The following is a 72,089-nucleotide window of genomic DNA, read 5'->3' as shown; positions in this document are numbered from 1 at the left end:
ATGATTGAATGGCGGAGCAGACTTGATGGGCCGAATGGCCTAATTTCTGCTCTTATGTCTTATGGTCTTACATTCTGAGGCAGAACCTCTGCCCGACTGAGGGGTGGAAATCCTGCCCTCAGCCGATAAATGCTCCTTGGAGCGTTAAATGGCTGTCAGGTTGCTGTGATCAGCAGGGATGCGTTCACTGCCTAATCTTTTGTCCTGTATTCTCTCCACAGATGCTGTTTGACCTGCTGAGTATTTCTACCATTTTCTGTTTTCGCTTTGTGATTATTTTATTGATCACTTAAGGAGCAAGGTGAGTCAAGTTGCTTTTTTAATATAAAACAAAATAATTTTTTTCTCTTTAATTAATGAAGTCTTGAATTTTCAGTTTTAAAATGTGCGGTTGAATTGTGGCAGAATAGCAGTGCAGCACACATTGGTCTGCCGGTTCAGTGGGTATAATTAGCATTCCCAAGCCCAGGGACAGGTGTCTGATCGCAGGGTTTTTGGTGCAGTAAGTTAGGCGGCCCAGGGTGAGAGGATTTTTAACCAATATGGTGGCGGACACCATACACTTCACATTTTAAAGTAGATGCAGTGTGACCCAATCTCTCAGATGTGATTATATTTCAGAATGCAATATCAGTCACAAGTCAATAATTGTGGAGAAAATCGAAATTAGTTCTGCTTTTCTTCAGATGAAAATTTAGATCCATTCAATCAATAACCTAAATATGTAACAAGACTTTGTGACAGCGCAGCTTAGAAGCTTCAGATGACTCAAACCTGTTCACCAGGGTGATGTAGGAAGAATAAAAGCAAAATACTGTGGATGCTGGAAATCTGAAACAAAAACAAAAATTGCTGGAAAAACTCAGCAGGTCTGGCAGCATCTGTGGAGAGAAAGACAGGGGGCAGAATTTTCCGTTTGTTGGTCGGGCAGGCCTGACCGACTCGGTGGCGGGCAGGCGATTGTTGCTGAAGAAACGGGCTGCGCCGCCATTTTCCGCAGGCAGGCCAATTAAGGCCCGCCCCGCGGGTAAGCGACTCCCGTGGAGAACGGGAAAATAGTCGTGGGGGTGGGCGGCCTCAGACCGCCGGTTCCAATGGGGAGCCGGCAGCCTGTATAAAGAGTGGCCAGGCAGCCTGCCTGAGGCAGTGCACCATGGCCACTCAGGGAGAAAGGGAGGGAGGTGCGAGTGCAGAACAGCATGAGCATGAGCAGGAGGAGTGGGGCAGGCTGCAGGAGAGGCCAGCGGGGGGCCACTGTGCCCCCCGATTTTCCGATGCATGCCTTGCTGTCCTCTTGCAAGAGGTGGGCATCCATCGGCAACTTCTGTATCCGGAGGATTGGAGGAGGAGGGCCTTCCAAGTCACCAGCCAGACGTGGGAGGAGGTGGGTGATGCTGTAAACGTGCTGCGCACTGGCATACAGTGCAGGAAACAATTCAATGATTTGCTGCGCTCTGGAAGGGTGAATACCACGTCTGTCTTGGCCATTTGACCCAGAAGGCAGCCTTAGCCTTTGACCTACCCCGCCCCCCACCATGACTTGCTGTCGTTATTGCAGAGGGCATCTGTCGCACGCTGGGTGGGCAAATGGGTACTAACCAGCCTTAGTGGCTGAGGAGAAGAAGGGTTCTCCCCGCAGCATATGTTGGTCTTTGTGGCATTTGAGTAGTCTGGGGGCAACCTGCAGGGGAGGCTGCTGGACACATTCTCAGAACTCCAACACATGTCATATTGATGGTAATGAGATGGTGAAAGGGGTGCCTCAAGGTGTTTTGGGCAAGAGCCATCTGCTGGCATCGGCACCGCACCTAGTTGCACCTCCTTGCCATGGGCGCTAAGAGCCATTTGATATTCAAAGTGATGGACGCCGAATGTGTCCAAGGTGTCCGTTGGGGGAGGGGGTTGGGACCAGCCGTACTATCTTCTGGGGACTGATCACCAGTAGTGTGGACAGGAGCCGCTGGAGGCCTCAGTTGGGCCACTGTGGTTGGGGTGCGGTGTGCGTGTGCAGAGTACATGAGCGATCAGCCCCAATAAATCCTCCTCTCTGTTTTGCAGGCAAAAACTCACCACAATGCCCAGGAGTGCCAGAGGACTGGAGGTGGGCGCGCCCTCCTGCAGCGCCTCACCCCATTCGAGGAGCAGGCCATGGAGCTGGGCAGCAGTCAGGAGGCCAGGGCGGCCGGGGGCGGTGAGGCTGGGGTCCGGCGGGCAGGTATTTGAGGTCCACAGTCCCATCCACGCTGTGTGCCCACCATCCAAACCACTGATGGTTGCTGCAATCGTTAATGCTGCAACAATGCTCATTCACTGACTGAGGCATTCTGACGTCTGGGTCATACAGGAGGGACCCTCGAACCCTTGAGGAATAGCCTCTCCACCACCTCCCAAAGTCACCTTATCCCATTTGTGACCACTATCACCATGGTCTAACATGCCATTGGATCGCTGCTGCACAGCCAAAGACTTATTTCATCTGAGGGGGTTTGGGACCTCCTGTACCCTTTCAGCCAGTGCGCCACACATTACTCTGTCCAAAAGGTCCTCAGCACCTTAGTTGTGAACCTCATGGCACTCAACTTAGATGAATGCCACCACGTTACTCATCCCTGCGCCAAGGGGAAATGTTGCCTTCTGGCCACCCGGTCTATGCCCCTCCTTACGGAATGAAGGCCAGTAATGTGACCTCTCAATCTCCTGTGATCGACGGTAAATGTTGCTACTGTTTGCGATGTTTCCTCAGCCCCGCAACTATCCAGGCCACAATGCATCCAGGTCAGGTACCTCTGCACTCTCCCCACTCCTATGGTTCATAACATGGCATGTGGCATTCCTGAGGCCATCTGACCAGCCTGTCTGCATGTGCATTTAATGTTTGGGGCCCATCTTGACTCTTTTTCAACTGACCAATGTTCTTCTCCTTAGGGTCTTGAAGGGTGAGCGACTTATGAGGGTGGGGGGGAAAGGGATGAAAGGTTGAACTGAATGAACACTAACTGATGCACTGTCCTTGTTGTTAATTTCAGCATCACCACCAGAGCGACCCGCACGTCCGCACCGCAGCCTCCCTTCCACACCTGAGAGCCAACAAATGCAACTTGCGGCACATCATTTCAGCCAGCCAGGCACCAGCGCAGACACACACACCTCGGTGGGGACTTTACCGTCGGCTAGTGTCCCGGGTCACAGTGGAGAAGGCACATCACGATCGCTGGAGGAGATGGTAGGGGCAGTGAGTGCCAATGGCTCCAGCAGCCGGAGGGTTTCAGGGGACGAGGCACATGCTGAGTCTGGCACTGATGACGTGCCTCTGGAGTTGTTCCCAGTGCAGCAGCTGCAGGAAAGGCGGCAGGAATCCCGTTTGCATCTGGCAGGGTTGCATGAGGGAATGGTTCAGTTGCTCTCTGTGACGGAGGAGTCCAGGCAGCGTGCACGTGAAGAATCCGCCCTCAGGGCAGAGGATCAGGCTTCCTTCAATGAGAGATTGGCGACTCTCATAGAGAGGGGCTTCCACCAAATGGATCAAAATATGATTGGGTCATGCTCTGACCTGCAAGCCCTCACAGCGGTTCTGGCCACAGGTGGTGTTTTCCATTGTGGGAGATGTTGTGGACACCAAGCACTGGCACTCGGTGCCCATGCATCTGCGGAGAGCAGGGAGATAGATTTGGACCTCACGTCGGCGCAGCAGCTGCCTGCCGTTGCTGCGAGCTCCTCTCAGGGTGCTCCAGATGAGGGCAGCAGCTCCTCTGCACCTCTGCTAGTCAACGTTGCTTCTGTTGAGGCTGCGACGACTGGGGAGGTGCCAGTTCAGGAGCTGGCTACTCCCTCCGAGGCGGGGCCATCACAGGCTTCACGGGCCAGAGGACGCCCGCCAAGGTCATCTAGGTCAATGGGACAGCAAAGTCAGCAGGCTGTCTCACAAGCCACTCCGAGCGATGGGGCAGCACCTAGACGTAGCACTCGGGAACGAAAACATAAGGCACCTTAGGCACTCCCCGGGTATGTCACTGGTGATTTTGTGTTGGCCTTAGAATAGGGACCCATATTTTTGTGATCGTTAACTAGTGGTGTGTGTTTTTGTTTTGGACAAAATAAAGTCCACCTTTGTAACCATGGCTGAGGGTCTTTTGTTTGTGGTGCATTTTTCTTTTTCACATATTTATCATGAGCGTTTGAGTGGACATTGATGTTTCTGTACTAAGCCCTTATTTGCAGCTGATGAGGTGGAAGATGTAGCACCTAAGTGCCACGTGTGTAAGTGCCAGGCAATGCTGCTCCTGCTGATCCATGTGTGTGGAGCTAGCTGAAGGTTCTTTGAGTTAAATTGTCCCGGGCGTCCCTGCCTCCTTGGTGTAAATGCGGGTCATTGTTCTTCCCCTCATCATCGTCCTGTGCTTCCTCATCCTCTGAGGCACTGCTGGATTCATCATGTGCAGCCTCATCCAGGGCATCAAGGTCTTCATCGTCAATTGCGTCCCCCTTTTCCAGCACAAGATTATGCAGGGCGCAGCAGACTACCCCGATCAGAGAGATGCGATCTGGGAGGTACTGGAGTGCGCCCCCTGAGCGGTCCAGGCAACGGAAGCGCATCTTGAGAAGATCGATGGCTCTCTCCACCACAGCTCTTGTGGTGCTGTGGCTCCTATTGTACCGCTGCTCAGCTTCTGTTCTTGGACTGCGTAGTGGTGTCATGAGCCACCTTCACAGAGGATAACCCCTGTCACCCAGCAGCCAACCATCCAGCCGAGCTGGAGCACTGAAGAGCCCCGGCACCTGGGAGTGTCTGAGGATGTAGGTGTCGTGGGAGCTGCCTGGGTACCTTGCACAGATTTGTAAAATCAGCATCCTGTGATCACACACTATCTGCACGTTCATGGAGTGGAAGTTCTTTCTGTTGACGAAGGCACCGGGCTCACCTGCTGGCGCCTTGATGGCCACATGTGTACAGTCTATTGCGCCCTGGACGCGGGGGAAGCCAGCAATCGCCGTGAAGCCTCTGGCTCGCTGTGCCTGATTTGCCTGGTCACAGCGGAAGTGGATGAAGGTGGATACCCGTCTGAACAGAGCATCTGTAACCTGCTTGACACAAGTGTGGACAGCTGATTGTGAGACACCGCAAAGATCACCCACTGAGCCCTGGAAGGAGCCAGAGGCATAGAAGTGGAGGGCAACTGTGAGCTTCAGAGCCGCTGGCATGGGGTGTCCTCCCACACAGTTAGGAGAGATCTCAGGGCCAATCATCTGACAGATATAGTTGACTGTCTCCCTTGAGAGTCGGAGCCTCCTTCGGCACTGCACCTCAGTCATGTTGAGGTAGCTGCTTCGCCGCCTGTATACCCTGGCAGCAGGATAGTGGCATTTTCTGCAGCCCCTTGTACCTTGGACAACCTCTTACCCCTGTGCCCCTTGTGCCTGCACCTGGCCTCCCACAGGTGGCTGATTGTCCAGTCCTGGCCTTCTCTTTATTCTATCCCTCCCTTCCTCCTCAGGGAAGCTGCCTCCAGTGGAGAGGTCAGAACCTATATCCCCAGGCTAAATGGAGGCCTCCAGAAAGCTGCAGTCCCGAGAAAGATTACTGTCTGCAGACTTGTTTCAAAGTATACAAGAAACTCTTGGACATAGATGAAAACTACTAACAATCACACAGGCAACTTTTAAACACTTTCATCAATTCTAACTTTGTCAAAAACATGAACAACCCCTCTGAGTCCACATATCCCGACATTGCAAAGGTTTTCTTAAATAATCTCCTACCCGCCTTCCCGCTGGGCCCGTGCGCCGACCCGAAGTTCACACAGGCCCCTCAAAATCGTACAGATTTGGCAAGTTAAGGGGCTTAACGAGCCCTTCAATTAATGGCGGGCGCACTGAGCACGTAATTTTACGCGCTGTCGTGTGGGCTACGCCATCCGCATGTCACCTGGAAAAATCTGGCCAATGTTAACATTTCGAGTCCGTTTGACTCTTCTTCAGAATTAAAGAGAAGTAAAAATGTGGTGAAATATATACTGTTTAAGGGGGGGTGGAACAGGTGAAGCTGGATAGAGGGCCAGCGATAGGTGGAGGCAAAGGAGAGATTGCAAAAGATGTCATAAACAAAAGGTCGAAGGGGTGTTGATGGTGGTGATACTGGCTAAAGGAGGTGATAATGGTGACATTAAGATTAGAAAACAGGATGAGCAAGTGACAGATGGCCCTAGTGGGGGTGGGGTGGGGGGGAACGGTGTGGGAGAAAAGATCAAAATAGGCTAAAAGATGGGGATAAAACAATGAATGGAAATAAATTTAAAAAGTATTAATAAGAGAAATAGGTGGGAAAATATATATATAAAAATTAAAAAATAAACATTTGAAAAAAGGGGATCAAAAAGGGGCGAGGATGGAAGAGAGAGTTTAGGATCTGAAGTTGTTGAACTCAAATTAAGTCCGGAAGGCTGTAAAGTGCCTAATCGGAAGATGAGGTGCCGTTCCTCCAGTTTGCGTTGAGCTTCACTGAAACATTGCAGCAGGCCAAGGACGGACATGTGGGCATGAGAGCAGGGTGGTGTGTTGAAATGGCAAGCGACAGGAAGGTCTGGGTCATGCTTACGGACAGACCAAAGGTGTTCTGCAAAGTGGTCACCCAGTCTGCGTTTGGTCTCTCCAATGCAGAGGAAACCACATTGGGAGCAGCAGATGCAGTAGACTAAATTGAAGGAAGTGCAAGTGAAGCACTGCTTCATTTGAAAGGAGTGTTTGAGCCCTTGGGCGGTGAGGAAGGGGGAAGTAAAGGGGCAGGTGTTGCACCTTCTGCCATTGTATGGGAAGGTGCCGTGGAAGGGGGCTGAGGTGATGGAGGAGTGGACCAGAGTGTTCCGGAGAGAACGGTCCCTACGGAATGCCGACGGCGGGGTGAAGGGAAGATGTGTTTGGTGGTGGCATCATGCTGGAGTTGGCGGAAATGGCGGAGGAAGATTCTTTGAATGCGGAGGCTGGTGGGGTGAAAAGTGAGGACAAGGGGGACCCTATCATAGTTCTGGGAGGGAGAGGAAGGTGTGAGGGTAGAGGCGCGGGAGGTGAGTCGGACACGGTTGAGGGCCCTGTCAACCACCGTGGGTGGGAAACCTGTGTTAAGGAGGAAGGAAGACATGTCAGAAGTGCTGTTTTGGGAAGTGGCATATTGGAAAGTGATGTTGGAAGAAGTTGAAGATGAAGTACTGCATCATTTGAACTGAGAGTTCTGGTTTCAGTCAATGGCAATGAGATGTCTGTTCTCTAAAGAAAACACAAAGTCCAAGTGAATAGCTGCCAACAATTGTTACTAGGTTAACTTTATTCTAGGTCCTTTGATCCCATTATGAACTGATGAATCTGTACTTAATTGGAGCAACGTCTTCTGTCTCAGTTTATCCAAGCATGTAACTTTTCCAAGTCAGGGACATTCTTAGAAAGACTGAAGAAGAACTTATGACACTTTACAACAGTTGGCCAAGATAAATGAAATGAAATGAAGATCACACTGATCTTGATCGCCCAAGTATTACTGAAGACCCAGTTGGATAGCAATAATTTTCAGTGAGCTGTAGTTAAAGCATGTTAATACCACTGAAAAAAATGACAGAGTGAACAAGCAAAATTTTACAGGATTACCATCGGTTACAAATCGAGTTCTTCCAATTAAGAATTAAAGGGTAAAACTAAAATACAAACAAAAATATATAATAATTAACAAAATAAATTCCTATAGAAATTATTGTTGGGAATATCAATGGACAAATGCTTAAAATTCCTTTGTTGATATTCTTTTGTTCACTTCTTTTACAAAAGGTTTTAACTCATTTAAAATGAACATAATAATGGACATGAGGACAGTTATATGTACACCTTAAATATTTGTGCATTAGTATCGTAGAGTCATAGTGTTATAGAGTCATGGAGTAACTTACAGCACAGAAGGAAGCCATTCAGTCCATCAAGTTCCTGCCGTTTCCTGCAGAACAATCCAGTCAGTCCCACTCCCCTGTCTGGTCCCCATAGCCCTGCAAGTTTATTTCATTCAAGTGCTCATCCAATTACCCAAAGGAATGTTAAGCATTTGTCCATTGATAATCCTTTTGAAATCATTGACTAATTCTGCATTCACCATCCTAGTGGGCAACAAGTTTCACATCATGAACTCTCGCTGTGTAAAAAAAGTTCTTCCTCACATTTCCCTTGCATCTCCTGCCCAAAATCTTAAATCTGTGTCCCCTAGCCCTTGTACCATCAATCTAATGGGAAGATTTTTCCTTGCCTCCTGTATTTTCTTCTTTAGTTCTCTGAGCAAAGGCAGATCCGGCCAATAGTGCCACAACATCCAGGTTGGGTAGGGCAAGGAGGCACGTCCCAAATCCACCTCAGCCGGAATGGGGATTGAACCCCGAGCTGTGGACATCAATCTGATCCACACCAACTCTGCCAGTCAGCTTCCCCAAGGAGTTTGAGCTACTGTGGCACCATACACTTTTACTTGCATTTTGTAGCCCTGGAGCTATGGATAGTGATGGTAGAGGCTCCAATTTCTTTCTATCACATGGCTGGCCACAAATCTCTACTACTTTAACTGCCTTCTGTTGGGGTATGTTGGAAGGATTTACAAGTTGAAGTCTATTTGGCCACTTTATGAATGTACCTTCCTTCGCCATGAGGTCCTGGAGTGGGACTTGAACTCAAAGCTTCTGGCTCAGAGGCAGGGAGGCTACCCACTCCACCACAAAATCTCCACTATTTATCTAAGCCTGTCATAATCTTGTACACCTATCAAATCTACCCCTTAATCTTGTTTGCTCCAAGGGGGACAAACCCAGTCCTTCCAATTTAACTTTGTAACTAGCCTCCCCCTCCCTCCCTCCATCCCTGGAACCATTCTGGTAAATCTCCCCTGTATCCACTCAAGGACGTACACATCTTTCCTGAATTGCAGTGAACTGAACTGGACACCCAATACTCTAGTTAGGGCCTAACCAGAGCTTTATGTAGGTTCAGCATAACTTCCCTGTTTTTGTGCTCAATGCCTCTATTTATGAAGCCCAAGATCCCATATGCTTTGCTAACCACTCTCTCAATATATCCTGCAGGGCCACTTTCAAAGATCAATTCACATGCACCCTTAGAACCCTCTGCTCCTGCACACACTTTAGAATTGTGACATTAAGTCTATACTGTCTCTTCCCATCCCTTCTGCCAAAATGCATCACATCACACTTCACTGTGTTAAATTCCATCTGCCTTGTACCTGCCCATTCTGCTAGCCTATCTATGCCCTGTTGCAGGCAATTCGTATCATCCTCACTCTTTGCCACTCCTCCAAGTTCAGTATCATCAGCAAATTTTGAAATTTTACACTATATTCCAAGATCCAAGTCATTCATATATAGCAAAAAAAGCACTGGTGCTAACTCTGACCCTTGGGGAACACCACTGTCTACCACCCTCCAGTCTGAAAAGCAACCATCTAGCACAACTCACTGCTTTCTGTCCTTAAGCCATTGTTTTTATCCAATTGAACACCTGCCTTTCTATTCCATATGCTTCAGTTTGGTTGACCAGCCTTCTATCTAGTATCTTGTCAAACATTTCCTTAAAAACCATAAAGACAACATCCACCACATTCTCTTCATCAACCTTCACTGTTATTGCATCAAAAATTCAATTAGATTAGTCAAACATGACCTGCTTTTTACTAATACATGCTGGCTGTCCTTAATTAACTCAAACCTTTCCAATGCTTGTTGGACTTTTACCTGACTAAGGATTCCAAAATCTTAGGCATCACTGACGTTAAACTAACCAGTCTATAGTTGCTTTTTGCCACTCTGCAATCCTCTGACACCTCCCCCATATCTAAGGAAGTTTGAAAAATTAAGGTAAGTCCTTCTGCTATCTCCATCCCTATATCCTTAGAAACCTGGGATGCAAGCCATCTGCATCAGATGGCTTATCCACTCTAAGCATAGCCAGCCTTTCCAGTACGTCTTCCATTTCAATTTTCACACTATCCATTGACTCCACTCTCTCTGCTTCCAATGATATTTTTCAAATTCCTCTTCCTTAGTAAGCACCAAATGCAAAGAACTCATTAAGTGTTCTAGCCTTGTCCTAAGCCTCTAACCCTCTTTGTTCTTAATAGGATCCACTCCACTTCTTAGTACCCATTTACTATTTACAAGCTGGTGCAAGATTTTTGGATTCCCTTTTATGTTGACAGCCATTCTATTCTCATACTCTCTTTTTGCCAGCCTTATTTTTCGCTTCACCTCCCCCTCTCAATCTATTGTTTTTGACCTGGTTTTCACTTGAAGAACTCACCTGACGTGCATTAACCTTTTTTTGATTTATCATAATCTTGATCTCCCTCTTGTCATCCAAACAGCCTTGTTTTTGGTTCCCTTACGTTTTGCCCTTGTTGTACCTATCCTGTACCTGAAGTACCTCTTCCTTAAAGATCACCCATTATTACGTTACAGTTTTTCCTGTCAGTCTCTGGCTCCAGTTTACCTAGGCTAGATCCTTTCTCATCACATTGAAATTAACTACCTTTCAATTTAGAAATTAGATTGTTCCTTGCTCTTCTCCATTACTAATCTAAACCTTATGATATGATGATCGCTCTTACCCAAGTGTTCACCCAGAGACATTTAAGCGATACGGCTTTCAGCAAGACAAAAATAGAATCTAAATGGGTGGAGATAACAAATAATAAAGGATCAATCAAAGGATCAATCACATGAACAGGTTGGTCTACAGAGCATCTAACAGTAGAAAGGAGACTTGGGCTAGATATGCTAGGTAGTATCATTAAAGTCAACTTTAGCCTGTTCTAAACAATTTGGTCTACTTGGCCCACCTCATTTCCCAGCACTAGTACCAGAAATGCCTCCTTTCTAGTTGGGCCAAGAACATACTGATCAAGGAAATTCTCCTGAACGCTGTTCATAAATTCCCTCTCTCCTCCTTTACTCTAACATTATATCCCAATTGATATCTGAGCAATGAAAATCCCCCACTATCACCACCCTATAGTTCTTGCACATTTCTGTGATTTCCCAGCACTTTGTTTCTCTACCTCTCTTTTACTAGTTGGGGGCTTATAGTATACCCCAGGTAGCATGATCTTACCTGTCTTGCTTCACAACTCTAACCAAATGGAAAAAAGCAAAATACTGGAAATCTGAAATAAAAACAGAAAATGCTGGAAAAGCTCAGCAGGTCTGGCAGCATCTGTGGAGAGAGAAACAGAGTTAACGTTTCAAGTTTATATGACTCTTCTTTTAACAACATTTTCTGCTTTTATTTCTAACCTAATGGACTCTGCCCCTACCCTCTCAAGGAAATTCTCTCTAACACTGCAATGTCTTCCCTAACCATTATTGCCACCACACTTCTCCTTTGTCCCTCCCTATCTTTCCTGAACACTTTATATCCTTGTACTTTACATGCCCAGTCTTCATTTTTAAGCCATGTTTCTGTTATTGCTATGAGAACTTATTTGTAAAGTTATCAATCAAATCTCTGACCTGTTATCATTAGCAATAACTTCTAGATTGTGTCTATCTCTTTAATTACAAATTGTATCTTGCATGTATGGTGCGTCATAATTTTCAATTTTTAACCACCTATAGTCAAAGGATGAGAATGATAATCAAAATTAGTAACATTTAACAGAAGGATGGCCACATGTTGGCATTTACGAATCAGACTGTTGCAGTTTCAGAGGAAATACAAACAAAAAAGTGTAAAATCCCCGAAATGATATTTATCCACAAACTGAGAATTATGGAATGACTGAAATGAGAACTTATCTGCAAAGATATTAATCAAATGTCTGACCTATTAAATGTGAAGAAATTAATAAGTAGCAAAACGTGCCAATAGGGAATCAATAATTTGCTGAAAATTGGTCAACTAATTTTTTCAAAGTTGGCAATGAATGAATTAACATATAATGCAGAATTGATTAATCAAATTACTCAATAGCCTCTTTGCATTGTTTTTAGTTTCCATTTTCTGTCTTTATTTAGGTCAGTGTATATGGATATAAATAATACTTGTAACATAATAAATACACACAAAATTACACAATTCTAAAACACAATCACTAAACCTTCACATTCATTCATGTGTGCTCTGCCTGAAAGCTCATTGTCTGCCATTGCTTCATCCTGAGCTGTTTAATTGGCAGTTTTTATCAGCGGTGGTTTGCCATTTTCTTCCACTCTCAGGGGCAGGGCGAGAGGGATGGTCCGAAGTCTACTTCAGTCACAATGGGAATTGAACCCATGGTGTTACTTTATTCTGAAGCACATGCTAGCCATCTAAGCTAACCTGCCCCCAAACTACTCATAAAATTGAATACTTAATGTTAGATATACTTGCAAAAAAATTTCTGCACATTGGCTTATCCTTCTTTATGGAGGTTGAGTTCCAAGAGTTATAAATTTCACTTCGCTCTTGGTGCTACTGATCTCTAGCTACCATTGGAGATATTCTGTGTCTATGTATGAAGTGGGCCAGATTGTTTTTTAGTTTCTTCATGGAACCTGTGAAATAAGGAGAGCAAGCAGTCCAAGTCTATAGATCACCAGGCAACCCACAGGAACAATTGATGGAACACATGTTACATTCAAAGCTCCTTATGATAACCCACTCAGTTTTATTAATAGGAAAAAGAGTTTCATTCAATCGACATTCTGATAGAATATAATTCTTTCTCAGGGCGGAACTTTCCATGCCTGCAGGCGTCAGACATATTTGGTGGCGTGAGCGGACAATATGGCGAGAAGGCCAAAAATCGGTTTCACAATTTCGTGAAACCAGTTTTCAATTGTCTGCTCTGCCTGTCAATGGCAGGCCGTATTTCCCGCCGTCAGACGCCGGGAACCTCATTGTATTACATCTGTGTATCATTATAAGCCCAGCCCGCTGGAATCACCCCCACCCCCCCCACCCCCCCAACCCCCAGTGCTGGATCATCTGAGTTTCAAAACAGCATATATAAGGCACTTGGCGAGCCTCACTTTGAGGGGAACTCTGAGGAGTGTGCACAGTAACATTGCACAATGCTCACATCGCCTGTTGGACTTCAAGATTGAGGTGCTATGCATTCAGGCGAGGTCACAGGCAAGTCGCTTTTTCCTGGCTGGATGACAGTGCGGTGCTGGGACAAGGGCTGTACTGCGGTTGATGGTGGTGCACAAATGCACAAGGTGGGGGAAGAAAGCGGCCACACATTAGGGAAACCTTGTATAAAATGACCATTCCTCCACAGCTGGGACAGTTCAGGCGCAGCCACGTTGACATGCTTGGAGTCCATCCTCTAGCTGATCTATCCACTCAAGCTATGCAGAGGCATGAAAGTGCCACCAAATGCTCCAGACTGCAAACTAATGAGCATTTTACTGGATGGTAGAACAATTGGACGACTGCACACATTGTACAATCTCCTTGTGAAAGCTGGCCACGGAACAGTCGCTGGTGGAGGTACTCACAGCCCCTTGCAAGGTCATTATTCTGGTTTGGACCAGTTTCCACCATGGTTCAAGTTAACAGTGCAGCCTTGCAGTGTGGGTTAGGAGAATGCCTGCGCCTGAGCTGAGAGCACAGTATGCAATCCAATGGCCGAAGCTGTTGCAAATCTGTCAGGTGGAGTGGGGCAGATGTGGGTGGGGTCTTCGGCAGCCATGCAGCACATTAAACTCTGGCGATCCAAGTGTTGGCCAGCACTCTCCGGGATACGTTAAGGGGCCATCAGGCTTAATCAAGAGAGGTTCTTAGAACACCCAAGCTAACCCACACATCTCTCTCTTTCATTCTGCAGAAGGAGTACATCAGGAGCATGGAGCCTGGTGAACCAGCTATATGCCTCGTAGCGTAGAGTGGAGATGACAGAGAAGAGAGCAATGGAGGTGCCTGGCTACACAGAGGGATGAGCAGCACCCTCAGGAAGAAGGGGTGGCTGGAGGTCACAGGTCGGTGCCTAGCCAGACCCAGGGTCTATAGACGTCGCCTTTCATTCCTGCAGATGGCCGAGAACCATTGTCGCTGAAGGCTGCGCATATCTAGGGAACTGGTTGGTCATGTCTGCCACCTGCTGCAGGATTCGGCATCATAAGGAAATGGAGGGCATCCATTGCTTGTGGCCGTGAAAGTGACAGCGTTCAATTTCTACACAGGTGGCTCCTTTCAGGGCTCCACAGGTGATCTCTGTGGGATATCACAAGCCTCCACCCACAAATGCATCCATGAGGTCACAGATGCCAGCTTCGCGAGGGCACACAACTTTGTGAATTTCGCCCGGGACCAGGAAAGTCAGGATGCAAGAGTGATTGGATTTGCCCAGGTCTCATGTTTCCCACAGGTACAGGGTGCCATCGACTGCGCTCATGTGGAGTTCAGTTCTCCGTCAAACAAGGGGTCAACTATGTCAAGTGTAAAGGCTTCCTTTCACTGAATGTGCAGCTGGTGTGCAACCACCACAAATGCATCCTGCAGGCCTGCGCACGGTTTTCAGGGAGTGTCCACACTCCTACATTCTCAGTCAGTCACAGATCCCTGACATCTTCCAGGGTTCACAGAGGTTGCAGGAATGGCTCCTCGGGGACAAGGGCTACCCGCAGAGGATGTGGCTGATGACACCCGTGTGGCGGCATCAGACTGCAGCAGAATGAAGGTATAACAAGGCTCATGCTGCAACTCATCACTTGGTGGAGCAAACCATTGGGAAGCTGAAAATTAGATTCCAGTGCCTGGACTGGTCTGGTGGAGCCCTGCAATGCAATCCTAGAGGGTGTCACGCATCGTCGTCACCTGTTGCGCCCTTTACAACCTGGCGCTGCAACGGGGAAAGGAGCTGGCTGAGGAGGAGTTGGAGGAGCTGGAAGTCTCCTCCGATGAAGAGGGTGTTGACAGGGATGAGGGTGAAGAAATCCTCGAAGGCCGTGATGAGGCCATAGCTCTGGCAGGTGCACTCGGGAGGCCCTCATAGCTGCTAGGTTTGTGGAGGATGATGACGACATGCGGTGAGGAGATATCATAGACCCTCACATTGCATCTATGAATGTTTGACTCCAGTCTGGCTTATGGCAGTGCACATACCCTCTGTGATAAGGCTCCTGTCATGGAGATGCAGCGGAGGCCCTAATAGTCACGTGATTGCAGGAGGATGTTGACAACATGCAGTGAGGATACTCCATAGATTCTCACATAGTCTCTGAGAATGTCTGACTCCTGTCTGGCCGAGGGCAGCCCACTTACGCTCTGTGATCAGGGTCATATCATGGAGACATGGCCATGAAACTTTAAATGCACCTGATCCTTTGTCAGCCTTCAGCGCCTGTCCCCTTCAGGAGCACAGCGTCACTGGTCACAGGTGCTGAGGAGATGGGTGCCAGCCCCACCTTAAAGGCACTGAGAGCACACAGAAAGAATTATGGAAGCAACATCGAGGTGCAGGCATCAGGAATGTGTCCAGTGAGTGTGAGGCCGGACCACACTTGGTCTGAAGGCTGCACAAAACACAGGGAAGAGGTCTTGGACTGAGACACCTGCCTTTATCTTGTGCAGGAACCAAGGTTTCACATACAAACAAGGAGCAGGAGTAGGCCATTTAGCCCCTCTAGCCTGCTCCGCCATTTAATAAGATCATGGCTGATTTGATAGTAACCAGAAATCTGTATCCAACCTACAGCCAACAACCTATCATCCCCTTGCTTACCAAGAATCTATGCACCTGTGCCTTAAAAATTATTCAAACACACTGCTTCTACCACCTTTTCAGGAAGAGAGTTCCAAAGACTCATTACCCTCTGAGTGAAAACATTTTGCTTAATTTCTGTTTTAAATGGGTGACCCCTTATTTTTAAACAGTGACCTCTAGTTCTAGATTCTTCCACAAGAAGAAACATCCTCTCTACATCCACTCTATCAAGGCCCCTCAGGATCTTATTTGTTTCAATCAAGTCGCCTCTTACTCTTCTAAACCCCAGCCGATACAAGCCTAGTCTGTCTAACCTTTCCTCATAAGACAACCCTCCCATTCCAGGTATTAGTCTGGGAAACCTTCTCTGAACTGCTTCCAAAGCATTTACACCCTTCCTTAAATAAAGTGACCAATACTGTACACAGTACTCCAAATGTGGTCTCCCTGTACAACTGAAGCATAACCTCCCTACTTTTGTATTCAATTCCCCTCGCAATGAATGATAACATTCTATTAGCTTTCATAATCACTTACTGCACTTGCATACTAGCCTTTTGTGATTCCTGCACTAGGACACCCATATCCCTCTGCACTTCAGAGCTCTACAATCTCTCACCATTTAGATAATATGCTTCTCTTTTATTCCTACTGCCAAAATGGGCAATTTCACATTTTCCCACATTATACTCCATTTGCCAGACCTTTGTCCACTTACTTAACCTGCCTATATATTTTTGTAGCCTCCTTATGTCCTCCTCACAACTTACTTTCCTAACTATCTTTGTGTCATCAACAAATTTGGCAATCATCCCTTCAATCCCTTCATCCAAGTCATTTATATAAATTGTAAACAGCACTGATCCCTGTGGCCCACCACTCGTTACATCTTGCCAACATGAAAAAGACCCATTTATGCCTACTCTCTTCTCCCTGTTAGCCAGCCAATTTTCTACCCATGCCAATATGTTACCTCCTATACCATGAGCTTTTATTTTCCTTAATAACCTTTGATGTGCTACTTTATCAAATGCCTTCTGGAAATCTAAGTACAGTACTGGTTCCCCTTTATCCACAGCACGTGTTACTTCCTCAAAGAACTCCAATAAGTTGGTTAAACATGATTTCCCTTTCACAAATCCATGTTGACTCTGCCTGATGTCCTTGAGCTGATCCAAGTGCCCTGCTATAGCTTCTTTAATAATAGCTTCTAACATTTTCCCTTGACTGATGTTAAACTAACTGGCCTGTAGTTTCCTGCTTTCTGTCTCCCTCCCTTTTTGAATAATGGAGTTACATTTGCTATCTTCAATCTAATGGGGCATTCCCCGAATCTAGGGAGTTTTGGAAAATTAAAATTAATGCATGAACTATCTCACTAGCCACTTCTTTTAAGACCCTAGGATGAAGTCCATCAGGACATGGGCTCTTGTCAGTCCACAGCTCCAACAATTTACTCAGCACCCCCACTTCTCTGGTGACTGTAATTTTCCTGACTTCCTTCCCCACTTCTATTTCCTGGTTTATAGCTGCTTCTGGGATGTTTCTTGTATCCTCTATAATGAAAACTGATGCAAAATACCTGTTCAATTCATTGCTATCTGCTTGTTTTCCTTAATCAATTTTCCAGACTCACTTTCTATGGGACCAACACTCACTTTGTTAACTCTTTTCTTTTTTAAATATTTATAAAAACTCTTATTATCTGTTTTTACATTTCTGGCTAACTTTCTCTCATACTCTATTTTTCCCTCCTTATTAGTCTTTTAGTCATTCTTTGCTGTTCCTTACATTCTGTCCAATCTTCTGGCCTTCCACCTGTCTTTGCACAATTATATGCTTTTTCTTTAAGTTTGATACTATCTTTAACTTTTCTAGTTAACTACAGATGGTGTTGTCCGTCCCTTGGACCTTTTCTTACTTGTTGGAATATATCTATTCTGTACATTCTGAAATATCCCCTTAAATATTAGCCACTGCATCTCTATTGACCTATCCTTTAATCTAACTTGCAAATTCACTTTAGCCAGCTCAGCTTTCATGCCCTCATAATTGCCCTTATTTAAGTTTAAAAACTTAGTCTCAAACCCACTCCTCTCTCCCTCAAACTGAATGTAAAATTCAATCATATTATGATTGCTGCTACTTAGGGGCGACTTCACTATGAGATCATTAATTACTCCCATCTCATTTCACAATACCAGGTCTAGTATAACCTGCTCTCTGGTTGGCTCCAGAACATGCTGTTCTAAGAAACAATCCCAAAAACATTCAATATTCTCCTCATCTAAGCTATATTTTCCCATCTGACTTTTCCAGTTGATATGTAAATTAAAATCTCCCATGATTATTGCCGTGCCTTTCTGACAAGCTTCCATTATTTCTTCCTTTATGCTCAACCCTACCATGTGGTTACTGTTAGGGAGCCTGTACACAACTCCCACAAATGACTTTTTGCCGTTGCAATTTCTCGTCTCTACCCAAACCGTTTCCATTTCCTGGTTTCCTGAACTTAGGTCATCCCTCTCTACTGTGCTAAGACCATCATTAACTAACAGAGCCACCCCTCCACCTTTCCCTCGCTTCCTGTCCTCCCTAAATGTCCTGTACCCTTCAATATTCAGGGCCCAATCCAGCCATGTCTCTGTAATGGCTATCAAATTGTAAGTATTTATTTCTATGTGAGCTCTCAGTTCATCTGTTTTGTTTCTAATGCTAGGTGCATTCAGATATAGAGCTTTTAGTTTTACCATTTTATTCTTTTTATAACCTCTAGTTTCATCTGTTGATTTACTGTTAGATTTGTACTCTCTACCCCTTCCTGTCACGGTCTGTTTTTCAATTCCTGTAATAATACCTTTTTCTTTTGTCTTGTCTCTGCTCTTTAATTTACCACATCTTCCCAAATTTGATCCGTTGCCCCCACTATTTAGTTTAAAACTCTTTTTGCTTCCCTAGTGAGGCAGCTCGCAAGAACACTGGTCCCAGCATGGTTCAGGTGGAGACTGTCCCAACTGTACAGATCCCACTTTCCCCAGCAGTGGTGCCAGTGCCCCACAAACCAGAACCCACATCTCCCACACTAGTCTTTGAGCCACGCATTCATCTCCCTAATCTGATTTGACCTATGCCAATTTGCACATGGTTCAGGTAATAATCCAGAGATTATGACCTTTGAGGTCCTGCTTCTTAATTTGGTGCCTAGGTCTTCATGCTGACTACAAAGAACCTCCTTCTTTGTCCTGCCTGTTATTGGTACCTACATGGACCACAACGACTGGGTCTTCCTCCTCCCACTGCAAGTTCCTCTCCAGCCCTGAGCAGATAACCCGAACCCTGGCACCAGGCAGGCAACAAAGCAGTCTGGGCTCTTGCTCTTTGCTGCAGAGAACAGTGTCAATCCCTCTGACATTACTATCCCCTACTACCACTACATTCCTTTATGCTCCCCCCACTTGAATGGCTTCCTGTACCACAGTGCAATGGCCAGTTAGCTCATCCACCCTGCAGCCCCCACTCTCATCCAAACAAGCTGAAAAAAACTCAAACCTGTTGGACAATTGCAGAGACTCACACTCCTGCCCTCTGCGTCCCCATACCTACCTCACTCGCAGTCGTACTCTCCTGTCCCTGACCATTGACCAAATCAGAAGACCCTGTTCTAAGAAGTGTGTCTGCCTCCTGGTACAAAGAATCCAGGTAACCTTCCCCCTCCCTGATACATCGCAGTGTCTGTAGTTCAGTGTCCAGCTCAAACTCTGAGCTGAAGATGCTCAAACTTCAATTACTTACTGCAAATGTGTTTGGCCTGGGTCAAACTGGCATCCAGGAGGTCCCACATGCTGCAGCTGTGACACATCGCCTGTCCTGACATCCTTAATGTGTTCTAATTAACAATTTAATTATTTTATTCAATTATATATTTTACTTTTGTTTTTATATATTTTATTGACCTTACCACCAGTTGCTAGACTATTTTGAGCCTTAGGAATAGAATAAATAGAACAGAATAGTCACTTAGCAGAAACTCAATCAATAACTAGCTTCTTCTCCTGCAGCAGAGTATGACCACTTCCTGAAGGCTGAGAAAGTTCGGATTCAACTACATCAATTTCAAACAATGTAAATTTATCATAATTCTAGACCTATAGGAATGGGGTTGACTTTTAAACAGTGTCCTGAAATGGTCTAGCAAGCCAGTCAGTTCAAGCCAATTAGGGATGGGGAGCAAATGGTGGCCTTGTAAGCGGTGCTGATATCCCATGAAAGAATAAATAAAAAAGAACTTCTTCCTGAGTGGCTGGAACTGGGCTTTACCTAGAACAGGTCAGATACCAAAACAGAGGTGATGAGGATAGGTTAAAAGTTCCTATGAGCTAATGATCTCTTTCTCCAAGGTATCCCCGAGGATTTGAAAGAAATAAAAGCTTGCTTTGTTGTATAATTATGTACATGATTTCTTGAAGAAGTAACTGTTGAGAACATGACCATTGTTAAACTTTGTTAGATAACATAAATGTGAATTGAGTTGTGCTCCGCCTTACGTTATGTGTCCATCCTTGGGCTCAGTTCCTTGCCTCATGTCTAATACAGCCTTTCCTCTTTGTTTGCCTCTGAGCAACAAACTTCCTGTTTTTGTGCAGCCAAAGTTTTCAAGGTTGTAATTCTTTGCCCCTAGCCATGCACTACTTTTTCCTTTCCCAATAAATCAGTGTTGGAGGAATTTTATGGCTGCTCACACTTCACCTAGGAGTTTGCATGCATCCCATCATTCCAATGTTTGCAGGTCCAAAGCATCATTAACCCCTCATGGCAGCTGTGATGACCCATGTGCTGGGAAAAGTCTTTATTTTCTTTTCTGCCATGTTTCTTTAGGATCAAAGTGGGCTGGGAAGTATTCTGAAAGAAGGTTGATTAGTTTCCTGATTATGAAGCAGTTCAGAGAAGGTTTACTAGATTAATACCAGGAATGGGCCAGTTGCCTTATGAGGAAAGGCTGGTCAGGTTAGGCTTGTATCAACTGGAATTTAGAAGAGTAAGAGGTGACTTAATTGAAACCTTTAAGGTCCTGAGGGGTCTTGACAGGGTGGATGTGGAGAGAATGTTTCCTCTTGTGGGAGAATCTAAAACTAAGGGTCACTATTTAAAAATAAGGGGTAGGTAGAGACCTGCCCCTGGGCCACCCCAAAAGTGAGGGACCATTAATTTAAGACAGAGATGAGGAGCAATCTTTTCTCTCAGAGGTTTGAGTCTTTGGAACTCTCTTCCCCAAAAGGCAGTGGAAGCAGAGTCTTTGAATATTTATAAGGCAGAGCTAGATAGATTTTTGATTAACAAGGGAGTGAAAAGTTAACTGGGTAGACAGGAATTTGGGGTTGAAGTTACATTCAGATCAGCCATGAACTTATTGAATGCCGGAGTAGGCTTGAGGGGCCAAGTGGCCTACTCCTGCTCCTAATTCATATGTTCATATGTAAATGCACATGTGACCTGAGGTTGCCATGGGATAAACAGCTAAGATGCAAAGGGTAAATAGAAAATGAATTGCAGTGGGGTTGAGTCAGCTAGTGTTTTCTGCTTGTCAGTTCAGAGCACATTGAGAATTTGTGTAAAGAACAAATAAGTAAGGTTCTCTATGACTGTAAAGCTTTTCTGTCTGGCGTCTTCAAACAGATCCTGGTGTTGAAACAGGTCTCTGAGAATAGAGCAGAGATCTGAAGACACAAAGGAACAAGGGATTGTGGATTGGACAAGAGCCATTGCTGCTCTTTCAGTGTTGTCAGAGCCCACCAGACTGTTTAAAGCCTCAGAGAAGGGAGTCTCTGGGGATTCTGTGCCATCAGAACTGTTGTGACCTGAGTGAGAGAGGGCTCATAGCTGTGAGCCTTGGCAATGTCCGGGGACATTGGAAGGGATACAACTGCTGGTGTATGTGACTCAAGGACTGAAACAATTGGATGGGAAGTGAAAGATCCTACAAAATGTAGATTGAGTTGGAAAGACTGTGAGATTGCCCATGGTACCACATTTATGCGAGAGGTAATCTGAGTGTTTATAACTATTTGAGTGTATCAACTGTTTAAATGAAATTTAACTTTTTGTTTGAAAGATCCTTCCTTTTCAATTAATGTTTGAATTATGTTGGTTTTAGGTAGTTTATTACAATAGAAGTTTTAAAAAAATGAAAATATGCCCATTGGTTGTCTTTCTGTTTGCCTTATGGGATTCCTTTCTATTAAAATTTACCAGTCTCTTTGGGATCGTAACACAGCCAATGTAAGTTCAGATGGTGATAGGGAGTTAACAAAGTGCAATATTGATGGCAAAGGTTCCTTGTGAATAGCTTTCCCTTCAGTCAGTTAATAACACTAAAAGGGAAGGTAAGAGAGGGGCAGGGTTAAGCTATACAAGTGTGCTGGAGGGTAGTGCCTTTACTTACCATTAAACATTTTCCTACAGGGGAACCTAATTTCCTTCCATCGCAGTAGCAGTACACCAACATCTAATGGTTTTCCCATTGCCATCCTGTTCCTAATAATTATTTAGTCTCTTGTAAGGAAAATTAAGAAAGTTAGCAGTAGAGTCACATGTGCAATTGGGAGGCATAACTTGTTGTTAACTCACCTATGGATGGAGAATCTAGACTCTTTATTTATTTCCCTTTATTGAATTGAGAAATGTCAGTGCAACACAATGAAACATTTTTCCTATATATATTGTGGCATTGTTACATGATATCACAAATGCAGTACTAATTCATAGTGAAATATGGATTCTGCTATTGATTCTACAGCAGAGTCTCACTGGGAACTGTGTGCAAGTTCAAAGGTGATACAGAGATTTGTGCTCTTGTTATAACCTTGGCAGAGAGAAAAAAATGACTACAATCAGATCCTGCTGTGGTGGTGGAAAGGGACCTGGGCAAGGAGTTGTCATTTAATATAAATAAATATAGTAGAAGACATGTAGGCAGAGTCAGTGTTAATTGTGTGTATGTCATGCAGGGTCCTGAACACAGGTTTGTTGAGTAGGAAAAGACATAACTGTTTTAATGCATGAATTACAAGTTTCATGACCAGTGCCATGATGTCATAGCAAAAGAAAATAGAGTATTAGGATGTATTAGCAGGACAATCCAATATAAAATACTATGTTATCATTGCATTGAACCTCAAATTAAGCCTCACACAGAATGCTGTGTCTGATTTTAGTCCCCTCATGAAATGGGTGATATTAAAACCTTGGAAAGGTCTAGAGTAGGGCCATTACATTAAAAATCTATTGCTACCAGAATAAACTCAGAGAGCTGGGTCCTTTTTAGTAAATTATAGACATTGGGAAGATTTGGTTCTGGTTTTTGAAATAATGAAAGGTTGAGACAATATTGACATGAATAGATTATTTGTATAAGACAATAGGGAGAATTGGGGGCACACATATAAGCGATGTAAGTATAGAACTAGGTTAGATGTCAGGAGGTTTTTAGATTTGCAGAAGGTTATCAAACTTTAGACCAAGTGGCCAGATCTGGCAGTGAGTATGGATTTGCTGCAAGCTTTCCAACTGTGGCTGACATTGCAGCATAAGGAAGATAGATGGGATATTGTGTGATGTGTCCTACGGTCACTGTGGTCTCCTGGAATTAGTTGCGATCACTGTTGTGAAGGTTGGAGGGGGAATCAGAGAGGAATTTCCCAGAATTTGTTTTTGTTGAATTGGCTTGTTATTTTTTGTTGCCTCTTCCAGTAGGTGATGGACAGGATCGGCCCACCCTTGGATGCGGTTTCATCAAAAATGCAAAGTCTGCTTGGCAGATTCACCTGTCCACAAAAAATCTGGAACAATTGGAACTTTAACATTTTTAATTGTCTTCTTAATTGTCAGCGGACGTGCTTTGAATACTCATGCGTACCCGCCTACTGAAATATCACACGAGCGTGGGATGACATCGGGACGATCGCCGACATCATCTTGCGTGATTTCACCTCCGATCGGGTCAGGCGCACGCCCACATCCCAACCTAAAAATTCCACCCTATGTGTCTGGTTTGGGGAAAGGGTAGGATTTGGGAATCATGACGCTCAATTGCACCATGACTGTATGTGCGAGCATTGATGGGCCAGTTCACCTTTTCCTGTTCAAAGTTTTAGCTGTTCGTGTGTTGATCTACACCCATTGGAACTCAGTTGAATCTGCTGAAACAAACTAATATAGAACCATGATAGTGATTGGACAGATGAGGTATGTGTTTGAACTAGAATTAAACTCATGCTGGAAAGGTGAATGCGCAGTTTCCCATCGCACTATGCCAGTTTTTTGATAGACACCTTTACACGTTGATAAGAAACAAAATAAGAATAAAGTAAGCACATATTTGATTGATGGGTGATATAATCATATTTTCAGTGATCAAGCCACCTTTGTTATTTTGTTATTGGAGGAACATTCTGAAGAGGGAGCTAGTAAGCCAGGTTTAACTTCATTCCAGCTTATCAGACTTCACGTTAATTGCTAAGTAATTCATTTACTCACCATCCAAAGACTAAAATAATTCTCTTATGAATTAATGTATATTCTTAAAGACAGATCATTATTTACATCCTATGAATTAAATTTTATATTTGTGATATCTTGTTAGCCAAGGAAGTACAGCTGAATGAGATATGTGTTTCCATCTGTTCACTTGGGCCTGAATTTTACCCTTGGCGGGCATGGACAATCAGCGGCCCAGGACCGGTCGGGAAATGGGCCCCTACCCGTGATCAGGAAGTGCCAGGCGGGATAGGTGCCTGTTGGGTGCTGGGTACAATGGCAACTCGGTGGACGGTTTAAAAACGGCACAGGTAGCTGCTTGAAGGCTGCCAGGGAAAAACATATCTTCTGCATGCTGAAGGCTGAAGCCATGACCTCAACTGTGGCTGGAGACATCAGGCTGGAGGGCAGGTCGGGTCGGCCCCCTGGTTTTTGGAGGAGTGCCTCGCGGTCCTCCTGGAGGAGGTGGATGCCAGGAGGGATGCCCTTGTCCCCAGAGATGGAAGGAGGAGACCACAGCACCTGACAAAGAAAGATTGGGAGGAGGTGGCAGCCAAGGTCAGCAGCCACAACATTGTGTGCTGCACATGGGTGCAGTGCCGCAAAAGGTTCAATGATTTGCTGTGCTCGGCAAAGGTGGGTACTGAATTGGCATGGATCAGTGAAGTGTTAAGGTGTGGCCGTGGCCTCCCCCGCCCCGTGGAGCTCAGGGGTGTTAGAGTCTGAGTGCTAACATTCAATGACACCAGAGCTGGCCAAGGGAGCGAGCCCTGGTTGTTTGGACTGAGTACCTTGCGATTCGAGGGCCATGACTCGGATACGCCCTGCAAGGTGTTCCTCAGGTGAGGTTGGCCAGGCTGCAATGGCGCTGCAGATAGAGGGTGGATTAATCAATGCGTCTCTATCCTTTCAGGAGAAGGCAAGCCATAACAACATTGAGAGGTCCCGGACAGGCAGAGGCCCCCCAAACCTTCTAATCCTTCCAGGATTTAAGCAGGATACCATGGAGCTGGAGAGGCTCCACACACCTTGGTCAGCCAGTTGAGGAGAGGTTGGGGTGTCAAATGAAGGTAAGATTGCAGTGCACAGAGCTGAGAGCTTCGGACGGTGCAAACATTCTTGTGTAGTCTCATCATTAATGGGAACCTCAAAACATTGATCATTGAGAAACGATGGCACCATGATGCAGATCTACATTGTCTCACCAGGGTGCCTGGCATGCACAGGGACAGTGTGATGACCTAAACTAATGACATGTCATTGTTCTCCTTTAGATTCGCCAGCACGCACTCAATCGCAGGACCCCGTAGATCCACACCTGATGCCAGCGGAGCGCAGGGCTTCAGATGCACCTGCGTCACACCCACTCTCTGAACCAGGCACCAGCACAGATACCGCACCTTGGTGGACATTAGATGTTCTGCTAGAATGTCAGAGCACAATGGTGAGGGCACTTCACACTTGCTTGAGGAGCAGGTGGAGGCAGAGAGTGCCCAGTGCGCCGGCAGTCGGAGACCAGGATGATGCTGAGTCGAAGGCAGATGATGAGCCTCTGGAGTTGTCCATTAGGCGGCAGATGCTGGATATCCAGCAGGATGTGCGGGAGGGTCTGGCGGAGATCCATGAGGGTATGCGTGCCATGATCTCTGTTGTGGAAGAGGCCATGTGGAGCATAAGCACTGCGACGATCCTCATGGCCAAGCGCACTGCCTCATCCATTGAGAGAGAGATGACTCTCATGGAGAGGCAGCTCTAGGGGCAGAATCAGGCGTTCCTGGTGTTGCACTCGGACCTGCAAGCCCTCACATAGGCAATGACCTCAGGCCTGTCGATCAATAGCGAGCAGGGAGGTCCAGAGCGACCTCACATAGGCACATATGTTGCTTGTTGTCTCTGCAGGCTCCCCTCAGGGCGCCCTTGATGATGGCAGCATTTCCTCCGGCCCTCTGCCAGTGACCGTTGCATCTGATGAGGCTGTGATGCCTGGAGAAATGCCGGCTGTGGCACTGGCAGTTCCCTCCCAGGCAGGCCCAGGACAGGCTTCACTGACCAGAAGATGCCCGCCAAGGTCATCAAGACCAACAAGACACCAGAGTCAGCGGGCTGTCTCCAATGCTGGTGCCAGCGAGGGCAGGGTGGTGGTGGGGGCACCAAGATGTAGCACTCGTAAACATAAGTTTAAGGCACCATGAGCACAAGAAGAACGGGTCACAGGTGATCTTCTGTTCTACGATGTTTTTGTTTATGTTTACTGGTGTGGAATTGTACACCAGAGAAGGTTATATAATTTGTTTGGATTGTGAAAATGATATAAATTTTGTTTTTGTAATAATGGCCTGTGTATGCTTCACCTTTTTATTTTTTTGGTACAGGGTACGCCAGTATGTAATGCTGGATGTGAATGGCTCTAAACCTTATTGCACAGGCATTGAGTGGAACTTGCATTCAAATGAAAGGGTCATTGCAAACATCCTGGATGGAGGCGGCAGCCCTGGCATGACGTGGAAGCAGATCTTTGGCAGCCTAACTGAAGGAGTGTTGGATAAGGGCTTCCCTGGTGTTCCTGCCTCCCTGAAGGATACAGAGGTCTGCCTCCATGCCCTCAGCATTCTCCTCACCGTGCTCCTCTTCAGACTCACTACTGGATTCATCCTCTGTGGCCTGTGGAGCTGCGTCAAGATCCTTTTCCTCCAGTGGGTCCTGCCTTGCCAGTGCCAGATTGTGGAGAGCGCAGCTTACAACCACTATCAGTGACACACGCTCTGGGGGTTATTGTAGTGCCCCCACTGAATGGTCCAGGCATCGGAAGTGTATCTTGAGAAGACTTATGGTCCTCTCTATTACGGCCCTTGTGGAGGCGTAGCTCCTATTATAATGCTGCTCTGCCTCTGTTCTTGGGTGGTGGAGAGGTATCATAAGCCACCTGTTCAACGCATAGCCCTTGTCTTCTAGCAGCTATCCATCCAGTCGGGCTGGAGCACTGAAGAGCCTCGGCACCTGGGAGTGTCTCAGGCTGAAAGCGTCATGGAAGCTGCCAGAGCACCTTGCACAGACTTGCAGAATCTGTATCCTGTGGTTACAAACTATCTGGACGTTCATGGAGTGGAATCCCTTCCTGTTGATGAAGGCACCTGGCTGACCCACAGGCACCTTGATGGCCACATGTGTGCAGCCAACTGCACCCTGGACACGTGGGAACCCAACAATTACTGCAAAGCCTTTGGCTCGCTCAGTCTGGCTGGCGTCGCTCATTTGGAAATTAATAAACGTTATTACCCGCCTGAACAGAGCATCGATTACCAGCTTGACACAAGCGTGGACAGCTGTTGGGACTCTCCACAAAGATCCCCCACTGACTCCTGGAAAGTGCCGGAGGCATAGAAGTTGAGGGTCACTGTGACCTCCAGAGCCACTGGCATGGGGTGGAAACAGTTGGAGGTGATCTCAGGCCCAATTCTATGACAAATGGTCATCACAGTCTCCCTGGAGAGATGGGGCCTCCTTTGGCATTGCACCTCGGACATATTGAGGTAGCTGCATCGCTGCATGTAAACCCTGGCAGCAGGATATTGGCATCTTCGGTAGCCCCTTCTGCCTTGGACTACCTGCTGGTCCTGCGCCCCTTGTGCCTGTGCCTCTCCTCCCACAGGTCCCTCCCCTTGAGTCTGCATAGGGACACCTGGTCTCCTCTCCCTTCTGCCCCTCTCTTCCTTCTCAGAGGAGGTGCCGCCAGCGGATGCCACAATCCCCATTACCAGGGTATCAGAAGGCTGCCTGATAACTGGAACTGAAGATACCTTATCCAACACTCCTTCAGCTTGGTCAAAATCCTCTGGGGGTCTTGGAGACACCAATGAGTCTGGAAATGAAGCTTAGAAATGTTAAGAATGAAGCTCAGAACTGAAATGAAGCTGTCAAGTTCAAATAAGCAACAAACTATCTCCTAAACTCTTCACTACTCACACTGGCAATGCTGCTGACCCTTTTTATCCTGCCCTTGGATGAGGTTTTGCAAAATGTGGGCTGCCCGCCTGCCCGTTTTGCCTGTGCGATGTGCGCGAAATTGCACGGGCAACGTAAAATCCGGATCAATTGGGATTTTAATGGCCTTAAGTGGCCTTTTAATTGATGGCGGGTGAGGCTCCGACATCCGCATTTGCTCGCCGATCTGAAGATTGCATACGTGCAGGATGACGTCAGGATGATCGCCTGATGTCACCTCGCGCTATTTTACGCCCGATCGGGTTGGGTGCGTGCTCGCCTGCAAGGTGTAAAATTCTGCCCTTGGTATTTAATCATGTGTATTATCCCAGTATTTACACACTAAAGCCATGAAAGACTTGCATTTAGTTTGTCTGAAAATTATTATGTTGTTTTTAAGTATAGAATTTAAGTATAGAACTGTAAGAGAACTTAAGAGCTTAAAGAATTTAAGAACTTATATATATTATATCCTCAGATATAACAATAATTTTCATTTGCATAATTTGCACCTTTAATATAGAAAGATGTCTCAGGTAGAGGAGGAGTAATCAGATCAAAATGGACAACAAGCAGACGGAGGAGATATTGGGAAAACGATTAACAAATTGGCCAAATAGATAGTTTTAAAGAGGGGAAGGAGGTGGATGGGCAGAGGGGTCCAGGGAAGGAATCCCAAAGATTGGGTCTAGATGGCTGAAGGCTGGGCCTCTAATAGTGACATGAAAATTGAGAGAAATACAAGAGACCAAAATTGGAGGAATGGAGAGTTTTGGCAGAGCTCAGACCTGGGGAAGGTTGCAGAAATAAAATGAGGCAAGACCATGAAAAGATTCAAACAAAGAAATAAAAATTTTAAATTGTTGGATTTGGAGTCAATACAGGTCAACTAGGCAGGTGTTATAATAAGTGGACCTTGGCATGAGATTAATTCAGGTCGAGTTTTGGATGAGCTTAGCATTATGTAGACTTCCAGGTTGGATGGCAGCCAGGAGAGCATTGGAATGGTCGAGCCTTGAGGTGAAAAAGCCTGGAGGAGAGCTTCAGTGTTAAATGTGTTGAACCAGAGATGCAGGTGGCTGGTATTATGGAGCTGATAGTAAATAGTCTTTGTGACAAGGAGGAAATGGGCTTGGAAGCTTAGTATGGCTTTAAGAAGAAAGTCCAGGTTGGGAACCTACAAAGGAATGGAATTTGTAGCGAGATTATAGGATCTGTGATGGGTCCAAAGATGATACCTACTGTCTTTCCAATTTTTAACTAGAGGTACTTGCAGTCCGTTTAAAACTGGACGTCAGAAATGGATGTTTGCATCTTTGTAGGAAAAATGCTGGAAAAGATTGTGAAAGCACAAATGAATTGAAGAACTGTTTTTGGCTTTCCTGATGCCTCCTTGGAAGTCCTTGTGAGGGCCAAGAGAGAGGTTACTTCCCAGCACCTACAGGAGCATACTCAAGCTTGGATGGAATTGGCTGACAGGATCACTGACAGCAGGATTACTTCTATGGCCTGGGTTCAATGCGGAAAGATGTTCAATAACCTTACAAGAGCATCAAAAAGGGTGAGTACACTTCTTTATCCCTGCACCTCTCTCAACGGCATCTCACAAAAATTCTGTCACCCATGGGGAGGTGGTGGTATTGTCACTGGACTGGTGTTCAAGAGACCCAGGGTAATGATTTCGGAACCCGGGTTTGAGTCCCACCATGGCAGTAGGTGAAATTTGAATTCAATAAATATCTGGAATTTAAAAAGTCTGATGATGACCATGAAACCATTGTTGATTTTTGTAAAAACCTAATGTCCTTTAGGGAAGGAAATCTGCTGTCCTTACTTGGTCTGGCCTACATGTGACTCCAGACCCACAGCAGTGTGGTTGATTCTTAACTGCCCTAGGGCAGTTAAGGGCAATTAGGGATGGGCAATAAATGCTGGCCTAGCCAGTGACGCCAACATCCCATGAACGAATTAAAAATATCCTCTCCTGTTCTCAACAATTATCTCCCCTCCATCACACTCTTGAACATGCAATCAAAACAGCAGGCTAAGTATCCATGTTGATTATTCTAAATCCATTTAGGTCTTACTTTGTTCTCTTACACCACATCACCAGTCTTTTCTCAGATACTACTTGTGCAACTAACAACTAGTCCCATCACTCCTTCCTTACGTCCCTTTGGAGTCAACAGCTCCCCATGTTGAATGGTTTAGATGTTCTTCAATGCAGGGACAATGGGATAGGGAAGAATGTAACAAAGGATGTTTTTCAGAAGGACTCTGTCTATTATTTCAGGGCATGGAACTGAAAACCTCAGCAAAGTCACTGAACTATGGAAGAGCTGAGCGCTCCCTGTGCGGGTGGGGTGGGGGTGGGGCTGCCTGAGTCGGGGAGTGCGCTCTTTCGCGCATGCACGCGAAAGAGCGCAGAAATCAGATTGGTTGAAATTCTGAAAATTTTAATAAAGAAAAAAAAATTTAAGACATGTCCCTGCATGTGAAAGTGTCACATGAGCTGGGACATGTTTATGAATGTTATCAAAAATTTTGATAAAACTTAAGTACCTTCATGAAACCTCATCCCGCCCGTGGATGAGGTTCCATGATAAATGCGAAGGCCGCCTGGGCTCTTCACCTGCCCGCCAAACTTAAGGTTGGACGGGCAGCTCCGGTAAGTGTTTTAATTGATATTTAAATAGCCTTAATAGGCCTTTGACAGTTCGGCGGGCGTGCAGCCGACTTGGGTGCGCCCCTGCTGAACTGAAAATCTGAATGACACGTAGTGGCATCGGGGCGCACGCCCAACATCACTGCGCGTCATTTTACGTGTTGGCGAGCAGGCCCTGCCCCTGCTCACCAACCTGAAAATTCTGACCTATGAGTTGATAGCTGGTTTTTCTGACTGGAGACAGTGATGGCTCCTTTCTTTCCTCGGATCTTTCACGCTCGATGATGGCAGAGAAAATTTAATGCAGAAAAGTGTGAAGTGATGGATTTGGGAAGGAAGAATGAGCAGAAGCAACATAATATAAAGGGTACAATTCTAATGGGTGTGCAGGAGCAGAGGGGTCTGGGGTGTGCACAAATCGCTAAAGGTAGTTGGGCAGGTTGAGAAATCAGTTAATAAAGCATAAGGAGACCTGGGCTTTATAAATAGGAGCACAGAGTGCAAAGGCAAGGATGTTATGATAAACCTGTGAAAAGCACTGGTTCAACCTCAACTGGAGTTCTAGGCACTATAATTTAGGAAGGATGTGAAGGCATTAAACAGAATGCAGAAAATGGAAATGGGGATGAAGAACTTCAGTTATGAGGATACATTGGAGAAGCTGGGACTGTTCTCCTTGGAGAAGCAAGGATGAGAGGAGATTTGATAGACTTGTTCAAAATCATGGGAAGTCTAGATAGAGTAGATAGGGAGAAATTCAACAATTCAGCTTGAAACTGATAGAAAGGTAATTTTTTCAGTTGATTTTTTCAGTTATCTTATTGTGAAACCAGGAGTAGGAAAGGTATTTCTCTCATATCCACATTAAATTTATAGGCTGCTGTCAGCCAACACTCCTCCGTTTCCCAACAGCCTCCCCTTCATCCTGGGTCTGAACTGAACTGTTCGCACCAGCTGAATTTATTCTCCTACCGTAACTGGCAAACTGCCTCTAGGGCCACGACTTGCACCTACCCTCACCAGTAGTAAGAAAATGAAGCTAACCGATGAATTTTCTGTGGTCCTTTCGCTAGTCTCTTTACGCTGCATTGGGATCACGTGTGATTCGCATGTTCCTGTTACTAGGCCAAGATCTTTGTTTAAATCAGCATGTTCATTTATAATTTTTTATGTCCTTTAGCTTCTTCTTCTGATACCATTGGACAGAGCCCCAGAATACACAACAAAACCAATGGAAAATCAGTTTCCTTCATGTGTCAATACATAACTAACAAAAGGATATCACCAAAACAACAGGTTAACATTATTCCAAATTTGGAAGCAAAGTGCATTTTTACATTTGATTTTCTGCACATAATTAAATCATTTTTCAATGTTCTTCTTTCCATGACCATTAGCTATTAAAAATGCATTGGCAGATCTTGATCCTTCTCAAATAACACCATGTAAATTGAGGACAGATTATTTTTTGTCCATTGTAGTTCTTGTCAAACCACTTATTCAACTGGAAAAAGATTAATTTATGCCACACATCTGGCAGAAATTAGTATGAAAATAATATTTGATAGCCACACAATAATTAACATGCAACAACACTGATTTTACATGTATTTGTTCAGTTGTATGGACAGCAAATTTTTCAACTTCTTCTTCCGGTTTTGTTTCAAATATTGATAAACATGATAGCAGAAGTTTTAACTCCCGGATGGTAAACAGGGAAATGTGCCAGATTTCCAACGGAGTTGCCGTGGAAAGCTGTTCAATTTTAATGGCTAGCACTTGATAACATTTTGCTGGTCAGCTGCCCACTCAAAATGGGTGAAAAGAGGCAGCTTTGCCTCCTGCTCCTCCTGTTGTGAAAGTACATGTTGTACTTGTACTTGTGACTTGGGCATCAGCTTCTGCATTAGCATATTTTACTGGTCCGAGTGTCCACTGCAGTTGCTGTGGCCACTAAGCCTATAAAATTGCCTCAGGGTTCGGTGTGAAAAGGGCCATAGAACCGTATCTGAGCAGCAAAAGGTACTGCATTGGTTTCAAAACCCATTCAGCCTGAATTTTGCTGAGTGGAAAGGTGTTAAAATTCCCACCTAACTTATTATTTTCAAAATAAAGGTTAAAATGTAGTCGCTTTCTTGAGCAAATTCTATGGCCTGGATTTTGCACTAAGAATAATGATTAAGTATAAGCGCTCATCGTTGTTCAGATGCAAATTGGACGGCAACTTCCAACACACGTGCACAGTTAAATGTGGAAATCAGTAAATTACTGCCCAATAGGCCCTGCTTTCATGAGAGACTTGGCATTAAAACACATGGAGGCCAGAAAGTTGCGTTACTTAACCCACTAAATATACCATAAAAATATAGGGCTTGTTCATTCAAATGTAAGTGTATATTTAACACCATGATAAGTCTTAATTATTGCTGAACAACCTCTCTGGCACTGAAAATTTACCTTTACAAGCAGGGAGTCTCATTCACAAGAACACAAGAAATAGGAGCAGGAATAGACCACATGGCCCTACAAGCCTGCTCCATCATTCAATATGATAATGGCTGATCTTTGGCTTCAATGCTACTTTCCTGCCCATTCCCCATATCTCTCGATTCTCTGAGAGACCAAAAATATGTCTATCCCAGCCTTAAATGTGTTCAATGTTGGAGCATCCACAACCCTCTGGGGCAGGGAATTACAAAGATTCACAAGCCTTTGAGTGAAGTAATTTCCTCTCATCTCAGTCCTAAATGATCGGCCCCTTATTCTGAGAATGTACCCCTGCGTTTTAGATCCCCCAACAGCGGAAACAATCTCTCAGGATCTACCCTATTCCTTCAGATTTTATTATTGTTTAATTATTGTTGAAGGTTTAAAAAAAAGCAAAAACTTTTTACCTTTCTGACTCTTTATCTCCCTGTTAGCCCCATCCTTCACTCCTACTCTTTAACTCATATTGAATTAGATATTCTAAGTTCACTGCCTGGTTCAGGCTTTGTGGGCAGAATTTTAGCTGCCAAGGGTTTGGGTGCAGACATGGTGGTTAAATCCCTGAAAAATGTCGGCGGGTTGGAAACTTGATATGACATTGCCCAATTCCGGGTCTTACTGGAGCTCATTTGTAGGTGGGTGGGAAACCAGTGTGGAACTGTCAAGTCAGTGATTCAAGTATGCAAACAAGCAATTAGTTGTGGCTTTAACTCAGAATTCTTCTATAATAGCCAATACAGATTTTGTGAGTTGTGTGGAACCCATCAGAGACAACCCAATAAGAGCATCTCCCAGGTAACTGATGCTATGTTTGCCAAGGCTGCCACTTATGTCCACTTTGACATTATCAGGTCATTCAGACCCAGAGGGCTCTTGAATTTACTGCAGTGGCTGGATTCCCACAGATCTAGGGAGTTATTACCTGCATACATGTGGCAATCAAGGGGCCCATAGATCAGCCTGAGAATTTATTAATCAAGAGGGATTCCACTTCCTTACTGCTCAGGCCATTTGTGACCACAGGAAGGTTTTCATTCATGTCTGTGCAAAAGATCCTTCATTCTGCAGCATTCACATCTCAAACAGATGTTCACACCTCTATACAGGATGAGCAGGTGGCTCCTTGGAGATGGGGGCTATGCACTGAGGACCTGGTTGATGACTCCAATGTGGAGACCTACAACTGATGCAGAGGAAAGTTACAATAAGAGCCATGTGACCACAAAGGTGATCATTGAACAAATCATTGGGTCGCTGAAGATTCCATCCCTGGATAGGTCTAGGGATTTTCTTCAGTACACACCAGCAAGGTGTTGCAAATGGTAGTGGTCCACTGCGCATTGTACAACATAACATCGCAGAAAGGACTGGAACTGCAGGAGGAGAAAGATGCAGAGCACTCGGTATCTGAGGAGGAGGAGGAGGAAAAAGAGGAGGAGGAGGCAGATGTGGTCATGTTGCCTGTAGTTCACTCACTTGGCTGTCAGGTAAGCTTGAGACGGCCTCATAGAGCTTCACCTAATCTGAGTGCATTAGGCATATCAGAAACCCTGTGCCAACCACCGCACTCCCCAACCCTGAACACAAACCATTCCCACAGTCAAAAACCCAACCATTAGATTCACACTCTTTCCTCAGCTTCCAACCTGGTCAGACAATTCTCTTAAAGGCTACTGTCCAGTTGGATTTCAGGGTGCCACAAAGTAGATGGTGGAAGAACGAAGAGTTTGAATAAAGTGCTTGATTCATTTTAAATAAACATAAACATAATGTAATGAGCATTATTATACACACCCAAATCAACCTGTTGTGTAACTAAGAAGTCTACGTCTTCCCGTTCCGATTGTCCTAAGTGGTGCAGCCCCTGTTGTTTCAGTTGAATTGAAAATAAGCTGCTCATTCTCCTACTTTGATAGATAAGATGCCCGTGGTGGACATCCCCTGGGTTTTGGAGATCATGAGGGACACACTAAAGATTACCTCAGCTGCACCTGTGCAGGGCAGGCATGATCACTGGGACAGGAGGCATCATGTGGGGCTCTGTCTAAGGTGTGGGTGGAGAAAGGCATGAGAACTGGGAGCTCCTTGAGGAGCATCCCCGCTTCCTTGTGCCCTTTCTGCATCTTCCTTTTCATGGCCCACCTGCACTTCCATGCTAGCCAAGAACTGGAGAGCACTTTGCTTTATTCCAGTGAGTCATTGAGCCATTTGTTCCACCCTGTGTAGAGTAGCAGACAGAGTGTGCAGGCCATTGGTCTGGACCAGCATGCAATTCGTTGCCTGGTGCATCTGATTCTCCATGATGGTGGCCACTGTTTCCATGGAGATGGGCATCAGCACAAATGCCCGAGGCATTATGGCACTCATATTAGAGATGGACTCCATAAAACTCTCTCCAAGGGTGCCCACACACACATTTCACATTGCTGCTCCAGAAGTGCCCTTTTCATGGATGACTGCTGAGGTTCAGTATTGATATCCATCTTAATCCAGAATAATGCTTGCAGTGTCCTGCACCCTCCAACACAAACTCTCCAATGCTGTCCCTGTCTCCAGCAGCTATTCCTGCTCACATGTGATGTGCATGTCACCAATGTGACAACCTAGCCATCTCTAATGCAGTATCCATTGAGGTGTGTGTATCTATGCTGGTAGAGGGTGTGCTTGTGACGTAAGAACATAAAATAAGAAATAGAAGCAGGAATAGGCCATCTGAGTGTCTCATTTGTCACTTCTTGCTCAATCCACAAACTAGGGGCATGGGTACAGTCACTAATAATGGAGATTGCAGTGTATAAGTTGACCCAGTGTCTAAGGTTACCCTCCACCCTCCATTTTTCAGCTAATAGATACATGTTTTAGGGCTATATTTGCATTAGGAGTTGGCCTCGATTTTTCAGCTGAGAAACATATTTTTAAGGCTATACTTGCCTTATAAGTTGGCGCATGGGATCAAGCAAGTGTTGCCAAGAAGTTACCAGGAGTTTAAGACACACCTGCACAGAGCAGTCTGCGTATGGTAAACAAACAGACATGGGTCCTCCTGCAAAAAAAAAGTATGAAACTGGTTTCAAGCATCTGTTGACTCACCAAAAACTGCTGCAGCAAGGGAATTTGGTGATAATGAGAAACTGATGTGAGAATGGAAGAAAAAGGAATCTGCCCTGAAGAAGGTGCCCAAGACCATGAGAATAGGGACCAGCCACTGGCCTGGGCTTGAGAAGCATGTTTTGGAATGGGTCCTCGAAAATCATCAGAATCCTTACATCATCGCCAGGAATGGAATACGTATATACACATTTAAATAGGCCAAATAAAACCCTGAGTCCGAAAAGATTCCAGGGCAACTGCTGGTTGGTGTAGCTGCTTTATGTAGTGAAAATGTCGAATGTTGTGACTGAAGACCAAGATTGCTCAGAGACTACGAGGAGATCTTGATGGCAAAATGACCAGTTTCCAGTGATTCATTTTGACATAGTGGCAAATACATGAACACCTATTATGTCACATCATCAAACATAAAACTATATGGAAAATCAAGTGCCTTGCAGGAGGTTTTGTGCGTTTTCATGACAATGGTTGGATGAGTCAGGATGCAGTGAAATAGTGGATCGATAATACATGGAATAAGCATCATGGTGGCCTATGCAAAGAACACAGCTTATTAATGTGGAACATGTTCCGATCCTATATAACTGATGAGATCAAGGAGTGCCTGTAAAGACTTAACACCCACATTGGAGTTATACTGGAGGTCTAACATTCATAGTTCAACCTTTGGATGCGTGCCTCAACAAGCCTATCAAGAATCATGTTTGCACCAAATGGGATAGGTGAATGGTTGATGGAGAAAAACCTACACTCAAAAAAACGGACATATGAACGCTGCCTCACTGGATATTTTGTGTGGTTCTGTCAGAAAATATGTGATGCTATTAAGCATTAATTGTTATCAGCTCGTTCAAAAACTGCAGAATATGCAAATCAGTGGCCAGAGAGGGAGATGATTTGTCATGGAGGGATGATTATAAAACCAAACTGCCACATCTGATCCAGAGTTGTATCATAAGATGATTCCATAGCCAAATTGACTTAGGATGAATTCAGTGATCTCTTTGAGTCTAGTACCAAAGGCAATGAATTTGGTGGTTTTTAAAATGTTATGATTGTGGTTCAAGCTATCCTTGTAAAATTATTTAATTAAATAAAATGTAACAAGTTGATTTAATTTGAATTACTGGTGTTATGTATTTTTCACATTTATGATTATCCTTACGCAGGGAAAAGGCCAATATTTTATTTTCTGCCATGTTTCTTTCAGAACACAATGTGCTAGGGAGTATTTTCAAAGAGGGCTAATTGGTTTCCTGATTTTGATATAATTAGGTTCCAAGAAATGCCTATGTGACCTGGGATTGCCATGTGGATGAACAGCTAATAAGCGAAGAATAAGTAGAATGCTAATGGCAATGGGGTGATGTCAGCCAGTTTTATTCTTTTTGGCAGTTCAGAACACTGAAAATTTATGCAAAGAATTCATCGAACAGTTTTTTGTTTGGCAGTATCAAACAGATCCTGGTGTTGAAGCATGTCTCTGAGAATAAGGCAGAGACTGTGTTATTTTGTGTGTTATACAGTTAGAAAGGACTGAACTCTGAAAATAGGAAGAGCGAGAGATTGTGGATTGGACAAGACTCATTGCTATTGTTGAATAGTGGTGGAGCCCACCAGGCCATTTAAAAGGATCAGAGAAGGGAGATTCTGGGGATTCCGAGCCACCAGGACTGTTGCGACTTGAGTGAGAGAGTATTCATATATGTGTGCCTTGTCAGTGGAAACCTCGCCCAAGAACTTTGGATGGATGAAATGTCCTTCAACTGTTCATTAACACTCGAGTTGGTTTGTTGCAGTAAAAGTTAAAAAAAAATGAAATCTTGTCTAGCAGTTTCCTTTCAGTTGGCATCGTGGAGATTTGTTTCTTTTTAAAAAGTTATCAGTCTCTATAGGGATTGTAACATATTTCAAAATGGCGACAGCCTACACCAACACTGGCGGTCCACATTTCATACTTGCCGTATAAGTCAACCCTAATTTTTAGAAGGATGTTTCAAAGCTTCAAAGGTTGACTTATATACCGCGATCTATGGTAAATTTAGTAAGGAAAGTGCTTTGAACGTGGAGCTTGCTACCACAGGAAGTGGTTGAGGCAAATAGCTTGGATACTTTCATAAGGACACGAGAAATAGGAACAGAATAGACCATACAGCACCTCGGGCCTGCTCTGCCTTCCAATATGATCATGGCTGGTCTTCTGCCTCAACTCCACTTTCCTGTCTGCTCCCCATTTCACTTGATTCCCTGAAAGGTCAGAAATCTATCTATCTGAGCCTTAAATATATTCAATGATGAAGCATCCACAACCCTCATGTGTAGAGAATTCCAAAGAATGGAAAGTAAATGAGTAAATAATTATTCTGAAGGTTAGGTGAGTGGAATGAGAGAAAACTAGTGTGGATTATAGACACCAGCAGATTAGTTGGTCTGAATGGGCTGTTTATCTGATGTATATAGCTGAAATGTTTTCAAGGTATTTATGCAAACTGTATGTAGCAAATTTTCCAGATTGTAGTTTCTGGAATCTGGATCAGTTTAAATCCCTTGTATAAAAGCAAAATCCTGCAGATGCTGGAAATCTGAAACAAAAGCAGAAAATGCAGGAAAAACTCAGCAGGTCTGGCAGCATCTGTGGAGAGAGAAATAGAGTTAACATTTTGAGTCTGAATGACTCTTCAGTAGAGCTAAAGAGAGGTAGAAATGTGATGGATTTTATACTGTTTAAGAGGGGGTAGAGCAGGTGGAACAAAATAGAAGGCCAGGGATAGGTGGGAGCTAAGGAGAAATCTAATAAAGATGTCATGGACAGTGGACAAAGCGTTTGTTAACGGTTGGGTTAAAGACTAAAGAAGGTGCTTATTTTTTTATCCTTGTTCCCCAACGCCTCCTGCCATCCACCCTGTCCCACGCACGGCCATCTGTCACTTGTTTTTATGTTTTGCTTTCATGGTGCGCTGACCCTTGTTTTGCTATTAACACATTCTGCTATGTTACCTTTATGCCACTATCAACACCTTCTTTAGTCTTTAACACTACAATTAACACTCCCTTTGTCCTGTGTCCATGTCAAATTTCTCCTTAGCTCCAACCCATCCCCGACCTATTTTGCTCCATCCTCTCTTAAAAAGTATAAAACCTATTACATTTCTACTTCTCTTTAGCTCTGAAGAAGAGTCAAACAGACTCAAAACATTAACTTGTTTCTCTCTCCACAGATGCTGCCGCCTACTGAGTTTTTCCAGTATTTTCTGTATTCATTGTATGTTTTCTTTCAAAGTTGAGTAAGTGAGTTGTTTTCAGCCTCTTTGACCCATAGAAATTGGAGGATGTGTAAACTACAGATACACAAGATGGAATTGAAGAACCTGACCTAGTAGGATAAGTTAGTTTAATAAAAACAAAAAACTACTGCGGATGCTGGAAATCCAAAACAAAAACAGAATTACCTGGAAAAACTCAGCAGGTCTGGCAGCATCGGTGGAGAAGAAAAGAGTTGACATTTCGAGTCCACATGACCCTTCAACAGAACTGAGTATAGTTAGGAGAGGGGTGAAATATAAGCTGGTTTAAGGTGGGGGGCGGGGGGATAGAAATTGAGGGTGGGGTGGTTGTAGGGACAAGCAAGCAGTGATAGGAGCAGGTAATCAAAAGATGTCACAGACAAAAGGATCAAAGAGGTGTTGAAGGTGGTGATATTATCTAAGAAAATGTGCTAATTAAGAATGGATGGCAGGACACTCAAGGTACAGCTCTAGTGGAGGTGGGGTGGAAAGACTGACAAGGTATTAGTTGTAGATTTAAAAATAATGGAAATAGGTGGGAAAAGAAAAATCTATATAAATTATTGAAAAAAACAAAAGGAAGGGGGAAGAAACGGGGTGGGGATGGAGGGGACGGAGTTTAAGATCTAAAGTTGTTGAATTCAATATTCAGCCCGGAAGGCTGTAAAGTGCCTAGTCGGAAGATGAGGTGCTGTTCCTCCAGTTTGCGTTGGGCTTCACTGGAACAATGCAGCAAGCCAAGGACAGACATGTGGGCAAGAGAGCAGGTTAGTTTAATGGCAGGCGTACAAGCTCATCCTGCACCATTAAGTGAGGGGGACACAGAACAGTTCTCCAGGACTAGCAATTCTAGTTTGCACTCAAGGGCTTGACTGCTGTGGCTCAATTAGCAGCATGTTTACTTCTAAGTCACAAGGTTCTATGTTCAAGGCCCATACCAGGGCTTGAGCACAAATATTAATGCTGATAATTCAAAGCACTGGTGAGAGAATGCTGCAATGTTGCAGAGTCATTACTGAGGGAGTGCCGCACTGTTGGAAGTGCTATCTTTTGGATGAGACATTAAACTGAGACTCCAAATGTCTGCTGGGTAGATGTAAAAGATCCCATGGCACTATTTTGAAGAAAAGCATGGGTGTTATCCACAGTGTCCTGGCTTATATTTATCCCTCAATCAAGATCACAAAAGACAGGTCATCTGGTCATTATCATTTTGCTCTTTGTGGGATATTGCTGCGCGCAAATTAGCTGTTGCATTTCCTACATTACAAAAGTGATTACAGTTCAAAAGTACTTCATTGGTTGTAAAACACTTTGAGATATCCAGAGGTCATGAAAAACAGCATATAAATTTATTTTTTCCTTCATATTGTTATGATCCCAGCTGATGTTACTACTGGACAAGTCAGATCCCAGGGTGGAGCCGGCTTAATAATCCTAACTTTTATTTTTTGTTTAGAAATGTGGAGGGTGGCTACTGAACAGAGTCACAGGAGTCAGCTGATGAACTTTTAACAAAAGAATAAAATATTTATTAAACAAGAAAAGATGAACTACATTACACTACTCCTTCAACCGCAGCTATACCTTTACAAATATATATAGGGCAGAATTTTCTGGATGGTGGGGGGCGGGGGCCGAATGGAAGCGGGCGCTGAACTGATTGTCACTCAGATCGGGTCCACGTCGCCATTTTACGCGGGCAGGCCAATGACTCCCGTGCATAGCGGGAGTGGGCGGGCAGCGGTGGGCGTGCTCAGCCCGCCAAGTCAAATGACAACCCGGCAGCCTGTATAATGGAAGGCCTGGCAGCCTTGGAAAGGCTGCTTGTAATGGCTGGGTGAAGGGCTCTGCAGAGGGGCAATGGAGATTATGCAAGTCCGGAGGGTAGGCCATCGGGGCAGGCCAGCCCAGAGGGCAGGGCGGAGGGCCAGCGTGCCCCTCGTTTTTCCGATGACTGCCTTGCTGCCCTCCTCGAGGAGGTGGCAGCACGGTGGGAGGAGCTGGTTCCCCAGGACGGGAGAAGAAGGCCCCCCCACATGACGAAACGTGCCTGGGAGGAGGTGGCGGAGGTGGTGAACTCCCGCGACGTGGTGCGGCGCACCTGGATCCAGTGTTGCAAGCGCTTTAATGACTTGTTGCGCTCCGGAAGGGTGAGGACAATGTCGGCATTGGACACTTAACCAGCAGGTCGGCTTTCCCCCCTGCTGCTCCTCCCTCTCCCCCAGCAAGTCTGAGTGTAGTGACTGCATTGAATCATTGATGGCATGTGTCCTTTGCTGGGAAAGCAGGTATTGCCCATGCCGAGGTCACCCTGAGAGGATGATGAAGAGATGGGTTCTGCCCCAGGAGCATGTGGTACACTGAGTCCCACATGATTGTTTTGGAGCAACCTGGAGGAGCTGCACCCAGGTGCAGAGCTGGAACTCCAGGACATGTCAAAGTCAGGGTGATGACATGCTGGGATGGGAGCTTCAAGGTGGTGTGGCACCGAACCATTTGCTGTCCTCTGTGCTCCATGTGCTTGCGCCTCCTTGATATGGAAGGATATACCGTGTGGTGCCTAATGTGATGTAGGCAGCATGTGTCCGGGGGGTGGGGGGGCCAGTGAGGGTGTGGGGAACTGGCCTGGCACCTTTGTGTGCTTGTTCGGCAGCAGCGGGGTGAGGAGGCTCTGGAGCGCTGCAATGTCCCACTCTGGTTGGGGTGGGCCGTCCGCGAAGAGAGTCCAGGTACAATTTGCACAGATCAATGCTCTTCTCTTGGTTTCAGGAGAAGAATGCTCATAATGCTGCAGAGCGTGTGAGGACTGGCGGAGGGCCGGCACAGCTAGCCATTCTCAGCCAGTCTGAGCAGATGGCCCTGGATTTGGAGTGGTGCCATGCGCCCAGGTCCACCAGTGTCAGTGAGGCCGGGGTGCCATGGGCAGGTATGTTTGCCCAGCAGTGAGGTCAGCATTGTTCTCCCAACAGCCATGGCAGTGCTGAATGTTCAGTGATTTAATTTTGCAACATGACTTGACCATTGCTTATGGAAGGATGAGCGCATAATGATCCAGGGGACAGGGATGCACTTTGACATTGTCTCCACATTAACTGATCCAGTGTCCTTGTTCTTCCTTTCAGCATCAGTGGAGCAGGGCCAGGTGGAGAAGCAGCAGAGGTCCCATCTCACACCTGAGGGCCCTGAAGTCTCACCAGTATCAAACCATCTCTGCCAGGCAGGCACCAGTGCAGACACTAGTACCTCAGTGGGAGTTAGAACATCGGCTAGTGTCCCAAGGCACAGCGGTGAGGGCACTTCACAGTTGCTGGAGGAGCTGGCAGAGACAGAGAGTGCCCATGGGCCAGCAGTCGAAGGACTGCAGGGGACCAGGCACATGCTCAGTCAGTGCCTGATGATGTGCCTCTGGAGCCATCTGCGACGCAGCAAACGCAGGAAATGTGGCTGGGTGTGCAGGAGAATCTGGTGGAGATACATGAGGCTATGCTTGGCTTGGTGTCTGTGGTGGAGGAGTACACACAGTCTATCGCTGAAGCAATGAGCCTCGTGTTGGAGTAGAGTGGCGACTCTCGTGCAGAGGCGCCTCCAGGAGACCCCTCAGCGCTTCCTGGGGATGCACTCTGACCAGCAAGCCCTCACATTGGCATTGACCTCAGTTGGTCGGTGCCAGTGTGGGAAATGGTCTGCGCACCAAGTTTCCCAGCTCGGTGCCCATCCATCCATGGTGAGCAGGGAGGTCCGAAGCGACCTTATGTCTGCGCAGCAGCTGCTTGTCATCTCTGCGGGTATCTCTCATGGTGATCAGGATAAGGGCGGCTGCTCCTCCGCCCTCTCCCAGTGATCATTGCATCTGGTGAGGTTGCGATGACTGGGGAGATGCCACCTGTGGAACTGGCAGCTCTCTCCCAGGTGGGAGCAGCACTGGCTCCACGAGCCAGAGGTCGACCACCAAGGTCATCGAGGCCAACAGGACAGCAGACTGAGCAGGCTGTCTCAGATGCTACTCCCAGCAATGGGGCAGCATCAAGACGTAGCACCTGGAAATATAAACATAAAGCACCTTAGGCACACCAGGGGTTTATCACTGGTGCTCTTGTGTTGGCCCGAGATGAGATCTTTATGATTTGCTTTGAATTGGAACACCCTTGTCATTTTGTTTCATTAAGTTTCTTTGCCTGTGATATTAAATTCAGATATGTCCCCTTGTCTGAGGGTGCCTCTTTACTCCTGCATGTGTATGGTTTCCAAAATTAGGAGTGCTTTGTGGGACATTCAGCTTTATTAACAAGGCCCTTAGTTACTGTTCCTAACCTGGAAGATTTGGCACTTAGGTATCGAGTATGGAGCCTACAGCCCAGGCTTGTCCTGGAGGTCCATCTATGGTGTACTAGCTGAAGGTTCGTTGGATTAAAGCCTCCCGGGGAAATGTTGGAAGGATTAGCAGGCTGATTATTAAACTGTTGAACCCCACCTTGAGTGCTCCTTCTGTGACCAACAAATCCCGCAGTGGGACTTGGGCCCCCCATTGTTTCTAGCTCAGAGACAGGGCACAACTGACTGAGCCACAAGGCCTCCCCTGAGGGGTGGATGTGAGATGGGAATAAGAAAAGTGTGAGTGTTGGCTGTCAGATGTATATTTGAGGAGATGCCTGGAGAGAGAGAGGAATGAATGAAGCTGCAAGGTGTATTGCTCTGAGGAGTACTTGTGCAGAAGAATGCTGGGAAAGTCAGATTGTGGGAGTTGGCACCTGACAGAGGTATACCACTCACCTTTCCTGACCTAATGAGGTCATTAAACCATTTGTGACATTGGATCCAAGACTATGGGGCTGCACTTTTGCTGCTAGCAGCCTCTGAAACTTCCATTCATGCATGTTTAGCCTGCATAGCTGTTCTCTTCTTACTGTCTACAGGAAATAATATGTCCTTTCTGGCCTTCACTGTCTCCTGCATCACTCCAGGGAAAATTCAGAGAACTGGGAATAGCCTTTCCACATCTTCCTTCCAATTTTCTCTATTCTCCAGCATTCTGCGGTAATGTTGGACACAGCAATTCTGACCCCTGCCAGGGTCCCTTTAAACACTGAGCCTCTCGTTGGCCATCATCATGCACAGACACTGTGATTGGTCAGGAAACGAAGAAGCTGGATGCTAATGCCGGGGCTAAGTTAAACATATAAGTACCTGTTCAAAGAAGGCAGCTCACCACCACCTTCCCATGGCCAGTTAGGGAAGGGCAATAAATGCTGGCCTAGCCAGCAACGCTCACATTCCATGAATGGACAAAAAAACAAAGCCCACAAAATGTCTTTGGGAAGCTATAAGCATAATGAATGGCGAGCATCACTCATTTTCTGCCAACCACAAAGTTGGGGCCATTGCAATATTGATTAAAAATAGATTTAAAGGTCTCTATTTCAATGTGTGTGTTCTTGGAGACAAGGATCATGAAAACTGGCCCTTACATATCATGACAAATATGTTCTGTAATGTACCAGTCATCTTGTGAGCATTTGAAGCAACTGGCTGACCATGACGATAGAGCAGAAAAGGCATAAATGGACAAATGGAAAAAAAAAATAGTTACCTGTTGTAGGTTGAAAATAAGCACTTTCTGTGATTGCTTCAGAAAACTTTGAAAGAATGGATATTTTATCAAAAATCAATGGAAATAAAACTCAGGAGAGATTTAAGATGGGTTGTTGAATTGCTATCATTTGCTTACCAGTGTCAACATTACCCCCAGTATGTTATCTCAAGTTAACAAATAGGAATTTTAAAACTCTGAAAGTGTCAAGGTAAGGGAGAAAATGTCTGAGTAGCTGTGACAAAAAGCATCAATTTTTGTAGGTGAAAATAGTAGCAAATTAAATATAAACCCTGCTGCAGCTAGAGATATATTTGTAACATCAGACAATCTTTGAAAATCACACTCCTTGTTCTGTACCACACTGTCAAGTTTGTAATTGGTGAAAAGACTATAATACGAAGCATCCTTTGGGCTTGAAGATGAATTCAACAGGAATAAAAGCTAATGTGTGAACATTCTTCAATGGCTAAGGATTTACTGTTGAACAATATATGATATGCATTAAAACTAACAGACAAGAGGTGAATTTAATCCTACTCACGGCAGAAACTATGTGGCTGGGCAATGAAAATCACCTAGCTTAATTACCCACCATGGGGCCACTGGGAGTAATGCCACAGGGACCTGACTGCAATTTTAACCATACAGTTTGAGTGCAAATCCTTTGTGACTTGACCACCAGCTGAAGGCAGTGGAGAATAGAAGTTGGGAGCCAGAAGATGCCCAAACAGATAGGTTTGTAATATTTCCATGTGGAAAGGTTAGACCTCTCCTGCCCATCCCACCCTTGAACCCCCACCTTGGTTGTCAAAGGTGAGAGCCTGTGAGATTGCCTCCAAAACCAATCTTGTTACCATCCTCATTGCATAGGTGGCCTCTGGGCTATGCAGTTTTCCACCACATCCCTTCTGGAAGTGGCAGGAAGTTGGCTGGTGGGATCAAAATGAAGCTGGGCCCTTAGAGTCTCATTCTGCTGTTGGCGGGTTGGAATTTAAAAGCCCAGCATGCTGGAAGTCCCCTTTGAAGTTAAAATCCAGACCACAGAGTTACTTCAAATCATTTATTTATTTCACATAAATATCTAGTAACAATTCAAAAACTTATTGAATAAAGCGTATGGCATCTCAGTTTTGCATAGTACAATGAGTGCTGGATTTCCATCAAGCTGTTAACTGAATGCGTGGTTAAAGGCAAGGCCTGCACAATAAAGATTTAGCAATTTAAGAATAAAAACATTCCTGTTAACAATGACTATATGCAGCTTCTAAAACAAAGTGAAACACAGTAAATTACTCAGTATTCTGACTTCCTATATTCTAAACTATTGGGTAATCCCTCTACTTAATCATAAAAAGGTAAAATATATTGTTTTCGAAAATGGAACCAGCACATTGTGATCTTGCTTATTGATTGTCTACAGCTAAATTCATTGAAATAAATTATTTTAATTAGATTTAACCAGGTAATTGATTACATGCAGGCCAAAAGACTCTGTTATCAATACCAATAACAAAACTAACTTCTTGGGTAGACTTCAGAACATTCAGGAAAACAATACATTTCTGGGTCCACAACAAAGCCATCACATAGCAAGCAACAGTGACTGCAGGCTTAAAAAGCTGATCGTTGGTTTGTATAGGCGTTGGTGGCAGATAATGGGTGGGTTAATGTAACAATTAGTAAAGCTGTTCAAAAGGGATCTGATAGTAAATAAAGGGGAAACTGTTTCTACTAGCAAAGGGGTCAGTATCCAGAGAACACAGATTTAAGAAAGTTGGTTAAAGAGCCAGATGGGAGAAGAGAAATTCTTTGATGCAGTGAGTTATTATGATCTGGAGTTCGCTGCCTGGAAAGGTGGTGGAAACAAATTAATAGTAACTGTCAAAAAGGAATTGGATGTATACTTGAAAAGGAAACATGTTTAGAAGTATGCGGAAAGAGCAAAAGGTGAGTCTAATTGGATAGCCCTTTCAAAGAACTGGCACAGGCACGGTGGGCAGAATAGCTTTCTTCTGTCCTGTATGATTTTCTGGTAACCAGGACAGGAATTTATAATTCAGAAGACTTTTTTTTGGAAGGATAGGTGTACAGATATCTACAGAATATTGGAGATTACTGATTCTTCGTCGTCATTTACTGGTGTTCTTACATAACTTCTTTTGCATAACCTTTTCTGAATGTGTTAGTAACCCATGAGAAATGTGACTAATCTGCTGCAATGAACTTAAATGCTACACACTGAGACCATTCTTAGTTCAGTTTCTTCTTCCTCAATTTTGTTGAAATTTTAACTGGATGATGGATTGGAAGAAATAATCTAAAGAAGGGCAAATGTTTAATTAAACACAATTGTGCGCCTTATGCATAAACTATCCCTGCTTTCTCCCTTGATGCTACAAATGAGTGATCTGAAGCCTTTAAAACATCTAAGGGATGGGTATGTTAATACAAACCTAAGTAGACAGTTACTGGTGTAAGAGACAGATTGTCTGATTAGAACTCCTATTAAACTTTACTTAATTGCTCTATTTAAGGAAGAGCATGAGATTTCATTCTGAATTGTGCCAGTATTCGGATTACCAAGGACAGCAATTTATCTTGTGAGCCTACCTTGTCAATATCAATGATTCCTATTACGCATCCATTACACAGAGAAGTAGTTTTCTGCATAGCCAAGCACAAGCTACTGAAATACCCTCCCAGATTTCACTTTAGTAAGCAAATTCTAATCTTTAATGGAATTACATACAAGACTTATTTTAAATGCTCTGTTTCAGTATCTCATGAACATTTTACAAGGAGCTGGTTAATGATTTAACTTAAAATGAAATTTTAGCAATGAAGGTGACTATTGATTGAATATTAGCAAAGAGAATCAATGAACTTAAAATAAACTCCCAAATAAAAGCAGCCCGTTCATAAAAAATAAATATGCTTTGTGAAGAGTATTAATGCTTACAGATTACTAACTATTTGAATGTCTCTTTGGAATGCTGACATTTGTAGATTAGTGTCCTATCCCTATAATAAAAGCAAAATACTGCTGACGCTGGAGATCTGAAATTAAAAACAGAATGTGTTCTGAAGAGGAGTCATATTTGACTTGAAATGTTAACTCTGTTTCTCTCTCCATAGTTACTGCCAGACCTGCTGGGCAGAATTTTCTGCCTACCGGGCAGGCGGGCGGGCCCGACCCAATCTCTGGCGGGCGGGGAAAGAGCTCACATGTCCCTGAGGCAAAGTGCAGCCTCAGAGAGATCGCTGACAGTTTTAAAAACGTTAAAAATAGAAAAAAAAACTCTTAACATGTCCCCCTCATGTGACAATGTCACATGAGATGGGACATGTTCATAAATTACACTAAAACTTTATTAGACTTTTTAAATCCCTACATGAAACCTCATCCCGCCGGTGGATGAGGTTTCATGTTTTTTCTATTGCCCGCCGGGGCTTCTGGCCTGCCCGCCAACCTTAAGGTTGGACGGGCAGGTCCTTTAATTGTTTCAATGATCCTGTCAATGGCCTCAATTGGCCATTGACGGGTTGGCGGATTTTGCTGCGGGCCCGCCTTCCTGAAAATTTAAATGGGGCGGGATGACATCGGGGGATCCCCCCAATATCATCATGCGTCATTTTACGCATTGGCGAGGGGGCCCCGCTCCCTGGTCGCCTATGGCAAAATTCAGCCCACTGAGTTTTTCTGGCACATTCTGTTTTTAATTTCAGAGTCTTCAGATTCTGTATGGAATTTTCAGGTACAAATGGGAGCAGCGTCCATTCCTACCTGGCCGTGAAAGGCCTAACCAGCAGTCAGCAGAAGGATTACTGGTGGCCTTTGAAGATAAGGTTTAAAAGGTAGAGCTCCTCCCGGCTCCACAAAAACACCCATGTCCACCCTCTTAGCAGTGGGGTCTCAGTTAAATAAAGCTATACAGGACCCTGCACCTCCTGGCCCACAAAGAACAAGGGAACCTAAAATCAACTTTAAAACTTCTCTTCTGGGCCCCTTCAGGCTCAGAATATGGCTCATGGCAGGTTTGCCTGAGGGAGGAGCCAACACTGTCCCCGATCGCAACCCCATCCTTAGGTTGGAATTGCAGATTGAGTGGTGATGACATCATCGTGTCTAATCTATGTATTTAAAGTAGGAACCTGATCCTTTAGGTGGGTTTTCTTGGCCTGCACAAGGGGCAGGTTATTATTGGGGCATGGTGGGAAAGCAGTGGGAAGGGGTGGGTGAGGGTGGAGGGAATTAAGTGAATCATATTATTTTATCTGCCCCCAGGCCATGTTTCCACCAGTTGGTGGTGAGGAGGCAGCTAAAATCAGGTCCAGTGAGTTAATTACTGAACTTATGCATTGTTCCAACTTGAATAGACACTAAAACAGTTTTCAATTTTGATTGACATTTCTTTGTGGGATAACATGGAGACCCTGACAAAATTCTGAAATGTCACATGCATAATAACCTGCATAAACCTGCATAATAAGTCAATTTTAGTCTGAGCTGCAGCAGGTAACACAATTACTAGTGACTTAGCTGAAATGTACAAAAGATGCCATCACTCAACCAGTTGAAAAATAAATTAGGACTGTCAAATATGTGACATTTCCAACATCTGTAGATTTTCTCAGGAGTTAATACTTTTTGGAACTTAAATGACTAAAGCTGAAACGCAATAGATGTCAGTTCAGAGTGGCTGATATGAAGATGATGATGAATAAGTGATGATTTCTGCTGATATAACACACCGCAGTGAAGAAAATTACAGAAAGGCAAGAGAATTTGACAATAAAACCTGGGGTGAAGGTACATAGATTTGCAGGGAAAGTATTGTCAGTAAGTGTAAATGAATCATATGCTAATGTCAAAATGTACAAGCAATTTTTAACACCAGAGGCACTGCAAAAGACTAAAATGTTACCAAAAAAAAAATGTTGGAATTGTATAAATTTGATCCACATGCTCAGGGAGAATTTTGTCAAGCCAGGCATTTGGGAATAATTGTTCCTAAGTTTCAAAGGATATTAGGAACACGATAACCATGGGATCTGAAACAAATATATCTAGTACATTGTGAAATTGTGAAAGGATATGTAATTCCTGTTAAAGGGATAATTCTCTAAGTCAAGTAAATAAGGCACCAACTAAGCAGGAAGCAACGAACTATCAATTAAATAAAATGTAGACTGCAGGCAACTGGGTGGTATGCATGGTTTCAGACTGACTTTGCACCCTCAAAACGTTTCAAATACAGTCCAGACTAATGGGATGAAGATCTTTTCTAGCTGCTGGCTGTAAGAGCCCTGTGGAAATGATTTAGACAGCCTCAATCTGTTACAATCTGAAGTTATCTGGTTGGAAGTGCTCTCCTGAGGTTCAGGATGATTCTGAGGCATATTATTGGACCAGAGTAGTGGGAGCACTATTGTGTATCGAGAGTCATTTATGCTGCTACATCTTAGTCCCTGCTGGAAGGACAGGACTGTTTTTGGATTGGGAACTTGCTGAATTGCTCAACTGGCTGTTGCTCTTTCCCAGAGCAAACTAATTGTCATTCTGAAGAAGAGTCATACAGACTTGAAATGATAACTCTGTTTCCCTCTCCATAAATACTGCCAGACTTGCTGAGTTTTTCCAGCATTTTCTGTTTTGATTTCAGATTTCCAGAATCTGCAGTACTTTGCTTTTATTAAATTAATTGTCATCCTATCTCCAGGCTCCTGAGCAATTAGGAAGGGCAGGTGGGGAGATTCATTCATTCTGTCAAAGGAAGGATTTCTAATTAAAGGGAGCATGCCATGGGTTACAAGGGCTTACTAGCACTTACATTTTTGAGGCTGTAGAAACCACACTAATGGAGGAGAGACCTGGGATGGTTGTACCCAGGTATCTCACTCTTACCTTGAGGTCCTGCTGTAGAATCTGAGGGGCTGCAGTGAAGTGCGCTCTCCCAAGGACTTAAGGATAAGATCAACCTCTTCAACCAATCAGGCATGTGTGGAAGTGGTCGAGGAAATCAGCAGCAAGAGTGCGCACCCTCCAACGTGGAGTCAGTGCAACAAGAGGATCCAGAACCTCAGGACGGCATGACAAGTGAGTGCCATACCACTTTCAGATGTCAAGCCCCACACGCTGACTTTCTCAGCATTCTTCTGCACAGCACTCCTCAGAACAACACGCCTTACAACTTCACTCATTCCTCTCTCTCCAGGCACCTCACATCCCCATCTGAACAACCAACACTCAAACTCATCCTCAGCCTATTGCCCTCTCACACCCATGCCTCAGAGCTCCCTCCACAAAGTTTATCCTTCCCACCTCTCAACACAAGCCATTACAAACATTCACATCTCTCTGCATACTCTCCTTGCAGGAGCAAAGAGCAGACAACTTGGCAGCGATCTGGGGTGGGGGAAGTTTCAGGGGTGCTGGGGGACCCTCCAGTGACAAACACCTTGTCAATCATCACCAATGTGTGCCCACCTACAACAGTGGGAAGCAGGTCTTGTTCCTGGAGACAGCAGATATCAAAAAAGACCTGTCATGAGAGCCTCAATCTCCTGATGCTTAGCCATGTTGAGAAAGCTGCTCCTCTGCCTGTATATGTTTGTGGCCTCACCTCCCTTCAGCTGAATCTCGTTGACCATCCCATCTGCCCTGTGGAGCAGCATGCAGATGAGCAGACGGCAGCTGGTGCTAATGCAGGTGATTTTTTTTGTTCTTTCATGGACATGGACATCGCTGGCTAGGCCATCATTTTTATTGCCCTTGAGAAGGTGGTGGTGAGCTGCCTTCTTGAACTGCTGCAAGCCCTCTGAAATGGCCTAGACAGCACAGGCTCCACGGGCCAGAGGACGGCTGCCAAGGTCATTGAGACCAACAGGATAGCACAGTGAGCAGGCTGTCTCAGATGCCAGTGCCAGTGAGGGGACAGCACCAAGGCATAGCACCCGTAAGCGTAAATTTTAAGCACATTAGGCACACCACGGGTTTCTCACTGGTGCTTTTATGTTGCCCCATATTAGTTCATTTAAGACTTGGTGTGATGTACAACACCATTTTTTTGGAATCTGAAGTTACTTTTGTAACCTCATTAAATTTTGATATGTAACCATGGCTCAAGGTGATACCTTACTTCTGCTGGTGGATGGGAATCCATGATGTTATGAGTGAGTTGTTTGACATTGAGCTTTATTGACAAGGGCCTTAGTTAATGTTCCTATCCAGGCAGATTTAGCACTCAGGTATCGAGTGTGGAGCCTGCAGCCCTGGCGTGTGTTGAAGTTCCGTCTGTGCTGTGCTAGCTGAACATTCTTTGGATTAACGCCTCCCGGGTGTCCCTGCCTCCCTGGAGTATGCCCGGGTCAGCGTCTACCCCCTCAGCATTTCCCTGTTCATGCTCATCCTCGGACTCACCGCTGGACTTATCGTGTGCACCTGGAGCAACTACGTCAAGACCTTCTTCGTTCACTGTGTCACCCCTTTCCAGCGCAAGATTGTGGAGAGTGCAGCATGCAACCACTATCAGCGACGCAATCTGGGGAGTACTGGAGTGCACCTCCTGAACAGTCCAGGCATCAGAAGTGCATCTTGAGAAGACCAATGGTTCTCTCCACCACAGCCCTTGTGGAGGCATGGCTCCTATTGTACTGCTGCTCAGCTTCTGTTCTTGGATGGCGGAGGTGTGTCATGAGCCACCTTCTGAGGGGATAGCCCTTGTCACCCAGCAGCCATCCATCCAGCTGGGCTGGAGCACTGAAGAGCCCCGGAACCTGGGAGTGCCTCAGGATGTAAGCGTCGTGGAAGCTGCCTGGATACCTTGCACAGACTTGTAGAATCAGCATCCTGTGATCACACACTATCTGCATGTTCATGGAGTGGAAGCCCTTCCTGTTGACGAAGGCACTGGGCTTACCTGCTGGCGCCTTGATGGCCACATGTGTACAGTCTATTGCACCCTGGACGCAGGGGAAGCCAGCAATGGCCGCAAAGTCTCTGGCTCACTGTGTCTGGCTGGCCTCATCCCACCGGTAGTGGATGAAAGTCAATACACGCCTGAACAGAGTGTCTGTCGTCTGTTTGACACAAGTGTGGACAGCCGACTGGGAGACTCCACAAAGACCACCCACCGACCCCTGAAAACAGCCAGAGGCATAGAAGTTGAGGGCAGCTGTGACCTTCAACGCCACTGGCATGGGGTGCCCATCCACACAGTTGGCGCAGATCTCAGGGCCTATCACCTGACAAATGGAGGTGACTGTCTCCCTTGAGAGATGGAGCCTCCTTCGGCACTGCACTTCAGACATATTGAGGTATCTGCTTCACCGTCTATATACCCTGGCAGCAGGATAGTGGCAGCTTCTGCGGCCCCTTCCACCTTGGACTTCCTTTTGGCCGTGCGCCCCTTGAGCCTGCGCCTCTCCTCCCAAAGGTGGCTCCCCTGGAGGCTGAATGTGGATTCCTGACCTCCTCCCCCTTCTGGCCCTCCCTTCTTCCTCAGAGGAGGTGCCTCCAGTGGAGAGCACAACCCCCATTCCCAGGCTAGGGGAAGGCTTCCTGAAACCTGCAGGCCTCAACAATGATCTTTACTGTAGAGTCCTGAAGGTTGTTACTCCTGTCTAAGCAGCTGGTATGAGTTTTGAAGTATTTCTGCTCACACAGGCAAATAGCAGTAACTTTCACAATTAAATATCAAAGAGATACCATTCGCGACCCCACTCACCCCTCTTATCCCACCCGTGGATGAGGTTTATACAAATGTCTCCTACCCGCCCGTCTGTTGCACCCGTGAGATGTCCTGAAGATCTCACGGGCCCCGAAAAATTGCAGTCAATTGCTGCCTCAAGGGCCTTAACTACATGATTAATTAATGGCGAGTGTGCATCTGAGAACATCATGTGCCCGCCCACCTAAATATCGCGATGACCCTCGCCCGACGTCACCGCGCGCCATTTTACGTGTCGGCATGCGGGGCCCGCCCCCGCACGCCAATGGGAAAATTCTGGCCCAAGAGTGGCTCGGAAGCTCCTCCACAGCCTGAGATGGCCAAGTCCTGAAAGACATAGCTGCTAGACTGGGTCTGTGGCTTGAGGCGAGTGAACCAACAAGAGGGAAAAACATACCTGACCTCCTCCTTATCAACCTGCCTGCTGCAGATGCCTCTGTCCATGACAGTATCAATAAGAGTGACCATTGCACAGTCCTTGTGGAGAAGTCCCGTCTTCACATCGTGGATACCCTACATTGTGATGTGTGGCACTACTACTGTGCTAAATGGGATAGATTTTAAACAGATCCAGCAACTGGGCAACCATGAGGCCCTGTGGGCCATCAGCAGCAGCAGAATTCTACTCAACCACAATCTGTAACCCCATGGCCCAGCATATCCCCCAGTCCACCATTACCACCAAGCCAGGGGATCAACCGTGATTCAATAAAGAGTGCAGGAGGGCATGCCAGGAGCAGCACCAGGCATGCCTAAAAAAAAAATGAGGTTTCAACCTGGTGAAGCTATAACACAGGACTAATTGTGCACCATACAGCATAAGCAGAAAGTGATAGACAGAACTAAGCAATTCCACAACAAATGGATCAGATCTAAGCCCTGCCACATACAGTTGTGAATGGTGGTGGACAATTTAACAACTCACTGGAGGAGGAGGAAACTCCACAAATATCCCCATCTTCAATGATGGAGGAGCCCAGCACATAAGTTCAAAAGATAAGGCTGTAGCATTCACAACAATCTTCAGACAGTGGTTTTGAGTGGATGATCCATCTTGGCCTCCTCTGGAGGTCCCCAGCATAAACAGATGCCAGTCTTCAGCCAATTCGATTCACTCCATGTGATATCAAGAAACAGCTGAAAGCACTGGATACTGCAAAGGCTATGGGTCCTGACAATATTCCAGCAATAATACTAAAGACCTGTGCTCCAGAACTTGTTGCACCCATAGTTAAGCTGTTCCAGTACAGCTGCAACACTGGCATCTACCCAGAAATGTGGAAAATCAACCAGGTATGTCCTGTACACAAAAAGCAGCACAAATCCAACATTGCCAATTACTGGCGCATCAGTCTACTCTTGATGATCTGTAAAGTAATGGAAGGGGTCATCAACAGTGCTATCAAGCAGCACTTGGAAAGCAATAACTTGCTCACTGATGCTCAGTTTGGGTTCTGCCAGAGTCACTCAGCTTCTGACCTCATTACAGCCTTGGTTCAAACATGGAAAAAAGAGCTGAACTCCAGAGGTGAGTTGAGAGTGACTGCCCTTGACATCAAGGCAGCATTTGACAGAGTGTGGCATCAAGGAGCCCTAGCAAAACTGGAGTCAATGGGTATCAGGGGAAAACTCTCTGCTGGTTGGAGTCATACCTAGCACAAAGGAAGATGGTTGTGGTTGTTGGAGGTCAGTCATCTCAGCTCCAGGACATCACTGCAGGAGTTCCTCAGGATAGTGTCCTAGACCCAACCATCTTCAGCTGCTTCATCAATGACCTTCCTTCCATCATAAGGTCAGAAATGGGGATGTTCGCTGATGATTGCACAATATTCAGCACCATTTGCGATTCCTCAGATACTGAAGCAGCCCATGTTCAAATGCAGCAAGACCTGGACAATATCCAAGCTTGGGCTGACAAGTGGCAAGTAACATTTGCATCACTCAAGTGCCAGGCAATGACCATCTCCAACAATAGAGAATCTAAACATTGCCCCTTGTTATTCAATGGCATTACCATTGCTAAATCCCCCACTAGCAACATCCTGACAGTTACCAATGACCAGAAACTGAACTGGACTAGCCATTTAAAAATAGTAGGTACAAGAGCAGGTTAGAGAGTAGGAATGCTGTGGTGAGTAACTCAACTCCTGACTCCCCAAAGCCTGTCCACTATCTACAAGGCACAAGTCAGGAGTGTGATAGAATACTCCACGCTTGCCTCAGGAAGCTTGACACCATTCAGGACATAACAGCCCGCTTGATTGGCACCCATCCACAAACATTCACTCCCTCCATCACCAACGCAAAGTGACAGCAGTATGTACCATCTACAAGATGCAGTGCAGAAACTCACCAAGGCTCCATAGACAGCACCTTCCAAACCCACAACCACTACCATCTAGAAGGACAAGGGCAGCAGAAACATGGAAACACCATCACCTGCAAGTTCTCCTCCAAGCCACTCACCATCCTGACTTGGAAATATATTGCCATTCCTTCACTGTCACTGGGTCAAAACCCTGGAACTCCCTCCCTAACAGCACTGTGGGTGTACCTACACCACATGGACTGCAGCGGTTCAAGGAGACAGCTCACCACCATCTGCTCAAAGGCAATTAGGGATGGGCAATAGGATGGGCAATAAATGCTGGTCTAGCCAGCGATGCCCACATCCTGTAAATTAATTTTAAAAAGTCCATGTTACTCCTGCTGCTGCTCCTGAAGCATTTGGTGGTAGTGTGAACTCTGCTCTTGCCCCTCAGCAGGGGTGGAAGGCGGAATGGCATGTGGCACTCCCATGCGTTATGAACAATATATAATTTTAAGTGAATATATATATTTGTGTGTTAAGAAAGGTAAAAATGTTTTCAATTTCATTTAGGTTTTGTTTATGTATGTTGGTGCCAGGGAGTCTGGATTGTGACTAAAATGTTTCAGCTCTTTTAGGTTTGTTTCTATATATATGTTTAAATGAGGTTTTACCACCCCTAAAATGAAACAGATGGGTTGAAAGGGGTTGAAAGTTCAGTGCTTCTAAAAAAAAACACTAAGTGGAAAAAGATTTAATGTTGCCTCACGACAGTGATCCAGTGACACAGACACAAAAAAAGACCCAAGTGGAGAGAGAGAGAGAGAGAGTTCAGAGTGACTGTGTGTGTGTATCAGAGAGAGGAGACAGGGATTTTTAAGTCCTCTGAGAAGAAAGACTGCCAGGCTAGTGGGGCATTAGTTAACTGAATAATCAGTTATGGGAATCAGTGAAGTGTATAGTTTAGCAGAGGTGCTACTGGGAACTCATTTGTTTGCTCTGCAGTTGAAGAAACAGTGGGGCTAGAGTACGGTTTTTGGGTGTCTTGGGGGAAAGATACGAAGTGGGTAGGAAGCATCAAGTGCATGCTCAGGAATTCACTGGAAGAAAACTGTTTGCAACTGTGCCAGTCCCAGGCTAGAAGCCTTTGTGTCAAGCTAATGGTAACACTTCACAGGTTTGTGTCTGTAAAGATATTGCTGGGGTAAAAGAATAGTGGGAATTTGAATTGTCTTCTTATGTTTGCATTGAGATCTTTCCAACCTTTTTGTCTGGTGTAATAAGGTTCAGTTTCTTTGTTTTAATAAATATTTTATCCTTTGTATTGAAAGATCATCAGCAGACTCCTGTGAATTTGTTCAGTAATTTACCTTCAAGTTTCTCAAGAAAAGTTAGTGGGTGAAATTTTATCGCCCTCACCCACCAATGGGATTTTCAGTTCCCACAAGTCAATGGACTTTTGAATAGCACACCGCATTTAACGGTCCCACCCCCGCTACAATGGGGTGACAAAATTCCGCCCATATCTATCAAGCCAGTTTTCACTCTGGGATCTGCCTTGTTCAGTATTAACTTCAGCTGGGATCATAATTAAGTGGGGGCTCATCCGGGATCAAAAATCCTTGAATTTAAGTGGGATCTGTGAATCCTTAAAGAAACGAGTACGTGGAAGTACTGGACATGAATGAGATTTTGCTGTGAAGCATATTATACTGATTAGAATACAAAAATGGCTTTGAGCGTTGCTAAGATTTTTCTGGGAATAGAAAATGTAAGGATTATTTGAAATCCTTGACTAAGGCTACACTAAGAGAATTAGTAGATAAATTGAATGTCGAAGTAAAAGGAGGATGTCTTAAGGATGATACGATTAAAGAAATTATCCAGCATTTAGAATTTAAAGAGAAACTGAAATTGGCTTATCACAGATAGAATTTGCTAGAATTCAGTTGCAAATGAAGCAATTTGAAATAGAAAAAGAGAAAGAAATGAAGTGGCACGGGCGGGCGGGTTCCTAATCGGCGCCCTCGGTTGAGGTCACGCTGCCATTTTATGTGTGCGGGCCAATTAAGGCCCGCCCAGCGTGACATCCACTCGGAAGTGCTGAGTGCTCCCTTTGCGGGGTGGGGGGGGAGGGATTTCCTGAGCTGGGAGTGCGCTCTTTCACGCATGCACGCGAAAGAGCGCACAGATCTCCCTGAGGCAAAGTGCCACCTCGGGGAGTTCGGTTGAAGTTATAAAAATTTTTTAAAGGTTAGAAAAAATTTTCCTGACATGTCCCCTCTGTGACACTGTCACATGAGCTGGGGCATGATCATTACTTCTTTTTAAAAATATTCCAAAAATTTTAAATCCCTCATGAAACCTCATCCTCCCCGTGGATAAGGTTTCATGCTTTTTCCTGGGCTCTTCACCTGCCCACAAGCCTTAAGGTTGGACGGGCAGGTCCATTAATTGGCTTAATTACATTTTTAATGGCCTTAATAGGCTGTTGACAGGTCGGCGGGTGCACAGCTGACTTGGCTGCACGCCCACCAAACTGAAAATTTAAATGATGCGGGGAGACCTTGGGACGCACACCCGACATCACCCTGCGTCATTTTACGTGTCAGCTAGTAGGCCGCGCCCCTGCTCGCCAACCGGAAAAAGCTGCCCAAAGAGAAAAGCAAAAGTTTCAACTTGAAAGAAATGAAAAATCTTGAATTAGAAAAAGAAAAGGAAATGAAAAAACTTGAATTTCAAAGAGCAAAAGGAATGGAAATGTGAAAGCTCGAATTGGAAAGAGAGAATGAAATGAGACAGTATGATCTGGCTAAAGAAAAGGTTAGAATTAAAGAAAGAAAAGAGAGATAGTGGTTCAGAGGATGAGTCCCACCAAGGACGTTTTGGCTGATACCTATGATATCTCATGCAGACAGTTACATGTAGAGAAATGGTCATGTGAAGATCAACAGGGACAATGGAGGAATAGAAAATCTGGAGATGGAAAAGGTACTAGTTCTAGGGAACAGACAGAAGGATGCCAAAATAATAAAAGAAATAGGCTAGAACCTTAAAATGATGTAAAGAGAGCAGTATGCTTCCACTGCAATAAAGTTGGACATACTAAAGCTAATTGCTGGAAATTAATTGGGAGACCTATTGCTATAATAGGGATGCCTAAAGAATCTTTAAGCAAAACTAACTTAGGGGAGGAGAGAAGGGGCAAAAATATAGCCACAGTGCAAGTGCAAAATGAAGTCTCAGAATCTCCCAAAGAGATGGAGATAATTCCTCATATTAGTCAAGTAAATTTGGAAAAACAAATTACGGAAAGGTTTAAAGATTTTGTTTATAGAGGAGAAGTATTCCCTTATTCTTCTAATTAAGGAGGTAAACCAATAAAGATATTGAGAGACACTGGAACACTGATGCTGGCTGATGATATAATTTGACCTCCAGGGGGGTTTATGAAGGAAAAATGTTAATTTGGGGTATCCATGGATGTTATAAACCAGTTCAATTATATAAAGATGGATTAAAAAGTGATTTAGTGAATGGAGAGGTTAGAGTTGGAGCAGGGCATAAAATGCCTATAGCAGGAATTGATGTTATCTTGGGCAATGACCTGGCTGGCTCAGAAATATTTGCATAAAGACATGGTTAAATTCTGCCAGACATGTCAGGTGGTGGAGAAACTCCAATCATCAATTCTCAATAGACTGTGTAGGATCCCTACCTAAAACCCAAAGTGGAAATCAATCTCTTGTAACAATTATGGATGTTTCAACAAGGTTTCCTGAGGCAGTGGTTTTGGGGAAAATTACAGAAGTGGTAATGGAAAAGTTAGCTCAATTTTTTACCTAAGGAAACACAATCAGATCAAGGCTCAAATTTGTGTCACAAATATTCAAAGAAATAATGCATAGTTTGGGAAAAAACAATTTAATCCTTCAGCTTTTCATCTGCAGTTACAAGGAGCATTACAAAGATGGCATCAAACTTTGAAGACCATAGGCAGAATTTTCCCAGAATTGCACTAGGTGCGGTAGCAGGCGGGTAAAATGGAGTCCTACACGCTGATGAAAATGGCGGATTTTCAAGTCGTATCTTCCCGAGCCCACCTCATTATTTATGCATTCCCAGGAAACACCTTTTCCATGTCGGCAGGCTCTCATTCACCCACTCGCCATCACCCCGCTGTTGCATCACGCTGGCTGCCATCATTAAAAGGCAGCCACCCGCAAAGCACTCATTGCCGCCAGCTCATCACTGCTGTCTGGGAGACATGGTCAGCAAAGGCAAAAATACTGCAGCCCCCGCTTCAATGATGGGCCCCTTGAGCGACTACTGGATTCCGCGGAGGCCCGACGGGATTTGATCTACCCCCACTCTAGCAGCAGGATGGGCAGCAATATCACCAACCCTGCTTGGTCGGCTGTGGCAGCGGTGATCAGCGCAAACGCCCTGCAGAGGAGGATAGCCATCCAGTGCTGCAAATGGATGAATGCTCTCCTCCGTTCTGCCAGGGTAAGTCACTCTTTTCATCACTCCCAACTCACACATTCACAGGGGCCCCACTCACTGCCAGTAAAAGGGACACCACCTTCACTCTTTCACACACACCGTCATTGTCCTCATCTCGTCCATGGGATCACTCACCACCCACACAGGCCAGACATATTTATCATCTGGCCCGGCAGGCGTCCTGATACACTCTCCCCATCTCTATCCATGCAGGACAAACTGGCTCACAACAGGAGGGAAAGGTCACAGACAGGTTGAGGGATGCCGGAGATCAAAGTTCTGACAGAATTCGAAAGCAGAGCCATTCAACTGGCCAGCGATGACTAGGACCAGTCCTATGCTGATGGTGAGGTCAGCGCTGCTCTACCAAGTGAGGATCCAGAAGTGCAACATCCATCAGACACCCATGCTGTGAGTGATGTGTCCTCTTTCACAGGCCACTGCTATGCACTAGTTATCTCCCATTGCTTTCGCAGGTGCATCTGCCAAACAGCCGACAGAGTCCATGACCCAGGGCCTCCAATCAAGCTCCGAAGAAACCTCTGAAGAGGAATCTGAAGGTACCCTCCCTGTAGTCCTGTCACAGCGCTCACCCACACCCTTCACCAGTGCAGAGGCAAATACCTCAGTGGGACCTAGCTTTATAGTAGCATTGGGATCACAGTCTGGTGAGCACATCGCACTTTCTGATCCACAGCAGGAGGAGGCAGGGACTTCCCAGGTCCCCGGCACTCGGAGGGCTGCTGGAGGCCGGAACATTGCTGAGCCCGAGTCCGATGATGAGCCTCTGGACTCGGTCATGTCACAATTGCAGGAGCTGCAAAGCCAAGCTCAGGAATAACAGGAAGGGATGTCCACTGCACTCCTCAGATTGCAAGGCGCGATGGAGGAGTCCATCCATCATCAGGCCGGCATTGCAATGCACCGATGTCAACACTGACAGGATGGCAGCTGCCATGGGGGCCTTGGTCCAGGGTGTCACTCCTGCACTGCTGCGTGGGCTTAAATCCATCACTGATACCATAGTTGGCCTCCAACAGTGTATACATGAGAGGGGTGCTGGGTAGCTTGATCTCACTCCCTTCCGCTCATGGAGTCAGCCAGGGGCCCTCGGGCACTCATAGGGACGAGGATCAGCTGGTGCACGCTCCAGGGTCATCCACCCAGGTGACTCGGAGTGACTGGCCCATCTGAATCCCATCTTCCTGTGACCTCCACAGATCCAACTTCACAGGCCGAGGAGGGTGCCACTGCCACACAGCGGGACCCCGAAAGCAGGACGGGGCCCTCCAAGTCTCAGCCCTCCAGAGGACGCCCGCCAAAGCCATCACAGACAGGATGTCACAGTCAGCAGGCTGCCTTCACCTCTGCTGTGGATGTCCAGGAAGTACCAAGACGTAGCGGCAGGGTTAGGAAAGTTAGGTAAAAGTAGTTGCACAAACTGGCCACGGGTGTTGATCACTTGTACATACTGTTCACTATTGTCAACAAACTCCTAAGAATGTTTCCCTGCCTGTGGCTCCTTGTTCTGATGAGCAGTGTTCTTGTCACTCAGATGTGAAACCTTTCTGCACAAGATAAAAGGCAGGTGTCTCAGTCCAGGGCCTCTTCCCTGTGCTCTGTGCAGCCTTCAGACAAAAGTGATGGTCCAGCCTCACATTCCCTGGAAACATTACTGATGCCTGCACCTCGGCGGTGCTGGTCATTGCTGCTAGAATGAAGTGGGCAGACACCACAGAGTTCTCTCATACTCTCTGTGTGCTCTCAGCACCTTTAAGGTGGGACTGGCCCCAGATCCTGAAGGGCTGAGGTGCTGTAGGTGGACACAGCATCCGATGCGTCTAAAGTTTCATGGCTGCGTCTCTGAGATGGCCCTGATCATGGAGCGTAAGCAAGCTGCCCTCGACCAGACAGGAGTCAGGCACTCTCAGAGGCTATGTGAAGATCTATGGAGTGTCCTCATTGCATGTTGTCATCATCCTCCTGCGATTGAGCGACTATTAGGGCCTTCACTGCATCTCCATGACAGGAGCATTCTTACAGAGGGTATTGGCGCTGCCATAAGCCAGACTGAAGTCAAATGTTCACTACTGCGATGCGAGGATCTATGGGGACACCTCACTGCATGTCTTTATCATCCTCCACAAATCTGGCAGCTATGAGGGCCTCCCAAGTGCGCCTGCCTCATCTAACCAGTGCGAGAGCCTCATCCCCGTCATCGTCCTCCTCATCAGAGGAGACGTGCAACTCCTCACCTCCTCAACCAGCTCGTCTCCCTGTTGCAGCGCCAGGTTGTAAAGGGCACAGCAGACAATGACGATACGTGACATCGTCTGTGGATTGTATTGCTGGGCTCCACCAGACCGGTCCAGGCACCAGAACCGCGTCTTCAGCATCCTGATGGTCTGCTCCACCAAGTTGTGAACTGCTGCATGAGCCTCATTATAGTGTCGCTCTGCTGCAGTCTGAGGCCGCCCCACAGGTGTCATTAGCCACGGCCTGTCCCCAAGGAGTCAACCCTGCAGCCTCTGTGGATCCTGGAAAACTGCAGGGATCTGCGAGTGACTCAGAATGTAGGCATCATGTACATTCCCTGGAAAGCGTGCACACACCTGCAGGATGCGTTTCTGGTGGTCGCATACCAGCTGCACGTTCAATGAGTGGAAGCCCTTGAGGTTGATGAAGCCCACTGAATGTAACGATGGAGATCTGAGCACCACATGAGCGCAGTCAATCGCAAGCTGCACCTGTGGGAATCCCGAGATCTGGGAGAATCCAATGGCCCTTGCATCCTGGCTGTCCCGGTCCCGGGCGAAATGCACAAGGCTTGGTGCCATGGAGAAGATGGCATCTGTGACCTCATGGATGCATTTGTGGGTGGAGACGATTGTGAAATCCCACAGAGGTCACCTGTGGAGCCCTGAAAGGAGCCACTGGCATAGAAACTGAGCGCCATGGTCACTTTCACAGCCACTGGCAGTGGATGCCCTTCATGTCCCCTTGGCGCCAAGTCCTGCAGTAAGCGGCAGATGTGAGCCACCAGGTCCCTAGACATGTGCAGTCATCAGCGACACTGATTCTCAGTCATCTGCAGGAATGGCAGGCGGTATCTATAGACATTGGGTGTTGCTAGGCGCCGACCAGCCACGGCTCGCTGTCACTCCTGGGCAGCATGTGCAGGAGCCCCTGCTGTCCCTTCTTCATGAGTGCAACTGCTCTGTGGTCCAATAAAGTGGTGGCGGACTCGAAATCTGTGCTGGGGGGGTGTGGGGAAGGTATGGAGCGCTTTGTGGTCCTTTAGTGGTCCTTGTATGGGTGGGCAGACGAGGATCCTGACCCTAATCATATCACTGTGGCTCTGCCTGATCTGCCTTAGTTGCAGAGGTATGGTCAGTTTATACAGGCGTCCCTAATGCGTGGCCACTTCCCTCGCTTACCCTGCCCCCCCCTCGATTGCCTGTGCGTGGGATGCAGCGCCAGGGCAACACTTGACTCCCCCCCCCGCACCCCCCCTCAGCAGTTGCCTCTGAGGTTGGCCAGCACTTGCACCCGGACACCATTCCCTGCAACCCCTCCCCCCCCCCCCGCCCCCCCACCCCCCCCCCCCACCCCCCCCTCCCACCACCCCTCAACAGTCACCTCCGGGGCTAGGTATCAGTAGCCTCCACCCCCCGGTGCCCCTGAGGCCTGTAAACAACAGGCAAGCTGTGGAGAACGCTGTTGTTCACTCACCTCAGTACCCCCAAAGTGAAGGCCGCCAAGTGCACATTGCCTGTGTGCTGTTGTGAAACATGTCGGCGTGCTTTAATACGGCGGGGTTCCAAGAGCCTGGCGGGATGGCTTTGTAATTATATGCTGATGTATTACAATTATCTCCCCACTGACCGATGGCGGGAAATGCGGTCCACCATCGCGGGCTGAGTGGACGATCGAGACCTGCCTTTACGCCGTCATGAAGCAGGACGCGCCATATTTTCCGCGCACACCATCTACCATGCCCACCGCCAGTGGGCTTGGAAAATTCCGCCCCATGATTAAAACCTGTTGTCGGGAATGTCCTAATGATTGCGATAAGGAATTCCATTTTTACTGTTTGTCATTTGGGATGCCGCTAATGAATCAACAAGATTCGGGCCTTTTGAACTGATATATGGGCATGAGGTGAAAGGACCCCTTAAATTAATTAAGGAAAAATTTATAAACCTAAACTCAGAGATTACACTTTTGACCTATGTGCCAAGTTTCCAGGAGAGATTAAGCAAAGTGTGTGAGTTGGCCAAAGGGCATTTGAAAACAACTCAACAAACAGTGAACTTTGGAGCGGATAAAAATGCCAAAGCCCAAAACTTTGTCACTGGAGTCAAGGGGCAGGATTTTTACCTCGTCGGGCAAGCGTGGCAGGCGGGCCCGGGAGCGGTCACGAAGCTGATCACCAATTAAAGGCCAGCCAGCGTGAATCGCGCTGCAACACCGAGTGCCGCCTGGGCCGGAGCGGGAGGAGGACGAGCGTGGACTTTTACGCATGTGCACGGGTGCGCACTGAAAGCTCCCTGCTGGCTTACATAAATAAATATTTAAAAATGTTAAAAACATGTCCCCTCATGTGACTCTGTTATAAATGAGATTTCAACATTTTAATTTTGTTAATTCCTGTTGGAAACCTCATCCTGCCCATGGATGAAGTTTCATAAAAAATCCAAAGGCCGCCTGGCCAATTTGCCTGCCCGCCAACTGTAAGATTGGATGGGCAGCGAAAAGTTGCATTTAATTATTATTTTAATGGCCTTAATGGGCCTGTTAATTGTTGGTGGATGCGCTGCTGACTCCACGCTCACCCGCTGACCGAAATATCACGCGAACAATTTGGTCATTAAACCTGGAAACAAGTGAATTTGCCAAAGCGTAAGTAACTTATTGGGCCACACTATGAGACAAGCCAAGTAGCATATAGAGAAGCAAAACTAAGAGCTATTTTGGATTCTCCAGTGCCTAAGGCAAAACGAGAGATTTTGCAGGTTCTATTGAAAGTTTGTTCCGAGTTTCAGCACTATAGTGGCTCCCCTGACAAGCTTGTTAAAGAAAGACAAGAAATTTGAGTGGTCAAAGGAGTGTCAAAATGCCTTTGACAGCTTGAAAGCCGTACTGATTATCACACCGGTTTTAGCACCGCCGAATTATGCTAAACTGTTTAAACTGGCTATTGACACCAGCGATATACATGTTGGTGCAATTTTATTACAGGAGGATGAGGTGGAGATTGAATGGATAGTTAGTTACTTTTCTCAGTGCCTAGGCAATTTTCCACAATTCTGGGTAGATGCCAGTTTTGTAGCTGTACTATATTTGTGTAACATGAGGTTACAGATTGTGGTTGAGTACAATTCTACTGCTGCTGATGGCTCACAGTGCCTCATAGATGCCCAGTCTTGATTTGCTAGATCTGTCCAAAATCTACGCCATTTAGCATGGTCGTTGTGCCACACAACACAATGGAAGGTATCCTCAATGTGAAGATGGGACTTGTGTGGTGGTCACTCCTACTGATGCTGTCATGGGCAGATGTATCTGCTGCAAGCACATTGGTGAGGATGAGATTAAGTATGTTTTTCCTTCTTTTTGGTTCCCTGACCACCTGCTGCAGACCCAGTCTCGCAGCTATGTCCTTTAGGACTCAGCCAGCTCAGTCTGTAGTGTAGCTACAAAGCCACTCTTGGTGATGGACATTGAAGCACCCCAACCAGAGTACATTCTGTGCCTTTGTCAGTCTCAGTGTTTCCTCCAAGTGGTGTTCAACATGGTGGAGTATTGATTCATCAGCTGAGGGGGGGAGGTTGAAGGGGAGGGGAGTGGGGGCGGGTCCGTGGTATGTGGTAATGATCAGGAGGTTTCCTTGCCCCTGTTTGACCTGATGCCATGAGACTTCATGGGGTCCGGAGTTGATGTTGCGAACTCCCAGGGCAACTCCTTCCTGACTGTAGACCACTGTCCCACCACCTCTGCTGGGCCTGTCCTTCTGGTGGGAAAGGACATGCCAAGGGATGTCTGGGACATTATCAATAAGGTATAAGTCCATTAGTATGACTAAGTCAGGCAGTTGTTTGACTAGTCTGTAAGATAGCTCTCCCACTTTTGGCACAAGATGTTAGTAAGGAAGACTTTGCAGGGCCAACAGGGCTGAGTTTGCCATTTTCGTTTCCGGGGCAGGGTGGTCCCATCCAGGTTTATTCCTTATAGACAGTTTGATACAACAGAGTGGCTTGCTAGGCCATTTAAGAGTCAACCAGATTGCTGCCAGAGCAGGTAAGGACAGGAGATTTCCTTCCCTAAAAGGCGTTAGTGAACCAGATGAGGTTTTATGACAATTGGCAATGGCTCATGGTCATCGTTAAACTTTTAATTCTAGATTTTTTATTGAATTTAAATTCCGCCATTTGCCATGGTGGTATTTGAACCCAGGTCCCCAGAGCATTACCCTGGGTCTGCTGGATTACTAATCCAGCGACAATACCAATATGTCACCGCCTCCCCTACAGGTAACGACAAGACAACAACATTGACTTGGGCAAAATTTTTACCTTGGCGTGGGTGGGTGCATACCTGACCCGCTCGAGTGTAAAATGACACACATTGACGTCGGGCGAGCGCCCTGATACCAATGCACAGTCACACGATATTTCGGTTGGCAGGCACGCGCGGGAATTGGCACACCTGCTGACAATTAAAAGGCCTGTTAAAGCCATTAAAGTCTCAATTAACTGATATTTTTTGCTGCCCGTCCAATCTTAAGGTTGGCAGGCAGGCGAAAAGGCCAAGCAGCCTTTGCAGCTTTAGGAAATCTCATCCATGGGAGGGATGAGGTTTCCTCAAGCAAATAAAAATGAAATAAAAATTTTAACATTGAATTAATAACATGTCCTTGCTCATGTGACAGAGTCACATGAGGGGACATGTTTTATACCATTTTTCATTTCTTTATTTTTTCTGAAAACTCCTCATCTCTCTGGGGCAGCTCTGTGCCTCAGGGAGATTCTCAAGCGCACGCTCGCCCTGCTCACCCTCCTCCCCCTGCCCACAGAGGCAGCGTTGAGCGCTGCCACTTGTGTTTCACGCTGGGCAGGTCTTAATTGGCCCCCCCAGTGTGAAATTGCCTTCCGGCCTTCATCACAGGCGGCGATTGGCTTCCTGACCGCCCCTGCCCGCCCTTGGCGAGCCCGCCCGACAAGGGCTAAATTCTGCCCTATGTGTGGCAAAGTGACGAAACAAATCCCTGTTGTGCGACTTATTAGATACTAAATTGTCAGAATGGATTTTGGACCCAGTCATTGCATCTATCCCAATAGCCTTTGAAGAAGACCTTCTAATGAAGAAGAAAGGGTACAGCATCAACACATTATTTAATAATGGCAGGCAATTTGAAGCCACCATGACTGAGTACCAACAGTTACAAGCATTGGGGGCGACTATGACAATTGGTATGGTAACCATGGCTCAGAGGTATGCCAAGCCATGTGGTAAATGTGGCCTGACTCACGCAATCCGCATCAGGACATGTGCAAAGTGTGTGGCGTGCATGGACATTGGGTAAGGCACTGTAAGGGGTCAAGCTCAGAGCATGCATCTAAAAATGGTGATAAGCCATGTGCAGATGAAAAGCATGCAAGGCACAATGGCAACTGCAGTCCAAGGTATGCCAGCATACAGCAAAAGTTTCAAAGATACACCAGGTTGGCAAGGAAACCTCAGGGATCAATGCTGGTGCCTCAACTATTTATATCAATGACTTGAATGAAGGGACTGAATGTAGGGGAGCTAAATTTGCTGATGACACAAAGATAGGTAGGAAAGTAAGTTGTCAAAAGGTCATAAAGTTTCTCAAGGGATTTAGATAGGTTAAGTGAGTGAACGAAGAAATGGCAGATGGAATATTATATGGGAAAATGTAAACTTGTTCACTTTGGCAGGAAGGATAGTAAAGCTGAATATTATTTGCATGGAAAGAGATTGCAGAGCTCGACGTTACAGAGGAATCTGGGTGTCCTGGTACATGAATCACAAAAAGTTAGTATGCAGATACAGCAAGTGATTAGGAAGACAAGTGGAATGTTAGCATTTATTGCAAGCAGAATGAATTATAAAAGTAGTGAAGTTTTACTTCAGTTACACGGGGCCTTAGTGAGATCATATCTGGAGTACTATGTACAGTTTTGGTCTCCTTACTTAAGAACGGATTTAATTACATTAGAAGCAGTTCAGAGACGGTTCACTTGACTGATTCATGGGATGATGGGGTAACCTTATGAGGAAAGGTTGAGCGAGTTGGGCCGCTCCCATTGGAGTTTAGAAGAATAAGTAGTGATCTGATTGAACATATAAGATTCTGAGGGTTCTTGATGGGATGGATTCTGGGAGGATGTTTTCCCATGTTGGGGAGTCTAGAACTGGGGGACACAGTTTAAAAATCAGGCATTTTCCATTTAAGACTAATATGAGAAGAATTTTTTTTCTCTCAGAGTTGTCAGTCTATGGAATTCTCTTCTCCACAGAGCAATGGAGGCTGGGTCTTTGAATTTATTCAAGGCTGAGTTAGATTTTTAATCAACAAGGGAGTCAAGGGTCATGGGGGCAGATGGGTACATGGAGTTGAGGCCACAATCAGATCAGCCATGTTCTTATTGAATGACGAGCAGGCTTGAGCAGCCGAATGGCCTACTCTTGCTCCTAATTCTTGTGTTCTTGTGAAGCAAAACGTGAAGAGGATCTGAATGAGAACCATGTTCAGATATTGGTTGACCAAGCTTTCTATATTGTCAATGTGAATGTACATATTGATGTTCTTATGCAATCTGAGGCATTCACCATGATTAGGATCATTTGCCTGCAGGAGAGTGGTAAGCATTTGTTTAAGTCAAAATTGATATGGGAGCAGTAATATCTTGCCTCTCCAATTGTTAAAGGTTGTGTATATAGACCGTCATGCCCAGAAAAGGCATATAATATTCATAACTTTGCACGTGGACCAAGCTTGTATGGAAGCTTCTGGAAGCTTTATTTGTTTAAAATTGACACCAATGAACTGTTAAGATGGCTGTCATGGGATCCGATAACCATTGCTTATTCAACACAGACTATCAAGCTTTGTAAAAGTTCTAATTGTATCACCCTGGATGGAGGACCTACCCCTGGAATGGGTATACCAAGATGAATGTTACCCTTGGAATTCATACCTGCCATTGTTTGATGTTTACTCAAAACAGAATCAATGGACTCCTAGACTCTATTGTCTCCAAGTTTGCAATTTAACAAAAGAAAGCTTATGAGACTGGTTACCCACAAGTTCAGTGTGAATGTCTATCTATCTCCTATTGTGCAGTGATGGCTTTGGACTTCCAAACTATTCTGATCAGATGACACCAGTATTGGTCATTTAATTGAAATTGGTTTGAGATAATGCATCCATTTAAAGACCCAGAGAGAATGTGAGGCAATCTGCAGAAAAACACCAAAGAAGGCAGCAGATGCAGAAAAGGCAGTGCCAGCTTTGCCTTTTAAGAACCTGATGGCTATAAAGCCTTTAAATTCCCCCCAGCCTGATTCCAAAACTTCAGATCCATCTGTAAAGAAATTGGACCTCCTGATAAGGAAACCACAAGAAACCGACTTCATGATTTGCAGAGAAGCCATCTCTTTGGCGAAATCCTGCAAAAATCCTGCAATAATCCTGATATTTGACTCCAGCTATTTGAACTCATCTACATTACAATTAAAGAGACTCAAGAGTGGAAAAAGACTCCTCTTTACCAGGCCCACACCAACTGATCTACAACAAGCTAAACATGTGAACTGTTAACTATTCTTTTGGTTTAACACTTGTAGAAGTGCACTATCTTCTCTAATCATATCTTTCTTGAGTGTGTGGTCAGTGAATGACATAGTGGTTAGACTTTTTCAGGTGTTTGTGAATAAATAATCCTCTTTATTTTTAAACCCATGAAAGTCTGCTGCTGTATCTTTAAATTGACCACAGGCTAACGGGGCTTAGAAACACATTTACCTACCTTACCAAATCAACCACACTGATTGTGGACAGCAAGGGAATAGAATTGGGGGTTTCAGTTTATTTCTCCTTCCATACCTGTAACAGGAGAAATGGGAATCTATGGTACGACCCACAATGGCTAGGCTGACTGCCCCCAATGGATTGCCAATCAAGTGCATTGGAACGATAACCTTGCAGTACAGCTATGGGAAGTCGGAATGGGCACAGCAAATGTTTTATATTGTGCACACAGCTGGACCAGCCATAGAAGGACTCCCAGTATGCCGAGCTTTACAGATTGTCACAATACATGTGTTCAGCACCGCACCAAAAGGAAGGTTGCAGCACGGAGTGCACTGAGTCGGTTAGAGACTTGAAATTGCCCCATTTAGACAGATTTGATACAATTGAAGATACTGCAGAAATGGTTAAGACTAGATTGCAAAAATGCAGTTGCAACTTTCAGAAATAGAGGCTGCCAACAGTAATATTCACTTGCAAATTGGAAAGCCGAATGCTGATTATAGCCAAGTACAGGAAAGTCACACTGTGTGGTTTGTGAGAACAAAAGCTTTGCAAACCAATGCATTGATCCGCAAATGAATTTAAATAGTGCAACAGCAATAAATGAGCAAATGCTCACTGTAATGGTCAACTGGAGAAAAAGATAGAGGCAAGATTGTGCATATAGCCGAGATCAAAATAAAAAAAAAATAGAACAGCAAGTCCAGTCCTTAAAAGATAAATATAACAGGCAGGTAAGAACTACCCTGCCCAGTCATCATCCTTCTACGCTCTTGATGGTACGAAATGTACTCCTTTCCAAACAAGGGAAGATAAAGGTGTTGCATGACAGACAAGCAAGACCAGAATTGGCTCAATTGTTAGTAGGACAGAAGGTCAGAACTCTAAATCATTCGTCAGGAACTTGGCTTCCTGCAGAGGTTGCTAGAGTGTGCGACCAGCCCAAATCATCTGAGGTCAAGATCCCAGATGGTGGACTCCTCAGACATAAGTGAAGTCAACTCAGAGTTTTACGATGTTACCGCATCTGACACTCCTGTCACTCCACGGACAAGGTCTGAGACGAGGTTCAATGCAAATAAATGGATGCCACATGTAGAGGTTGACAAAAATTCTGA

Source organism: Cetorhinus maximus, chromosome 7 (genome assembly GCF_964194155.1).
Source record: "Cetorhinus maximus chromosome 7, sCetMax3.hap1.1, whole genome shotgun sequence".
Classification (NCBI taxonomy): domain Eukaryota; kingdom Metazoa; phylum Chordata; class Chondrichthyes; order Lamniformes; family Cetorhinidae; genus Cetorhinus; species Cetorhinus maximus.
The sequence above is the reverse complement of the archived record's forward strand: the minus strand, read 5'-3'. Positions refer to the sequence as shown.